This window comes from Hippopotamus amphibius, chromosome 1 (genome assembly GCF_030028045.1).
Source record: "Hippopotamus amphibius kiboko isolate mHipAmp2 chromosome 1, mHipAmp2.hap2, whole genome shotgun sequence".
Lineage (NCBI taxonomy): Eukaryota > Metazoa > Chordata > Mammalia > Artiodactyla > Hippopotamidae > Hippopotamus > Hippopotamus amphibius.
In genome coordinates, this window is record NC_080186.1 from 221262734 (window position 1) to 221328726 (window position 65993).

Sequence of the window (65993 nt, forward strand, 5' to 3'; positions counted from 1 at the left end):
TATAAGCAGCACCAGTCCAGGGGACTTTACAGATTAATTTAGCTAGTTTTCAAAAAATGAATAGATTTTAAAGATTTTAAATTTCTCCTCTTGCTGAGAGTTAATAGTCAAGGCTGTGTAAAGAGCTTAAAAAAAAAAGTGAAGGATGTGGAATTTTATTTACTCTTTCAGCTTATGATATCATTATGGTTTCTCTTTTTGTTCTTTTTTTTTTTTTTTTAAAGACTAACAGCTAAAATATTAGATGCTAAAAAATACTGAAGAGATGTCCAGTCCAGGAATAAGACGGGGGAACTACCGATTACCAATGTTATTTCGGAGATTCTAAAACAAGAACCTAAAAGCCAAATAGTTGAGAAAATAAAATTTGGGGATTTAAGGCCTAGAAAAGCACTAAATCAAGGAAGAACATTAATGTCATCTGGGTAAGAAAAATACAACTAGCAATAAAAAATATAAGTGGGAAATAGAGTCTATTCACAATAATGACAAAAAAAGCATAAACCCAGCAATAAACTTGACAAGAAGGGTGCAGCAATTACGTAATGAAATTCTAACATTGCAGTGAAAGGCACCCAACAAGTTTTGATGGAGAAAAATATATCTGGATGGGAAGCCAATGTCAGTCCACCCAAAGCTAGTACATAACATACTGTATATGTGTATACAGAGCTTTTCAGTAACTGGACATAATTTTAAAGTTCATGTGTTTGAAATTGCCCCCAAATACTTGAGAAATAGTGATAGCTTCATCATACCAGATAAACTTAATGTAAAAGTATATTAATCACAGGAAAAAAAAAAAAACAAGCAGATCAGGGAACAATAAATTGATGTTTCAATTCAATTGTACAAGGAGGATTTTAAACATATGATACTGGCACAAATGGGCACCCATCTGGAAGTTAAGAATCCTATCTCATACCACATACAAAAAGTTTACTCAGGGCTTATAGACCTAAACAGGAAAAATTTATAAATTTAAGAGATGTTAATGGTTTGGGGATGGAGTTGACCTTAACACTGAAAACCCGAAAACAACTACAGAAAAAATAGATTTGATAACATAAAAATTTAAAGTGTCTGCATGGCAAAATATAGCATAAACAGATTTAGGGCAAACGACGCACTGGGAAAGCCTTACATATTGACAAATAAGTGGACAACAAAAGTCGATTCAACTAGTCATGAGAAGTATAAATTAAAACAGCAAACAAAATAGGAAATTTTTTGCCAGAGTCACAGAAATTAAAGAGAATGATTACCTTCAGCTCTGGCAAGGATGCAGAGAAAACCAGAACTTTTGTACATTTATTGCTGATGACATTGAGAAAGTCAGCTGGCTGTAGCTGCCAGAACCTAGAACACACTCTTTGGAGAACCCAGGGTACATAAAGAAAAGCATGGGCTATAATGACATAACAGCATTGTCTGTAGGAGCAAAGAAAAAAAGCAATCTGAACGTAAACAACGGAATGGTATATCCATACTATGGACTATGGAACAACTAAGTGTGCACCACAACTAGTGAAGCCCGCGCACCTACAGCCTGTGGCTCTGCAAGAAGCCACTGCTCTCTGCAACTAGAGACAGCCCACGCAGCAATTAAGACCTAACACAGCCAATAAATAAATTTATAAAGCAAACTCCTGATATCCTTCAGGTGGATGGGATTGAGATGTAGGAGTAAAAGGGGGTGAGGGAAATAAACTTTTTTTAGATTTTTTTTATTTGTTTTAAGGATTTATTTTCTTAACCAATAAACAAAAAGTAAACTAGGTTTTGAATATAAATTAAAATTCTTATTTTTCCAAGTTAAAAAGTTGATACCAGTTAGAGTTGATAATTTAAGACAGTGGTACAAGTAGATTACTTAGAGTTACGGCAGCAACCACCAGAGGAAACAGAAATCGGGGGACTAGGAATGAGGTGGTACTTTTCCTTATGTAGAACTAGGCAGCAGATTCTCTTAAGATGACTGGGCTTGCATACAGTATGACATATAAAGTAAGGGTTTTAAATGCCTTCAAGAGCTTAGTAATTCATCTTCAGTAAAGCCAGGTACATAAAACAAGAACCAATTGTATATATTAGTTGGGTCCCCAGGTAACTGAAAGCTATTTTTAAAAAATATTCCCCACCATACCTTTAAAACAACTTTTATCTTCAAGTGGGAAGTAGCCACATTCAAATGAGTTAAGGTATAAGTAAAAAGGACTACAACTTTATTAAAAGTAAATAAATGTAACATATAATATGTACAGATGGCACATGGTGCCAATTTTATTTGCAGATATCATAGTATTCCAAAGTTCACAAGTTACACCTTTGCGACAGCCTTGGCTAAATCTTGAACTAGTGCAGAATTCAGCTGTGCTAGAGTGCTGATCTTAGCATGCTTAGACGTGGCATACTTGTTCTTGACAGTCTGGAAGAGAAAAGCACAGTAATCAATGAAGGAAAAGAGGAAAACATCATAAGAACCAATGGTACAGATGTTCACTTAAAAACCAACTCCTTAAAAGCAAGCTATGAATTTACAGACATAAACGCTTAATGATTTTCACTTTTCCCGACACCCTAAAGTACCACTGATTGACTCACCATGTGCTTTGTAAGCCCACGATTCACCACAACTATATTCTTAGCCAGGTGTTGCATAACAACAAGAAGGGATTCTTCAGTGTATGACAGGTAATGCTGTAGAGTTAGTGTCTAAGACAACAAAAGTTAATGTTGAAAATGCTCATCACCAATGTCTTTCATAAAATTTCTAGATGTTAATTCAAAAGTAGGGTAGGGAAGTAGATATTGTATGACTGATTACAATCAAAATTTAAGACAAGCTTAAGACCCCTTCTTACCCAAGTACCCTTCTTTCATGGCTTTTCTAGGATCCTGTGCTCAAACCTAATTACACTTTTGTAATTGCTGACTTGTCCACCCCAAAGCTAGACTCCAAGTTCTCTGGAGCTGACTTTCTCATTCATAATTCTATTTCTAGGGCCTAGAGTTATCCCATGGCATATAGGAGAAATACTTGGTGAACCAACGAATATGAATGAACTTATAGTATGTCATTTGACCTGCTTGAGCCTCTCCATCTGTAAAGAGTAGCAGCTGCTCTGCCCTTCTCAAAGGGGTAAGAAAGATGAGATTAGGCAATGAAATGGAAGCATTCTATTGAAGATATCACAAACAAGATATTTTAAATCATTCCCTCAGTAGATGCCATATTTAGGAACCATCTGAATTGTCTTTTAATGACAACAGTTCTGTATGCAATAAATACTCTAATTAAAAAGCTCAGGGTAACCTCAGTTTGTGGGACAGAGCTTACCCATTCACCATTATCAAGAATTTTCAGTGCTAAGCAAAAAGCTCCCGCTGCAATCTGAGAAGGAGGAAAGTGCACCATATCGTAGTCCAACATAGTTAGTTCCATCAGATATTTGGCCAAGGTATGTAGCTCAACATCAACCTGGAATAAAACCAACATGTTCTGTCAGAGAATTCTGCTTTGGCAGTAAGTGGTATGCCCATAAGTGCAACCACAAATGTTTGCCTATAAACTCTCAAATGCAATTGGCCACGAAAGACTTTAATAATATTAACATACACCCTGATTGGAAATAAAGACCCTCTTTATCCCTTCCTCATGTAGTTAGTTATAAATACAAGGCACTTGAATTAGATCTCATTGGACCTACCTAATGTACCATACCAAAGGTTTCAAAAAATCTGTACCTCTCCAATCTTAGATGCTCTCCGAAGGAAATGCAGGGGTAGAGGGCGACCCAGACTAAAATTTAAAGCTCTTAGAATCTTCATTTCCATCTGTCTGATTTGGTACTTAGTGTAAGTGTTGTCAGTCACAAAGGCAAAGTCACCAATTTCTGGAGGATACATTTCCTCATATTTGCTTGCAATAAACATGGCTGTGACACCAACCAGCTGCAGCATCTTCTTGGGCACACAATTATCCTGCAACGGGAATTTCCAGAGGATGAATAAGTAATAGGTATTTGAAAAACAAGGCACAGAACTGAAAAGGAGAGGTCGGAAAGACACACTCCCACAACAAAATCTCAATTAATGACACTTCATGACTCAAGACAGATTTTTAGCTGAAAAAGTCTGTTTCTTATGACTCAGCTAGGACCCTAGAAGGGAGAACCTGCAGTTGCTGAATTACGCTCACCTGCATGAACCGATCAATAATGGAAACAGTCATGTACATGGTCTCCTGCAGTAACCTGAATTTCATTTGAACCTGCACAAGCCAGTCAATTAGGATGGCTCTCATGTTTCCAGTGACTTCACGACCCAGTAGGTATTTTGGTCTGACTGCTTGCTCTTCCTGCAAAAGAAATACTGATTATCCTAAGAAGCAAGACTCCACGTGACATTTCTGACCAGAAATAATCAGCCACCTCAGAATAGCTCTGGAACACTTAGAATCTCTAACCGTTCTTAACTCTATTATTCATTTGGCCATTGTAAATAGCTCTATCACTGAGAAACAAAGAAAGCAAACATTGAATAGGACAGTGTGACAGATTTTCATATTGGCAAATCTTACTATGTCCAGCTCACCACTACTACTGGCCCACACCCTGTCCCCACTTCTTCCCAAATAAAGATACCATACTATCACCTCAGATCTTTTCACTTAAGACTCTAAACCCAGAACCTGAGCTTTATGAAGTAGAGAAAATAGCAGCAGCTCCCAGATCAGCTGGAACCAATATGCTACCACTCCTGCTCCAGGGTTTAAACCCCCAAAACACCACAGGGAAGAAAAATCAACCATCAAAATCCAGCACACACATCTGCTAAACCCACTCCCCTCCAAAGTTAGAACACAAACTTTAAAGACAGGGGAGAAGAAATCCAGAGCAGGAGGCTGGTCCTGGCAAGGAAATGTTACAGGACAATCCTCTAGAAAAGAGAGATGCCCAAAAGAAGCAGGCAAGAGCCTGAAGATGTTAATGATGCCACTAGAATAGAATGCATTATAAACAAGCAGCTTCGTACATTTGGTAGCTGTAGAGCTTATGCTGTTCACATACAGAATGCCTCCTTGCTTGCAGAGAAAGGGCAAAGGACCCTAATAGAAACGGTGTCATAGTTTAATCCCATCAGAAATGGGATGAAATAGAAGAAAACCAAAACATTTAGTTTTTAATTATACTCCTCCTGGACACCACAAAGAACGATTTCCCTAATATTAGGCTCATAAGCCACACTGACCCTTAGTGCCATGTTTTGGCTATAGTTTTTCAGCATCTTCTCCATTACCATGTACCTTCTGCCTCTTACCCTCCTTAAACTCAAAATTTGGGACTCACTCCTAACTGTGATGGATAAAAAATATCTTTCAATCTGTGGACTTTCTTTTAAGAAAAGCCATGGTAGTATCCACTCTTGCTTTGAATTTTCCCTGTTCAAAATGCCAAATAAAGACACCATTGGAAATTCCCTGGCAGTCCAGTGATTAGGATTTTCACTGCCAAGCCCAGGTTCAATTCCTGGACAGGGAACTAAGATCCCATAAGCCGCACAGTGCGCTCACCCCATGAGCGCCCCCAGCCCCAAAAAGGCTTCATTGGCTTCTTTTTGTGCCTTTTTATTTGGGGTATTCCACAAAGAATTTCAAAGTGGAACCTACTGTTAAGAAATGCTGCTCATATCCAGCTTAAATTGTTGTAAACTGTTAATGGAAAATCTCTTTAATAAAGCTAGATGCAGTTTAGAAAAAACAGAATTTTAATGCTACTGACCTCAAGTTGTCTCAGATAAGCATAGATATCTTTTACATATTCACTACAAAGGTTTGGATCCGCTCCGTCTTCTGCATCCACATCATTCACTGCAAGAATTACATCAGAGAAAGCCTGACACAGATATTCTTCTGCAGGGGCACAGCCAGATGTTTCCATGGGACTTGGAGAGGGAGTATCAACCTTGAAACAGAGAGACTTTTTGAAATAATAGCAAAGAGAAGCATACGATCTGGGAATGAAGGTCATATTATTGGTACCAGCTCAAGAGACTATCTGTTGAATAGACATAAAATTCACTTATCTTTTCAAATGTACTCAATTTGTCTTCAGGAAGCGAGTAAAAGTGAAAAGTGAAATGCCAACTTACACTGAACCAATTTAGAGTCAGCAGAATGTTAACAGGTAAAACAGAGAGGAAGCAAGTTCATATCTATACTTTCCTCCAAAGGAAACTGACGTAAGTAATGCATTTGTTTAGCAACGTCAAGTAAGGTTAATCCAGGTGAATGACAAGTTGGTCTTAATAGTCTTTATTTTAATACTAAGGATTAACTGACTTTATCATGAACCATTTTCTTCAAGCTCGTTACCCTGCTGTGCAAACATTTACTGAGCACTTTCTTCAAGTCAAGCTCTATGTTAGGCACTGGCTTTCTGGTGTCCTCAAGGGGCTTTGAATTTAGAAGGAATAAGTAAATGAAGTAAAGAGATTGGTTCTAGGAACAGAAGTGGAGGTGGGGGAAGTTAGGGTGGGGTTGGGAAAGTTACGGCAAGCTTTAGGTGTTGATGCTTGAGATGTTTTGAAGGATGAAAAGGGTATCAGTTAAAAGAAAGATGGTGGGAAAAAGAAGGCAAGCATCGTATGGGACTTTGACAGAAAGCTTAGGTGGTATGGCCAGTTAAAGACTGTGCATACAACAGGTTTCTGTGCGATGTCCAGAAGGTCAATATTAAAGCCACAGCCTCACATCCCCTTCTCTTAGATACAGAGAACTAGGCCGAATGACTTTAACTGATCATTTTCCCAACCAGCTTTAACAAAGTTTTAAAAATTAGAACTTAAGAATGCAGTTCAGGGACTTCCCTGGTGGTCCAGTGGGTGAGACTCAGCTCTTTCAATGCAGGGAGCCTGGGTTTAATCCCTGGTCAGGGAATTAGATCCCACATGCATGCCGCAACTAGGATTTTGCATGTCACAACTAAAAGATCCAGCATGCCGCAACTAGGACCCAGTGCAGCCAAAATAAATAAATATTTTAAAAAATGCAGTTCATTGCAATTTCAGGAAAGTAGCCTCTTCTAGATGGTGTATTTTTCCTTCACATTTACATATGATATTAATAAAATGTCCTTGGTTTTGAGGCTGTTACCTCATCTTCTTACCTACTTTGAAGAGCTCCATTTTCTGCTTTATATCTTTATATAAATTCTGATGTTATAAGCTTATTAATTATTTGGTGACCACATTATGGAGTTAAAAAAAAAAAAAAGACTCAAGAGAACAATCTGTGTTTCAGTCAATAAATTCTGGCCAGGATAGCTTGTACCCAAAGACAGCAAAATCTTTAACCCAGGCAAGCTACTACACAATACCGTAAACAAAGGAGGGGTAGTATAACAAAGCAATTAAAAGCATAGATTCTGAAGCCAGATAGCCTGGGTTTGAATCCAATTATGTGCCACTGATACTTAATACTTTTCTATGCCATTAGCTAAAAAGTAGAGGTAACAATACCAGGGCTAAGAGTATAAGATTATGTGAGCTCATGCATGTAAAGTGCTTAGCAGAGCCTACCTCCTGCTAAGCACTCTATACAAGTTGCTACTCTTCCTATTTATTCAAATGCTATACCATGCTTTAGTAAAATGAAGGGAAAGAAACAATCAACAGGCTCTAAAATAGTACAGTTAAGTTTACCAAAATAGGCTCAGGAGAAAGTTTCTCTTCTTTAACAGACTCAGGTTCTGCCGCTGGCTCCGGCTCCAGGCCCGGCTCTGGCTGGGGCTCTGGCACAGGTACAGGAGCCTTTTCCAGAGGTTTTGGTAGTTTCTTAGCAATAACTTTTCCAGCAGCTGAAGTTTTTGCTTCCTGTGGATGAAAAGGAGAGAACGGGATGTTTCTTCATCACCGGGCACAGTTGGAAGGCAGACTCTTAACAAAGCAGTTGAATCAGGAAGACAGTTACCTTTTTCAGGGGCAATTTGGCCTGTGGCTGTTCACTGACTTTGTTACCAATGTCTCCGAGAGCTGTTCTTGGCCTCAGCCCGGGCTTAGAAGCTGCAACTGGGGCCACAGGCACGCGCTTTGCGCCTGCCATGCTGATCTTCGCCTTATTTTCCGCATTAACTTTCGTGTTCTGTAAGAAGCAAGACCACTCTGAGAGCCGGCTCAGCCAAGTTGGAGTAAGTCAAGAGTTAAAGTGGGGGCAAAACAGAGGCTCTCAGGAGGAAAGCCGACTGCAAATGGGTTCCCAGAGGAAACCGGGGTTCCAGGGTCTACGCTAAGGTTTTAACAAACCAGATGCTTCCCGAATCTCTTTTTCCACCTATTGCCTGCTCAGTCCCCGCCGGACCTAAAATACCATCCATTTACATTTGAAAGGAAATCGAAAAAGCCTTCAATTGCAGGCACCTTCCCTCTGGGTAGGGGGTTACGCACTTGGTGGGAGCTCGCTCAGGGGTTCTCCATCACCTTTTACGAAAGGTTTCGCGTTTACCCTCCATCTGCGCCCCCCCCCCCCACCAGCCTTTATCCAAGCCCCATCCACTTCTCTTTCTCACCTTCCTTTTTCTGTCCGTTCGCCCCCCAGACTCTCCCACCATTTTAGGGGCCCACCGACCGCCACCCTCCCCACTCTCCCCCCCCCCCCAAATCTCTGTCCGGGTCCACTCCTGCCGGGGAAACTCCTGCAGGCGAGATAGGGAGAGGAGACGCAGCGAGCCCGCAGAGCCGCGTCTGTTCACCGTCCGCAGCAGCTCACCCTGGTGATCCGGAGCGCCATGGCTTCCTCTGCACCAGGCAGCGGCTCAGCGGGGAGAAGCAGAGCACTGGATGCCCCGACCAGCCGGGGACCTTGAACGCAACGCAGGCCAACAGCCGTTCCTCCGCAGCACGCCGGGAGGAACCGGGCCCCGCCTCAGGTTTAAACCCCGCGCCGCTCCCTCCTTATTGGCCTGTTTGCGGCACTCGCTCGCTTCCCATTGGCGGCGGCCGGTTCCTCCGAAAATGCGTTTCCAGGGCGATCCCGCGAAGACTTTCGGGCAGGGGCGGGGCCAGACCGTCACGTGGCCTGGCTCGGCGCCTGCGCCCTCGGGCAGCTGCTGGTGGCACCTGGGGAGAGGAGCGGTGTCTTCGCCGCCCACCTGGAGAGGTGAACCTGTGCGCCGCCGCAGTTAGCCAAGAGGCCTTGGAGGAGAGATCGTGGGGCCGCAGGGTTGATGTGAGAGGAAGTTACGGCTTTAGTCCTGCTTATTGTTAAACACGCTTTCCTCTTCTACAGTGGCATGTAGCAGGAAAGGCTTTTATATGTACATTACTTTCATTTGATCATTCCAGCAGCGCTCAGGGGTGGAGGAACTGAAGCTCAGAGAGGCTTTGGGTGACTTTCTCAGGATCACAAATTAGCAACACGGGACTAAACTTAGAGTTCTTTAGATCCATGGTGTTTCCACAACACTCATTGTCTCCTAAGAATATTGCCAGCCTCTTAACCTGCCAGATTACTTCAATCAAATTGTTTCCCAAAGCCAATCTTTTTGTTTTACCTTTTAATTTGAAAATAATTTCAGACTTAGAAAAGTTGCAAACAAAAATATTACAGGGAATACACACATGCCCTTTACCCAGATTCAAACATCCTTAATCTTTTACCCCATTTGCTTTATCATTAGTCTCTTTCTTATATATAGATCTACTCATCTGTGTTTAACTGTATGTAAACATTTTTTTTTTGAAACATCTGAGGGTAAGTTACACTATCATAGCCCTTTATCCCTCAATTCTTCAGTGCGTGTTTCCTAAGAAAAAGGGATATTCTCAACATAATCACAACAAAGTTATCAACTTCATGAATTTACTTTATTGCAACATTGTATCCATCCTAGTTTGTATTCCAGTTTTCAGTTGACTTAGTAATGTCCTTTCTAGCATTTTCTTTTCTCCAGTACCGGATGTAGCTGGGGTCCATGTTGCATGTGGCCTCCTTTAATGTGGAACAGTGCCTGCAGCTTTTCTTTGTCTTTTATAACGTTGATGGTTTTGAAGATACAGTACTTCCTGCCACTTTTTAGGAAATAGAACGTTATTTTCATGTTTGTCTAATTGTTTCTTGTGATTTACATTGAGGTTATGCATTCTTGGCTGTTATGCCACGTAGGTGACATCATATTCTTCTCAGGGGATCAACTCTGCAGACACATGGTGTTCACCTGTTCCCCATAAGTGAGATTAATTTTGAACACTTAGTTAAGCTGCTTTCTCCACTGTACATTTAGTTGCTTGTTTCTTACAACGAATAAAGTGCTTGTGGGAAGACACTCTAAGAATGTACTTTTCATCAGATTTCCCCCTAGATTTCACCTCCCCTTACAGCAGCAGTTGCTTAGGAACTGTTGACACTGTTGTCCCAGTGCTATGGGTTCTCTCTAATTAGCTGATAAAAAACCATACACTTTTTTATTTTTAAACCATACACTTTGAATGACTCCAGGATGCCAGGCCTTTAGCAAACCTAAGTGAAGACCCCTTCCTGACCATTGCTCAGTGGAACGTCTTCTAACACAGTAGTTCTCAACTGGGGGACATTTTATCCCAAGGGTGGGGGGCGGGGGGTGGGGAGGGGTGCATTTGGCTTTTCTGGATGTGACAACTGGGAAGGTGCTACTGCTATCTAGTGGGTACAGACCACAGATGTTTCTAAACATCCTACAGTGTACAAGACAGCCCTCACCCCACCCCCCAAACACACACACACACACACACACACACACACACACACAGAATTATCCAGCCCCAGATGTCAATAGTCTGGGAGTGCCAAGCTTGAATAATCTTGCCAACTGCATAATACCTATGACTCATTTCTATTCAGAATGTTAACTTTTGATGCTTAATTAACAGAAGTTTCGTGGATCATCTCTTGGTTTTTTTGGGGGGCGGGGGTTTTGGCTATGTTGGGTCTTTGTTGCTGCGCGCAGGCTTTCTCTAGCTGTGGTGAGCGGGGTCTACTCTTCGTTGAAGTGCGTGGGCCTCACTGCAGTGGCTTCTCTTGTTGCAGAGCATGGACTCTAGGCATGCAGGCTTAAGTAGTTGCAGCACGCGGGCTCAGTAGTTGTGGCTCACTGGCTCTAGAGCACAGGCTCAGTAATTGTGGCACATGGGCTTATTAGTTGCTCCATGGCATGTGGAATCTTTCCCAACCAGGGATCAAACTTGTGTCCCCTGCACTGGCAAGTGGATTCTTAACCACTGCACCACGACGGAAGTCCCTCCTTTCTTAATAAGACTTAAAAACTTGACTTTGCTCCTCAGTGAACTACTCAATGTTCTCTCCTCTGGCCTGGTTAGTAGTACCAACTACATGCCAGGCAATGTTCTAGGTGCTAGGAATACAGCTCTGAACAAAACAGATGAGATCCCTGCTCTCATTAAGCGTATATTCTAATAGGAGAGAGACTAAATAAGTAACTAAGTGGGGAAAAAATCAGATAGTACTAAGTGCTAGACAGAGAATAAAAACAAAGTGATGCCAACAGAGTGATTTGGTAGCTGGCTTAGACTTGGTGGTCAGGGGCAGTCTGAGAAGTTGACATTTAAGCTGAAGTTTAAATGACAAGAAGGAAAACATTCTAGATAGAGGAAATAGTCTGTGAAAACCCAATGATAGTGTTGACCTAAAAGGAATAGACGGCCAGTTATTTCTCCAGCAAATATGGGTTTATTCAGGATCATCAAAGAATTGCAATTTGGGATCTGCAACTATGGCAAGCCATGCAAGTCCTATGCCACAAGGAGAGGACTCTTACAGACAAGGGGACAAGGCTCTTGGGAGGGCTACAGTAAACAGAGTCCATTGGAGGAACTGAGAATTTGAAGTATAGTGGCTTTTTATTAGCTGAGCTCTTGCCAGGTAAGAAGAGGAAGTCTCTCTTCTTTCTGTTGGGCTCTGCTGTAAGTCACAGGGCACGAAAGCTCCCCTTCTGACCTCTCATTCTATTTTAATTGAGGTTTCTGTTTATTAATTTTTGTAAGAGGAATGAGCTTGTAATATTCAGAAAATCCTGTGTGGCTAGAGCATGGGGGGAAGAGGGGAGTAGAGATGAGATTAAAGCAATTGGAAGGGGTAAAATTACACAAGGCCTTGTAAACCAAGCTATGATAAGTGCAGTGGAAGGCTTTGGAGGGTTTTAAGCCAAGGTGTGGCATAATCTATCTTTTTAAAAGATTACTGTAGTCACTGTGGAGAGACTATGTGTAGGTGGGGAGGAGGCAGAGCGGGAAGCAGGAGAAGACAAGCACAGGAACCATTAAGAGGCTAGTGTAGGATGGTACTAGTAGTGCTCGACAGAAAGGGATAGATTTTGGATATGTTTTTGAGGTAGGCTTGCTGGATCTTGATAGTTTACATGCTTGGAGTGAGAGAAAGGGGGTCAAGGATGACTTTTAGGCTTTGACTTGAGTAAATGAAACAGAGAATACTAACAGATGAGCAGCTTTTAGGGAGTGGCAGGACATTTGGAATGCCTAGAAATATACAAGAGGAGAGGTCTACTAGGCAGAGATCAGGGTGGGAGCTAAAACCTCCTTTGCTGAGATAGCATTTAAAATCTGATGCAGATGAGGTCATCTAGAGAAGGAATGTAAAGAAGAGTAGATGCCCAGGAGCAAGCCCCAGGGCCCTCTGTTTTAAAGATGGAACAGTGAGGGAGAAGCCCTGTCCATTAGGAAGTTAGGAAAATTGGACAACACCAAAGAGGTAGGAGACCAAATAGTGGTATCTCAGGAAAGAGAAGGTAGTGTTTCTCAGAGGGAGTAGTGGTTTAACTTGGGAGATTGAATATACATATTTATCTTTGTTTCTTCCTGAAGGCAGTAAAGGTTTTTTTTTTGTTTTCCTTTTTGGTTTTTCATTCTTCTTTCTTTCTTTCTTTTCTTTTTTCTTTTTTTTAATGCATAAACTTTCAAAGATGGGTGAGGAGACAATGACACCATTTTGAAGCAGGAAACACATTGAAGAATGTTAATGGAAGTACCAGACCAAGAAAGTTGGAATCTAAGCTGGCAATGGAAAGTAAAGAAGCGAACTGATTCATGCCGTAGACTCCAGCGGTCTTGGGAATTGGAGGCACCAGGAGTCTATGAAACTGGTGGTGTAGGTAGACCTGAAAACAGGATTGGTTGATTCCCTCCTACACTTAGGAGTGTAGCAAGAGTGCAGCATCTTCTTGGTCCTGGCAGATGATTAGAGGTTTATGTTCTGGAGAGGCTGAAGTAATGGAACTCTGGATTTCAGACACCAAGCAAACTGAGGGGGGAAAGAAGTGAAATTCTTCATCCCAAATGATGAAACCTCTAGTTCCCTCTTCCACTCAGTCTCCTAAACGCAAGCAGCTGCAGGCACTTACACCCTCTTAAGTGAGATAAAAGCATGTCTCTCTGAGAAATGCACCAGCCCAAGAGAAAAGTCTTAAAAATACAGATGGTTAGGAAGGGTGACCAATGAAATGGATGGGTCATGTTTAAAGTGACACTCACCATTTGACATACTTGTACACTGACAAAGAGCTTCTAATCAAGATTTTAATTTCTTATTCTTAACTATTAACACCTAGTGAAGGAGCGCTGGACATTTGAGAAAATCCTCCAACTTGAAAGATACCTAACAAACAAACATAAAAAGAAACTCCAAATGGACAGACAATTCAAGGAGAAGAAATCTAAAAAATAAACATTTGCTGTGGAGCAACAAAGCCCGTGTGCCACAACTACTGAGCCCACGTGCTGCAACTACTGAAGCCTGTGCACCTAGAGCCCGTGTTCCACAACAAGAGAAGCCACCGCAATGAGAAGCCCATGCACCACAACAAAGAGTAGCCCCCACTCACCACAACTAGAGAAAGCCTGCACGCAGTAACAAAGACCCAAATACAGCCAATAAAAAAAAAAAAAAAAAAAAAAAGGGCAAAAAGACAAAGAGATGAACTATAGAAAAGGTAAGAAATTCAGAGGATCATTCCACAAGGTCTGACATACAACAAATAGAGGAGTTCTAGGAAAAAAAAGACAAAAGCAAATGCAAGGAGGAAATTATTAAAGAAATCATACAAGAAATCTTCCCAGGACTAAAGGACATGAGTTTCATAAATCCATGTCTGAGTTCCTTGCGCAATAAGTGAACCAAAGACTCATCTCGTGGCACACAGTGGCAGCATATAATGTTGAGAATAAGGGGAAGACCCTAAAAGGAGACAAAATCAGATAGCATACAAAGGATCTAGAATCAGAATGGAATGAGACTTTCAACAGCAATGTTGAAAGCGACGTGAGGCTGTGGCAAAGTGATTTTCAATCCGTAATTCTGTACCCAGCCAAACCATCAAACAAACGATCGTGAGGTAGAATAAAGGCATTTTTAGCTTTGCAGATTCTAAAAATTATCTCCCACATACCCTTTCTTAGAAAGTTATTGGAGTGTGTAGTCTCCTAACAAGGATGAAAATTAAAAAAGAGGATGGGGAATTCCTTGGCGGTCCAGTGGTTAGGACTCAGCACTTCCGCTGCAGTGGGCATTGGTTCAATCCCTGCTTGGGGAGCTAAGTTCCCACATGCTGCACAGCACAGCCAAAAAAAGAGAGGAAGATATGGGATCAAAAAAACAGTAGTTCCAACACAGGAGAAAGACAAAGGGAAATCCCAACACTTTAAGTGATCCTAGGCTGCCAGGTGGCCTGAGGAGCAGTCAGTGCAGGTTGGAATAGAATGATGAGGATGGTGGGTTCTAAGTGGGACATCTCCAAGCAAAGATAACTTACTTGAGGTATTTGAATGTACTGAGAAGAGATTTACACTTCTGATGGAGTTGGAGGTTAATGAGTGATAGGTACAGAAAAACTAGGCAAATGAAATCAAGCAAGGCACTGTTAAATCTGGAACAGACTAGTTGTTAAAAGAAAAATTGGAGGGGCTTCCCTGGTGGTGCAGCGGTTAAGAATCTGCCGCCAATGCAGGGGACACGGGTTTGAGCCCTGGTCTGGGAAGATTCCACATGCTGAGGAGCAACTAAGCCCGTGTGCCACAACTACTGAGCCCGTGTGCTGCAACTACGAAGCCCACGCGCTTAGAGCCTCTGCTCTGCAACGAAAAGCCAGTGCAATGAGAAGCCTGTGCACCGCAGTGAAGAGTAGCCCCTGCTTGCTGCAACTAGAGAAAGACTGTGTGCAGCAATGAAGACCCAATGCAGCCAATTAATTAATTAATTAATTAATTTACTTAGGGCACTTTGGTAAGTCATATGGTCATAAAGTAATTAAAACACTGAATATTGATTTAACCCCAAATTAGGGTTCAATTATATTGGGATGGTGGGGAGAAAGAGGGGGGTTGTGTGTGAGTGTGCATGTGTGCTGATGTTATAAAAGAGCTAAACCCTCATCTTCCATTTTTAGAAGTTAGTGGGTAATGTTTAAATCTGTAAAACAGCTACCAAAAAAAAACAGCAACATAAGGACATTATTGAGAATTATGACTGTAAACAGCAAATCACAGTGAAAAGGATAGAAAATGATTCTTTTTAGAGAGCAGGAATGGGAGACAGGTGTTATGATTTTGTTGTAAGTTTTAAAGAACTATTTGACCTTTTAATATAATGCACGTGTGTAACTGAAAAAAAAAATAAAGTCTAAAGACAGAGTGGTTGATTGTATTGACTGAAAATCAAGGACATTCACCCTAAAATGGTGATACAAACAGGAGTTGAAAAAGAAGACAGTATACGTAAAAATGCCATAAAATAACTTCTTCACTTGTATGCATTGACTGTACACATTTGCAGAGCCAATATATACCTTAACCCTTTACCATTCTCCCTTAAAGTGTTGATAGCAGTGGGAGAGTATTGCCTTTTTTAAAAAAATTTTTTTCTTTTTGGTTTTAGGTTTTAGATGCTATATTTAATAGTCAAGGAGGTTACATAATAGTCAGTCTACCTCCACGAAGGAAAATATATTAAAAGGTTCTTGGGTATCCTGCAAGAATATCCTATGCACATTTAAGAGTACATAGTTTTGTTTTGTTTTTTGGCCATGTCATGTGGCTTGCGGGATCTTAGTTCCCCAACCAGGGATTGAACCCTGTGCCCCCTGCAGTGGAAGTGCAGAGTCCTAACCACTGGACCACCAGGGACTTCCCATATAAGAGCACATAGATTTTAAGCTTCTAGATACTTCTGCTCCTACTCCTACCCCACAGTGGGTGTGTGGGCATGGAGAACACAGAAACTGGTTTACAGAGGTAAGGGTGTTAAAGAATTTGTATTTGAGAATGTAGTGAAAAATCATTTTTGTTATATTCAGAATGTGGTCTGTATATGTTTATATTTTTCTTGAATTGGCTCTCATGCAAAAACATCTTATCACTGAGGCTCTATTTAATGTGATAAAATAAAATTTACATTTTAAGGCAGGGCAAGAAAATTTAAACATGAAATTCTCTCTCTCTGTCTGTTTGGGTCTCCTCCCTCCCTAATGTGCAGTGTGCCTGCGCATTACACATTAACTAGACCTTCTTAAAGACAGGAGCGTCTGCTCAACTGTAAAGACCAATTTTGTTCATTTCTTCTGACGCTAGCACTGTACCTTCAAAAAAGAACAGTGTTCTTTCCCAGCTCTGCAGGGGGTCATGGAGACTTGCTGCTCACTTTGTACCAGCTTACCTGGACCATGTATCTTTGGTGAACTTTATAAAGTATGTCATTGTGATGTATGATCTTTTGTCTCCAAACTGTACATGACTGTGCCTTGGCTGTTTGGTGGGATCAGAAGTGGGAGTAGATGAAAGGTCCTGCTGATCACCCCAAAATGCCATGGTGCTCCTAGCTGACGAACCTGAAGCTCAGAGTTTGAGCAGATTTAATTTTTCACGTAGCCAAGATATGGACAAGTCAAACTTTAAAATCATAGCGAAGTGCACTGACTTTTCCTTATCACTGAAAATGTATGTTGCCTCCTCCATAAAGGTTTTTATAATCGTCCAAGAGTCAGAGTTCTCTACTTCCTCTGAACTCAGAGCAATATTACACTTACCCTTCTCTGTGTGTTTGTCTTTCACGCTTCTACATATTTTTAATTTTTTAAAAATAAATTTATTTATTGGTTGCATTGGGAGCTTTCTACAGTTGAGGAGAGCGGGGGCTACTCTTCATTGTGATGCGCAGGCTTCTCATTGTGGTGGCTTCTCTTGTTGCAGAACATGGGCTCCAGGCACGTGGGCTTCAGTAGTTGTGGCTCACAGGCTCTAGAGAGCAGGCTCAGTAGTTGTGGCTCATGGGCTTAGTTGCTCCGCGGCATGTGGGATTTTCCTGGACAAGGGATCGAACCCATGTCCACTACATTGACAGGTGAATTCTTAACCAGTGTGCCACCAGGGAAGTCCTACGTATTTTTATATGCTCAGTAACTACTGCCTTCCTGTGAGGGCAGAGACAAAATCAGACTTCTTTGTATGTATCATCCACGCTGCTTTGTACCCTTTAGGCATTTAATGCATCTGTTGCTTTGAACAAAAATGGTTCCCATAGATTAATTTAGGACTATTGCCTAGATTGCAAAGAACTGCAAGGACTTAATCACCTTATATTTACTAGACCCAAACCCTATCATTTTAAGTCAGAGAATTAGCAACTGGCCCTTAGATCACAGCTATGGGGGAGTCTGATTCCTAGGCTAGCCCGTGTCCAGCCCTCTATATCAATTTGCAGTCTTTCTTATTAGGCATTCCTATCCTGCTCATATCGTAAATCAAGGCAACCAACAATAGAAAACCCTACCTGAAATAAGGCATTTGAAGAGTGTAAGTCACTGTAACTTGCCTGATGCTTTTTCCACAGCTAGACAATGAACCCCCATATGCTTACCTAACAGGTCTGTGGTTAACTTGTAACCTGGTATTCAAATATCCTCAGTGCCCTGCTCCTAACCTTCCTTTCTAATCATGGGCCTACTGACCCCACATCCACACCTGAAAGCCACGATTATGCAAAACTGAACTACTAATGGGTTTACACACTTCACTCCAGTGGGAATGAATCCCCTTGCCTTCTGTTTCCAACCCCCCTGGTCCCTTCGATCTATCAAATGCCACCTCCTTTGTGAAGCCTCACCGTCTTCCCTTCAACTAAAAGTAACTTCTCCATTTTCTGAACTTTGCCACTCCCTTATGGTACCAAATCTCCAAATCTTGAATTACAGTTACATATGTCTTATCTTCCCTACTGTAATAAGCATAATGAAGACAGAGTTTGTGTCCACTTTTTTACCTTTAACAGCAAGCTTATGAGTAAGAGGCAATGAACATGCTGCTTAGTCCACCCAAGGCCCACCCCATCCTCTCTCATTTGGGCTTTGGCAAAAGCCTTCTAACTCTTCCCCGGATTCCACTCTGGCTCTCCTATCCTGATCCTGTTCAAACACAACAGCTCGAGTCAGTCCTTTATTCAAAGCCCTTCACAGACTTTTCATGTCCTCACTACACCATCTGCCTGATTTTGCTGCTCTCACACTGGCCTTTCTGCTTTTCTTCTATCATGTTAACCATCTCCTGCCTCAAATGCCTTGCATTTGATGTTCTTTCAGGGTAGGTGAGTGGCTATTAATAGGATGCGGTCTAGGATACTAGGTATTGTTTGCTTCCTTACTCAAATCAGGTTCTTCTTCCCCCAGAGAGATCCTCTTTGGCCATCTCTAGCATCCCTCCTAAGAGTGAAACCAGCATGCCTGGTGTGGAAAGTTGGCTTTACCACTAACTAGGTGTATGATCTGGGGGCAAGTTAACTTTCTTCCTCAGTTTCCTCATCAGTAAAATGGGGAATAATTATACATGTTGATTGCTTAGGACAGTGCCCACCTGGTACATAGCAAGGGTTCAATAAGTTCTTGCTTTTCCTTGTAGCGCTTATCACAATTTGACATTTTTATGTATTCGTCTGTCTCCTGCACTTGAAAATAAGCTCCTTTAAGGGCAGGACTGTTTTATTGGTGATTTTATCCCTACTGCCTAGAAGCAGTGTCTTGCTATAAAGAACTTCAATGAATTTTGTTGAGTATGAGTGGATTTATTCAATGTTTAAAAAACCATAAATAAACTACTGAATTGCATTATTTTCTTAAACAGGCTTTCCATAACTGTGTGAATGTTAATACTGACAAATCTATGGACTGTCCTTGGCCTTTAAATTCAAGTGGAAAATAGCCACAAAGAGGAACAATGTATCTGAAAAAATCTAGTCCACTATACTGTGTAACTGAACTAGATCAGTTATACCTAACTTATTATGTGATGACACCAGAGTACTAGGAGAAAAAATGGATGACATGATTGTGTGCCTACCACACCGTAGCTTTGTATAATTACTAGCAAATTATAAACACACTAGAATAAGGAAATGTGACAACAAAATTATAATTAAGATTTTGACAACTGTGTACACCCATTGTAACTACCACTATGATATAGAGCACGTCCATCACTCCAAAAAGATCTCCCTACCTTTTTTTTTTTTTTAAAACAAACTCCCCGTCTTCTCAAGGCAACCATGTGGCAGGCAAAATAACGACCCCCAGAAAGATGTCCTGTTCTAATGCCCAGAACCTGGGAATATGAACATACCTGTGAATGTTACATGGCAAAAGGGACTGAGATAGGGGATTATCCTGGATTAGTTGGGTGGGCCCAATGTAACCACAAGAGTCCTTAAAAGTAGAAGAGGAAGACAGAAGAGTGGATCAGAGAAAGATGCTACAGCAGAAGAAGAGGCAGGAGAGAGCTGAAGTGTAAGAAGCACATGACCTACTCTTGTTGGCTCTGAGGATGGACGAAGGGGGCTACAAGGCAAAAAATGCAGGTGGTCTCTAGAAGTTGGGAATACCCACAGAGAAACAGGGACCTCAGTCACAATCACAGCACTGAATTCAGCCAACAACTTGAATGAGCAAGGAAGTGGATTCTGAGAGCCTCCAGAAAGAAATGCAGCCTGGTGGTAACTTGATTTTAGCCCAGTGAGTCCCATACTGGACTTCTGACCTACAGAACTATGACACAGTAAGTCTGTGTTAAGTCCTAAGATTGTGGTAATTCGTCATGACAGCAATTGAAAATTAATGCTCTATTGAAAATTTCTATGCTCTATCACTATACTGTAGTCTTCTCTGTTTTTGGACTTCATATACATGGAATCATACAGGAGACCTCTTTTGCGGCCAGCTTCTTTCACTTACAGAGGTTCACCTATGTTGTTTGTAACAGTAATTAAAAAAAAAAAAACTAAGGAGTAGTCCATCGTAAATACACCATCATTTACTTATCCATTCTCTTGCTGAGGAACATTTGGATTCTGTCTGGTTTTTGGCTCTCATAAACATGTACCTTCTTGTACCACCCTTGTTTTTTTTGTGCCACCCTTTTTTTTTTTTGTACCACTCTTTTTTTAGACATGTTTCCATTTCTCTTGGGTAAATACGCAGGGATGGAACTGCTGGGTCACAGGATGGATGTATGTTTAACGTTAAAAGAAACTGCCAAACAGTTCTCCAAGAAATTGCTGCATCATTTCATATTCCTACCAACAGTGTGTAGCTTCCAGTTACTCCATATCTGTGAACTTGAGCAGACTGTATTCTGATTTTATGTATGAGAATTGAAAAAAAAAGATACCCAGAGAGGCTGATTTGCCTAAAGTCATGTGGTTTTTCTATGAGCTGGAACCAGTACCCTGGTGTTCTCGATACTGGAGTTTCCCTACTTTCCATCTGCACTCCCTCACCCTTCACACAGTGCTGCCTTCTCTCTCAGCTTGACAGCTGTCCATCACATTAGTTTAATTTCCTTGCTACTTTTATGCCTTCTAAGGAAAATGACAATTTTAAAAAATGATGTAATATTTATTGTACCTATCTGCTTAAAATTTTTTTAATCTATAAAAATTACATTAAAACATCAATATGCAATTATTTTCCCACCACTCAAAAATTTTAATATGTATTAAAGATTCTGGACCAGAAAATGTGTAAAGAGAAGACAAGGAATATCAAAATAATTTATAACAAATTTCTAAAACCTCTCACATATTAAAATTTGTAAGACAAAAATATGATTTACAATACATGTTTGCCATTATGGTATAGATAAGAAAATAGTACCCATACTAAAATTAATTCATCCTACTTATCAAAATTCCTAGTATAAGAGTGAAAATATTCAGATGCTTATAAATAGGTATTCAAAAGTTTCTTTTGGACAACATTCTTTGGTGTTCATAAAACTGCATATATTATTATGTATCTATGTATCATACAGTCTTTTCAGACTATACATTCAGTTTAAATTGGAAATGAAAAAATATAAACTAGATATTACTATAGAAAGTAGTTATAAGTATTTTGATTTCATAGTGCCCAAGGGTTTATGAACAAGATTTACTTATTAAACTTTAAAATAACCACCTAATTCTTTTGATATTTCTTCTATATCTACATTTTCCAGAAATAAAAAAAACAGTTACATCTATAGGCAGAAAATTCAACTCTGAGTTGACAATTATTTATGACTCTCTCCACTGGCTGTTCCACAACACATGGAGCTAAATGAAAAGATGAAAAGCCTAGTATTGCTTGGATACCAGCTTAATGAGCAACTTGGAATGCCAGGTGTATAACAAGACGTAGAATACCCTAGAGGAAGAAGACAAGTGAGTGAATAACATGGACACAGCTTAGTCTAAGTTCTTTACCCTAATAAAGTAATTATTCATTTGCAAATATTACCAAAAGTAAAAAAAATTTATTTTACAGAGTGGTTGGCTTTTGTAATACATCAAAAACTGTCATGTTATCCTTTGCTATTCTCACTGCTACCTCATATCAGTGGTTGAAGTTTCTCCCAAATAATTTAGTTTACATTTAAAGTGGCAATACAGGTTTTACTTAATGGATTTAAGTTATAAGTAGAAACCAGTTTTATATACAGAAAATCCATAAATATAGAACTTTTATTCCTATTTTATCCTAGGGCTATGCAAAAAATTGACTAAAAACTTTTCATTTGGGTCTTTGTAATAAACATGTAGATACAGTATTTACAATGGAGATGCTTTCTGACAAAGTAAACACACCAGTAATTGTGGTCCTCACTAGATTCCATCATCATCTGTTCATTCCTGAAGATGCTGTGACACATCATGCTCACTCAAATGTTAAGTCTCCTGTTTTACACATAATTTAAACAATTATTTTACTTGCACAACTAATGCTTCATTCTGTATTTAAATTTCCTTTACGAAAGAGTCCTTGATCCAACTGTAGAGAGCTTTAAAATTTTTTTCAAATACGACAAAATGTTTCTGTACAATTATGTGCAATTTTCTTCCTTCTGGCTGTTTATAAATACCCGGTCATTTAATCTTCATTGCTCATACCGCAGGGGTAATTCCCAAGTTATCTCACATGATGTAAGTACCATCTTTGTAGTATTTCATGGACTCCATTTGTTTTGTCATAGCCAGAACATCATGAAATCCAGTACTCAGGCCAGACATATGTTGAAAGTATGCTTCTTTTTCCACTTGAATTGTTAAATTGTTTACTCCAGCATCTTTAAGTATTCCTGTAACCTGTTATAAAAATCCACACATTTAAAGCATTTAGATTAATGTATTTAGTGCACATGGATTAAATAATGTATATCACATTTTTTTTCACTAGCCACAGATAGTCGGTGATAAGTCCTTAAAGTAATGTTTATTATTTAGCTCGTCAAACTTTACACAGGATCTTTTAGAAGGCCAGTAACTCACAGACCTGAAATTCAAAGTAGAAAAGGAAAACAGCTATTGCTTCCAATTAGGTAGGTCTAGAATAGGGATACAGAAACTGTTTTGATCCTTATCTCCAACCATGACACATACCCTGCTAACTTTACTATTATTATTTATTATTAACTTAGAACTATATTTATAATAGCTTATTTCTTGACCACTTACTGGGAACCAAGACAGATTACAAATGAATTTTTTTTACATTAACTTAAGCTTGTCCTCCACATATTAAAATTTGATTTTATTTTTACCATTTTTGGATATAAAACAAACCTAGACGTGAAAAAATAACTTATCCTTGGACAGCTGTAAGACTGATATTGCTTAACCAAAAAAAAAATGACTATTGACCTGTATAACTTACAATGTGTGCAATTTTACATATGAATTACCTCAACTGAAATTATTTTAAAAACTTAGGATTATTACCTGCTGTACTATCCTTTGTTCCAGCACATCAGATGTCACCTGTATATGAATTGTTCCTGCCACAACACTGGCAGAATGACGCCAAAAATGTGGGTCTCGGTAGGATATTAATCCTTCAATTTTCTGTAGCTGTCAAATAAAAAGAGAGGTGATATAAATGGACTTGAGGTGATATAAAGGGACTTGAAGGCTAATTTGCTGAACACAAAGCAGTCTTTCTGGCCCAGGAACCATTATTAAGCTGATTAAAAAAAAAAAAAGTAATAAGGAGAGCCCAGAAGTGAGAAAGGAATAGGAGGGAAAACTAACTTCAAGTAAAGGTGTCTAAAATATTTTGACCTGGCAGTGATGTCAGGGAAGGAAGTTTGGAACAGGGTTACACAGGCACCTTTACACCCAATGGGTGCACACCCATTTTCACCTATGTAAGGTGTGCTTCGCCTATTCTAAATATTGGATACGTTCAATGAACTATGTGGTTTCCTTTATACTGATACAAACATTCAAGTATTATTTGTTATATGTGAGATAACACATTCAAAAGATATCTGTCATGTTCAACAACAGTGGGCTGGTTAAGTAAATTATAGACTATCCACACAATGTAACACTACATTGTCACACTGTCATTAAAAATGCACTGGCGTATTTATCAACGTGGCATAATTAAGTGGGGAAAAATTTACAAAGCAGTGCAAAAATTATTTTGGCCACTTGAATATTTATGTTCAAAGTATTTTCCTATAGAAAAACAACTCTTAAAAAGTGTTTATTTCCAGGTGGTGAAACCATATGTGATTTTTTTTTTTTTGTACATTGAAGCTTTCTGTAATGGACATATATTGTTTTTGAAATAAAAGTTTTTTTTTTTTTTTAGTAGGATGTAGTAGTTGCCAATTATGAGAAAATGAGAAAACTTTACTAATTTTATTTATGAAACCAGTGGGATTAAGATGCTATCCCTTAGATATACAAGATGCCACCGTTCATCAGTGGATCCTAATTACTTTAGTATTAAATGGCAAACCACAAACTGAAACACATTCTATTTTGTGTTTGGTTTTTCTACGAATTGCCTGTTTATATTCTCAGTCCATTTTTCTACAAGACCGTCATTTTCATTTCTTTTTAGGTCAATTTATTTAATTTCAAATACTATTTAAAAAAGAAGAAGAATAGTAAAGAAATTATACACAGTACCTTTTCTAAGGCAATATGTAGTTCTTTTTCATATTCTGGTGGCAGTCTTAGAAGTAGAACCTGACAGGCATCTTTAATCAGTGGGACAACACTGAGAAATATTAATACAGCAATAAAAAGAGAACAGAGAGGATCAGCAATGAACCATCCAAACTGCTCTATAAGAAGGGTGGATACGATCACACCAATACTGCCAAGTGTGTCTGCCAAAACATGTAGAAATACACCTGCAAGTAAGATACATAAAATATTAAAAATTAAAGCACATTAATTTAGTTCCTTTATTCATTCTACAAATATTACAAGGTACTTATTATTCACCAGGCACTCTGCTAGGGGCTGGTACTTCAAAGTGACTAAACATGGTCACTTCCATCAAGGAATTCATGGCACAGTGGTGAAAGTAAGGACGTGGGCAACTATTAACAGTGTGGTGGGTTTTATGATGGTGTAGTTTGTCTGGGAAGGCTTCCTATAAATCATACATGAGCCAAGTTTTGACATTACCCAAATTATTTACATTAAAATATCAGAATAGGGAATTCCCTGGTGGTCTAGTAGTTAGGATTGAGCTTTCGCTGCTGAGGGCGCAGGTTCAATCCCTGGTCGGGGAACTAAGATCCTGCAAGCTATGTGGCACGGCCAAAAAAAAAAATAAATTAAAAAAGCTGAATAAATATCTCAACATAGATGATAAATACTTCCCCCATATTTTTTTTACAGTACAATAAAAATTCCCTAGTTCTTTTATAGTGAAAGTGCATAATGGCATACAGTGTCACTATGAAATGGACTATAATTTATTTAAAAAAATGGACATTTATGAACAATTGTGAGCATTTTCTGTAACAGATGACTTCAGATCTCCTTTTAGCTATACAGATTGGTTTTTTAAAATAAATTGTACCAGGAGCCTGCTACTTAATACAAATAAACAGTGTCTATTCAGAACACATTTGAAAGGTAGGACAGTATTTGGCAAGGACTCACCCCTCATGTTAGCATTCATGCCTCTGCCTGCAGATCCATGGCTGTGGCTGTGACTGTGCCCATGGTCACTGTGTCCATGCACGTGGTGTGAATGGCTGTGATCAGATGAGTGACAGCTTCCTTGAGAAGCTCCATGGGTATGGTTATGGGCATGGCTAAAGGCACAGATACCAACAAGGTTTACTATCAGCCCTCCAACTGAGACTGGCTAGCAAAAAAGAGAAAAGAAAACCTTTAAATTTGTAATTAAAAAAAAATTTCCTATTTAAAAGTTCCTATATATGTTTTTGGTTTACAGTTTTGAAAATATTCATAGTAAAGCCTCACTAAATTCAATAAGAAAAATTTAAGTGTGAATTTTAGACTATTTTAGAAGAAGCATTTAACTTTCAAATACCAAAGTGGACAAGTAAAAGGATTTAGATTTGCTTTAATTAAATGATTAAGAAAAAAAATGTACTTGATTCAGGGTTTATGAATAAATAAATGATGCTAAAGTTTTGTTTTGTTTATTTAAATAAAGAGTTTGAAAGTACTGCTTACTAGAGCAAGTATACACTGTACCTGAAATCTCATTTATATTACTAGCTAAATTTCAATACTTTAAAAGGCAATGACTGTAATTTACTAACGTGGATTCCAAATAAATATAGTCTTACTGTGTCCTAACTATAGTAAAATTTCCCAAAGTAAAAAAAGTACAATGGAAAAGCATTATTAAAAAAACAAAGTAAATGGGATTACCTTGGCTTAATGGTGCCATAAAAACACCCCAAAGGATAAACAAAGTTACTTACACTTGATTATCCCCTCTTACAAAATGATTTTGAATAGTAGCCCAGGACACTATTTAATTTAAATACATCTACAATTTCTCCTTTAGAGAAATCCATTTGTTTTACAAAAAGAACATATAAAAATAAGGGAACCGATCGTTTAAATTAATTATCAAAGGTAGTAAGAGAAGAGATTTTTCTGTAGTAAACATGTATGGAGCTTATTTACTTTTTCCCATGACTCAGACCATCTGCCTGTCAGATTTAAAAATTTCAGTCAGCTTTATGATCCCAAAAATTGTTAATGAATTTTGAATGAAATAAAATACTCCTTACAGACTTCGTTACCTCATAAATACTCCTACTCTATTGAGAAATACTTCATTTTTCTACATTTCATCAGAATTAAAAAAAAATAACATAGAAAGTGAAAGACCCCTATAATTCTACCCCCTAAAAGTTAGTCACTCCTAAGAGGATGGTGTATTTTCTATGCATAATACTAATATTCATACATATACACCTTTCTTAAAACCAGTAATAGGATCATATTTAATACTGTCTTGTAAGTTTTTCACTTAGCACATCTTGTAAATATTTTTCATGCCAGTATATATTGGTATACCTCATTCTTTTTTTAGTAGCTGCATAGTATTCTATTATGAATGCCAAATTTATTTAACTAGTCCTTTCATTGGGTGAACACTGTGTTTTTTTTCCCACCATTACAAACAATGGTACAATGACTGGTGAACCCCTACATCCTTGTGTGAATATTTCTGTAGTAAATATTAACAAAGGATATGAGCATTTAAAAATCCAAAATATATTTCCAAACTACAATCCAAAAACATTTAATACATGCTTCCACCAAGATTCGTAATTGCTTTTAGTCATTCAACCATTAATAGCCAACCGAATGTAAAAAAAGAATATATATACTTATATACATATGTATAACTGAATCACTTTGCTGTAGACTTGAAACTAACACAGCACTGTAAATCAACTATATTACAATAAAAATTAAAAAACAAACAAACAAGAAAACAATAGCTGACTTCCAGTCAATAGCTGACTTCCTACTACAAGCCAGGGGCTAGAACTTGAGTTAATATACACAATTCAGGTCCTAAAGACACTTACATCTTAACTGTGGAAGAATGACAAATTAAACAACAGTTTTAAATCATAAGAAGATTGCACAAGATACGGTGGGGAATATTCAGAAAGGGAAATCTAACACACTTTGAGATGGGAAGAGAGGGATTAAGGGAAAGTATCCCACCAGAGGCGACCATTAGAAGCAAAGGCTAAAAGGGCAGACGTGAGGGAAGGGCATGAGAACTACAAGAAACAGCACACGCAAAGGTTTGGAGGAACAGGCAGAACATTAAAAGTTGCCACAGCAGTGATTTAATCTAGAGTAAAGCCTTTGCAAATTTCCTCAGGTATTTAAAAACATGTCTTCAAACAAAAACATTTAATAAGGCAGAAAAAAAACTGTATGTTTCAGAATGTCACCTAATAATTTGACTACTAGCATATTAGAGCAAAGCATAGTTATTAAATTTGAAGAGTCAGCACTGTGAATGTAAATGGCAAGATAGGAAGTTATGTTGATTTAAATAAAAAAATAAAATAAAAATAAAACCTTCCTAGGTCAGTAACTACAAGTAGTTAAACTTTAGCAGGGAAAAAGCTGTATCGGTATGAGAAGAAATTCAAACAGGAAAATGAAAAGACTTACTGTTAGCATGTGTGTGTCTAATTCCGGAGGATCAATTAATCTAGCCACTGACTCCATAAACACAAAAAAAGCTATTACCACTAGAAAAAGCCCATTAATAAATCCAGAGAGAATTTCTATTCGGCCATACCTAAAAATGTAGAATATATTTTTAGAAAAGAAAAATGACAAATATTTTTAAAGTATAAACATTATTATGTTACAAATGAGGAAATGAGTCCAGATTTTCAGCTACACAAATATTAAGAATAGAAAACTGCCAAGGTTTTAATATAAAATATCATACCAATGCTAGAAGATTCTTTCCATTCATATATATTTGTTGAAATTTTATATATTTATCAAAGTCTTTCTTCAATGTCCCCTCTTACACAAAGCCTGTCCTAATTTCTTAGCAAGACGTTATTTCTCTCTCCTGTAAGTCTTTGATGTTCTCTCTCTGTCATAGAACAGAGATTTGGCTATGTAACAAATTTTTTTGTATTTTTGGCTCATCCATCTTTCAAAATATAAACAGCTAAAAATAAGAGCTGAATTTATTAACCTATTTACAATAGGTCTTATCAAAATACCTTGCACAAATCAGGGATTCTAATATTCGCTGAACTGAGCGATTCACTTAGTGAAAGGATACTGCATGCATAGCCACTTTGAATTCTGAATTCTCTAACAGCAAAGATGTGAATGACCATGCACATTCCATTACCTCAAAGAAGCACTGTTGGCCAAATAGCTCACTATTTAACTGAGTTTTGCTACCTACCTATGAGAGGGATTTGTCAGGGAGTACAGTCTTAAGCTTACTGCCATTCAGTATACATCAAGTGCTTGGTTTGTTTCCTCTTATCTACTTTAAAGAAAAATGAAGCTCTGAAAAGTTACATTTGTATTACAAGTATCAATAGTAAAATTTTATTCCATAAAATGGAATTTGCTGCAAGCCTTGAGAGTCAGCGTACCTACCCATAGGAGAAAATCCGAGTTGCTTTCCATCTACTCATCAGGGCTGCAAAAAGTCCCATGACCAAAGCAGAGCAGTCAAAGAGCATGTGAAATCCATCTGAGATCAGACCCAGACTATTGGTCAACACGCCATAGAATAATTCCACAAAGGTAAAAAGCTAAAACACATTCAAAAGAAAAAAAAAAAAAAAAAAACAGGGGAGGAGTGTGTTGGGAAATACTGTTTCAAGAGAAATTTAATCATAAGGATTTTAACCCTTAATTACCCAAAGCTTACTTGAAGTTATACTGCCTTTTTCATTATTTAACTGATTCTCATACAAGAAACCTTGTTTCATATAAACTGTAAGGAATCAAGTTAAATCAGACATGTTCATCTTATAAATTATTTAAATGGAGATAGTTTTATTTATATGTCTGTAGAACTCAATAAGCTAGACTACAAAATGTTAGCAACCTGGTCAAGAGTGAGATCCTATAAGGAGTATATAAAAATATTTATAAGCTACCATAACTACTGATTTGAAATAGCACACTACACCACAATGAAGAGCAGCCCTCGCTTGCTACAGCTAGAGAAAGCCTGCGCACAGCAACAAAGACCCAACGCAGCCAAAAAAGCAACAGCACACTATACTGACATTTCTAAAATACCTCAAAAGTTGTTTGCTTAAGTAGAATATGATCCTGTATCCTGTAATCTTTCTACTACTTAGAGAAAATACAACTTTAGCTCATCTCTAATTAGTAAAATTATTTAGGAATTACTACAATTATACTAGAACTGTCAACACTAAAAAAATTAAGCTTTTAAGATATACCACTAATATTTAAAACTCTTACCAGATTCAAGCACAAGAAGTAAAAGATCTGCCTAGAGTCATTCTCCTCAAGAATCTGTTTTAGTGATTCCTTAATAAACCTAGGGATCGACTGGGAGCTATGCTGAAAAGCATCACCCATGAAGTTATAAAGAGGAGTTCCTTCAGGAGAATATCCAATTAGGGTACCTTTCTGTCCTCTCTTAGAAGGAGCTGATAAGATGTTGGCAGCTAAAAACAACAAAAAAGAGAAAAAAAGAATATTTTACAAAAGATTAAAAAGTTTAACCTACCAAAACCCATTATAGTATCTATCAGCACTAAATGTAAGCACTGAACAAATTCCCAAATTAAGTAAATGACTGGACATCAGAATCCATAAGAAGAAATTTGCTAAGGGTAAACATGCTTACACAAAATGAAGAATACAGCGCTCACTACCACTCCTCCAGAAAGGACGTGTTCTGTGCTCTCCTGGTGTGCTGCTTTGTTCATAGCCCGAAGCTGGTCTGTTATTGGATGCGTCCAAAAATTTCCAAAAAGTAGAGCACTAATAAAAATGGGAAAGGACCCGTAACGGGCACATTTGGAAACTTCCATTTTGACTGAACAAATGGAATCGACATAGAAATCCAGGATCATAACAAAAAAAATAACCGTTGTGAAAGGCATAATGAGAGAAAACCAAGACTCGACTTTACTCTAGAAATTAAGAAAAAGAAAAAATTGTTAATATCATATGGGTATAAAGTTCACAACCTATGTTTTACTTAACCCCTTTATGTATAAACCCCTTTCTGTATTCCCATGATTCAATATGATTTGTAAAATGCCAAAATATGAGTTGTAAGATATTGGCACATCTTCCTAGTATTCCCCCAAGTATTCAAAGAAGCATTATTGTTTAATAATTTCCTAAGTACTTGGTGATACACAATCCTTGGGTTTGTGGGTATGTATTAAATTATTATTAATATTATTAGTAGTATTTAACTGATTCCTTTGGGCCACAGGAATGGGAGGGGTATATAAATGTAACAGTACTTGATCTGTATTTTCTAACATAAACAATTAACTCTAAAAAATTTTCAAAAACTATAAAGAAAATTTAAGCCACTTGTAACATCAAATTGAAATATTGATAAAATACAGTGTACTGAACTAAAATCTATAAGTAACAGCAATTTATTTTACTTATTACCAATAAATTCTTGCTCTTACCTCAGTTGTCACAGAAAGGACAATGACCCAAGGGCATAAGAGAAGCACAGAAACAAGATGGGATAAAGCTTGAAGACGTTTGGCTCCACCAACATCTATAGAGAGTTTTCTGGAAGCTGTATGAAAACCAACTTTACAACACAAAGCCAGTACTAGCAACAATACTCCACCCTGTGAGTAAAAGTAGATAAGTCTCATTAGAAACACACAATCCAATACTCAAGCCTTAAATACATAATATTTAAAGAAATGGAACTAACATGTTCTTTCCATAACCCAAATTACTGAACTACTGAAATGGCTGGCAGTATTGTAAATTACTGATAACTTATTTTAAATGCACTTTTAAAGTTATAGTTGCTGTAACTTTTCACAATCTCTTGATCACATTAAGAACAAAGAAAAGAACATACCTTGTGATCTGCCACGCCTAAGAAGGCAATGGCTGTGTAAAGCATGTGAGTTAGAGCACTGTCATGATGTCCTTCAGCTAAGTGAGTTGGAGTAAAGGAAAAAAATTCCAAATATTAACTCTTTGAATCCTGAAGTCCTCCTGGAATTTTAGCCACATTATTTTGGGTTGACTATACAATAGTCTGAGGGCCCCAAACCTGACTATCCTCAACAATATGTTTCCCTTAAAAACAAAAGAAAATAATTAAAAATTTAATTTCGGGACATTCTTTATAAATTAGAATGGCCTATATACACTTCTTTTGTTGTCTCCAAAGCAATTATAAATAGTGCTTAGGGCATAGTTGTTCAGTTTTAGCACTTAACCTCCAAAAGACATATGCGTATATACTAGAACACAGTGACAAGAGCAAGGAACCTCCTTAGACCACTCCTACCCAATTTAAGGTTGACCTTTTGAAATGCCATGTAAAAGTCATTCTCAAATCTGTTTCTAAGTCACTGACCATGTAAGCCTCAGCAAAGCAAACAGCAAGCAAAAGAGGGTAGGGTGGGCAACAGTTGTCAAACAATCAACCTGGACTTTTGCGAAGTCACGCCATCCTCTCTCACTGTAACCAAGTAAACTGACATTAGTTAACTGATAAGTTTTAGGGCAGCATCAGTAACCAGAAGAATCAAAACTGCTGTTCTGAGTCCTGCTAAAGGGAGTGGGCAAAGGTACGTGGATAGGAAAGTACGAGGCATGTGAGCAGAGGAAAATGAATTGGAAAGTTGGGTTTATGTAAGAGAAGAGTGGGGGCTGAGTTGGAAATAATAATTTAGAGCAACAGAGTGAATACCAGATTAAAGAATTTGAACTTCTTATTTCAGGCAAGAAGATGCCAAAGGTTTTTCATTTAATCTCAAAAAAGTTTATATTTAATAACTGCCATTGACTTCTAAAGGGAGCATTTAAATTGTTAAATTTCAAGGGAGCAAACAGATTGATTTTGTTGAGTGGTAAATCACATATATATATTTTTAGCACCACAACATTCTAAAATATTCTCTCATTGTCCCTAAGTTTCTGAAAACGTAGTGTGCTGTAAAAGATACTGACATGCTATAAAATATTTAATTTAGTATGAATTTATTTACTATTTGGATACTGATTTAGAATACCTACATTAATCTATGAAAGTTTCATTCATGATCTATCAGTTTACTTCACTGACTCTTCATTTCCCATTCTGCCAGTCTTCTATTTTTCTGCAAGACTAAAAAACTCTTTTGCAAAAGGATACGGTGTTCAGCCATTTTAGCCATGAGATCATCATTGTCGAACAGCAATAGGCAGATCACAGCAATAATGAAAAAAGCAGCGCCCCTTGTCTGAAAATGAAGAGAATGATACCAAGAATGGCTTTTTCAAGTGTTGATTTTTAAGACCATGACTATACAAATGCTAAAGAAAAAATTTTTCAAATAAATATTTAAAGAAAAATAACATCTGACATTAAAGTCCTTATACTATACAATATAAATTTATAGCATTAACAGTAAGATACAAAAGTAAAGAGCTCCAACAAATTCTGCAGGATATTTTAAAGGCACTTAAGACACATGATAATGACAGCTTCAACTGTCTCTTTGTTAATGTGCACAGCCATGTTATCATGCGCAAACTGGTGGATGTTCACAGAACTAAGCTCCTTGAGTGTTAACTTTGCTTCTGTTTGTAAAGTCCAAGTAGCTAAGGAATAATTAGCAGTGGCTTATTTTACTCTACAACATGTAAGTAATAGAGAAGACAGCTGATTTACAATAATGTCAGTATTCTACGAGGGTGAGTCAAAAATTATCCACACTCCAGTTATATTAAAACTTCCGTTGGCTACACTGTCTTGTCAGCACTTTCCGTTCAAGGCTACTGTCTCCCCAGTCACTGCTGTGCAGGTTTGAACGTGTTACATCAGTTCATTTGTAACTGTGGTGCAAGAAAAAATGGATGCCCCACTTGTGATTTGCATGAAAGAAGAGCAGCATGCAGTGATTTGTTTTTTGTGGTCTGAGGGTGTACCTAGTGCCTTTATTTATCGAAGACTTTGTACACAGTATGGAGAAAGTGTTTTGTCGCAAAGAAGTGTGTATGAATGGATAGAGAAGTTCAAGGAAGGTCACACAAGTGTTAGCCATCAAGAAGGAGCTGGACGCCCATCCATGTGAAGATGTGAAGAAAGTGGTGTATTCGTGGCTTGAAGCTCAGCCTAAAACATTTTTTAATGAGGGAATACTAAAGCTTGTTGACAGATGGACAAAGTGTATTGAAAAGCAAGGAGATTATGTCGAAAAATGATGTATTTATCTTTTCTAAAAGTTAATTAAAATAAATTCTACAGCCACAGTGTGGATAATTTTTGACTCACCCTCGTAGTTACCACTCTTCTAGGGAAAAAGAACTAAGAGGGCATGTCAAGAAAATCAGCGAACTCATCTCTAATATCTAGTAAAGATATAAGGCACTTAAAAACGATACATTTCATATGTTCTCATTCCAGGGAAAGGATTTTGACAAATGAAAACTATAGAAAGGATATACTAACCAGGTTTATGCAAATACTTCAGAATTTTTAGTATAGAAGCAATCTAAATAGCATTATTATACACTATTTACTTAACAAATAAGTATAATACCAGACACTTCCATAAAATAAAAATTATAAGTGAAAAATGAGGATCCTATTTTATTCATTACATGATAACCACTGCACTTGATAAATTCTTTATTAGTGCAGTGGGTATTTTGACAAAAGTCACTATACATAAACCACATAATTTAAAACTTCTTAATTTTCATTGAATCAGGATGTGGTAACATTAATAATACTCAAACATGGAGAATATAACTTAATCCTTTGTCAGCAAAGAGGGCAACTGAGAATTTTGTAGTGCTTCGAAGTCAGAACTAAGAAAAAAAAAAAATCACAGTCCTGGTTAGATGCCCAGATTCATTATTGACACTAATGAGAGGATACGTAAGATGTATACTCTCATTTCTGGTTAATGCAGTAAAAACTTTTGTTTATTTGTACTTCTTTTGTGAGTTGTCTTTCTCTGTCCTTTGCTCATTTCTGTTGAGCATTTTCAGCATTTTTCTACTACTTGAGTGACCTGAGTATATTTTTCAAAAAAATATAAAACTTTTATTTGTGGCAATTTGTTACCATTGCTAGCTTATTTGCACAATAATTTCTTTTCTTTTAAAATTTTAAATATATTTATTTATTTATTTATTTGGCCATGCCATGCAGCATGCAGGATTTTAGTTCCCCTACCAGGGATCGAACCCCTGTCCCCTGCAGTGGAAGCATAAAGCCTTAACCATCGCCAGGGAAGTCCCTGCACAATGATTTCTATTACATAGAGGCTTGTAACCATTATAAAGCCTCTAAACCCAGTATGTTAGGGCTTCCTAGGTGATGCAGTGGTTAAGAATCCACCTGCCAATGCAGGGGACATGGGTTCGATCCCTGCTCCAGGAAGATCCCACATGCAGAGGAGCAACTAAGCCCGTGAGCCACAACTATTGAGCCCATGTGCTGCAACTACTGAAGCCCACCCACCTAGAGCCCGTGCTCCACAACAAGAGAAGCCACGGCAATGAGGGGCCCGCACACCACAACGAAGAGCAGCCCCCACTCACCGCAACTAAAAGAAAGCCCACGCACAGCAAAAAAGACCCAATGCAGCCAATAAAATAAATAATAAATAAATTTATTTAAAAAAAAAACAAAACCCAGTACGTTAGAAACCCAAATGTACTGGGTTTTCTCTTTGTGATTTTTTTTTTTTACTGCTTTTATGTTCAGAAAGTTCTTCTCTGCATATAAATTATCCATCTAATATTTTACTCTATGTTTTTACAAATATCTTTTTTTTTAAACCACAAAAATCTTCAATCCACTTGACATTTATTTTGGAGTACTCTGTGAGTAAGGGGAAAAGATTAAATAGTGACATATACTTTAATACCCATGGATCCAATTTGAAATCTACAGGCTGGGTAAACTCACTCTGCTCTACTTGGCATGTTACTCTGTTCACTCTATTGTATTCACCTGCCTCCATTACTTGGCCCGAAAGCCTCTTTCAGGAAAGAGACTATTATACCTTATTTGCCTTTATTTCTCCTTTCCTCTGTAACAAGGACAATGTATCATGCATAGGAAGCATTTAATTTGGTAAATAAAAGTATTGTAGCTGTAAGAATTTATAATTGCATATTGTGATACATTTACTACAAAGAGATTAATACTTAAATTATGTAAGGCGAATAGGGTTGCCTTGTTGGTAAAATGTTCATCAGACTTTAAATATAACAAGTTCTTAGGGACGTATTTTCCAAAAATGATGTATAGGAGCTAAGAATGAGGTAGGGGAGGGATTGGGTATAATATGAAGGAAATGATTGTGGTGATCAATCAGTCCTATATCTTGATTGTGGTAATGAATACACAAATCTACACACACACACACACACACACACAAGTGTATGTAAAGCTGGTGAAATCTGAATAAGGTCTATCAATTGTATAATGTCAATTTCCTGGTTTTGATTGTATACTTGAGCTGGGTAAGAAGTTACTATTGAAACTGAGTGAAGGGCACAAGGACTTCTCTATACTATATTTGCAGCTTCCTAGGAATATATAATGATTTCAAAATAAAAAGTAAAAAATAAAATGTTTGTGAGAAAAATTTATAATTAGCAAAGAAAGCCTCTGCAGGGACTTGCCTGGTGGTGCAGTGGTTAAGAATCTGCCTGCCAATGCAGGGGACACGGGTTCAATCTCTGGTCCAGGAGGATCCCACATGCCGCGGAGCAACTAAGCCCGAGCGCCACAAATACTGAGCCTGCCATGCTGCAACTACTGAAGCCCGCACACCTAGAGCCTGTGCTGCGTAACAAGAGAAGCCACCGCACTGAGAAGCCTGCACATTGCAACGAAGAGCAGCCCCCGCTTGCGCAACTAGAGAAAGTCCGCACAGCAACAAAGACCCAACACAGCCAATAAATAAATAAATTAATTAAAAAAAAAAAGCCTCTGCATTCTTTTAAATGGTAAAGGATACTATTTTATAGCCTTGAATAATATTTTACATGTATACTCTCAATTTTCAAGTAACGAATAATGGAAAATTCTACCTTTGCTGGTCCTCCTCCAGAACTAGTGAACAAAACACTGAGCAGTGAGATGACAACAATATCACTGTGCTCGAATAGCAGCAAAGTCCTACGAAAATAAAACATTATCATTCATGACATATATCTGATCTTTATCAGGAACCATGAATTCAACTAGATTAATGGAGAAGAAAATCTTTCTTTCCCTTGACTTCATAAAACATTATGGGAAAAATAAACATGTATAGCTGCTTCAGAAAACATTCTGGTATTATCTATCTCAGGAAAGTTGAAGCTACAAACATATAATACTACTATTTGTAGGATAAAATCATACAGATTTCTTGTGTATATGTACAGGAAACCCTCATAAGATACCAGCATCGTTTACAGTAGCCCAAACCTGGAAACAACCTAAAGACCCACTGACAGAACGGATAATATAATTTAGAGTATATCCATTCAAAGGACTATTATACAGTGGTAAAAATTCTATGATTATACTAAGAAATACAGAATTGTACACTTTAATAAAAGTGCTACAGACTGAATGTATGTGTCCCCCTCTCTCCCCCATTCATATGTTAAACTCAATCCCAAATGTTATGGTATTAGGAGGTAAGGAATACCTGTGAGAGGTACTTAGGTTACGAGGGTGAAACCCTCACGAATGGAATTACTGCCTTTATAAAAGAGACCACAGACAGCTGGCTTGCCCCTTCCACTATGTGAGATTACAGTGAAGAGACAAGACAGCTGTCTATGAACCAGGAAGTGGTCTCTCATCACACACTGAATCTGCTTCACCTTGATCTTGGCCTTCCTAGCCTCTAAAACCATGAGAAACAAATCTGTATTTTTTATAAGTCACCCAGCCCATGGTATTTTTGTTATAGCAGCTAAAATGGACTAAGACAAAAAGAGTGAATTTTATGGTATGTGAACTATATTTCAAAAAAGTAACAAAAGTGAATGCACTACACACACACACACACACAAACACACACACTCACACACTCTACATGCATCCAAATGGGCAAATCTCAAACCTAACACTGAATGGAAAAAGTATATTGCACAAAAATACATGCAATGTAATTCTATTTACATAAAGTAAAAAACTTGCAAAAGAGAAATATGTACATATATGGTAAAACTATAAAGAAAACCAAGAGAATGAAAATCAAAACTTAAGATGCTGGTTACATCCAATGGTACAGGGAGAGGGGGATACAATGAGGAAGGGGACACACAGTGGACCAAAGGAATTGGTAAGGTTTTATTTAGGAGAATGTATGAATGTTCATATTTATTTATATTTACTCTTTTATATGTATGAAATATCAAAAAAATTAAAAGCATTATTGCTGACCAAAAGGAACTTATAGATCTACACAGTAACAAATTTTCAGCTGCTCATTAAAAAAATTTTCATTTTCCCTCCTTACTAAAAAATGTGTAATGAGAACACAACAGTGATTATTTTAGTTCTGTTAATATTTGGGAGATTACAATTTAAAAAAATAAATATATCAGCAGAATGATACTAACTGAAAATAAGACAGGCTATGAAACACCAAAGGAGTCTTTGTAATCAAGAAACTGAACGATGATTTCAGTAAAAGAATGAGAGGGGCAGTGTTGGTAGAGGAGCTGGTGGTAGAAGTAGATGACGAAGTAAGGAGCCAAGCAAGAATTTAACAACTTTCTCCCTTCCTTCCCTATCCTAACACACAGGGAAAGTGATTTGGTAACAAACAGACCAAAAGATCACTTCATGAGTAAGAAACAACCACTCAATCATATCCAAGCATAAACTGAAAAGGCTTTCCCCGAGCTGAGAAATTCCAGCCAGCTTTCGCACCACTCCAGGATGCTGTTGCGGACACAGATATGACATTGGAATTACACATATTCCTCCTCTGACAAAGTACAGGGTACACAAGCCAAAAGGAGCCAAACCCGGAGCTGTTCTATTGCCTGGGAGAGGAGAAAAGACTCTTCACAGAACATTTCCCACTGATCACTTTCTACTCTGTCCACTCCACCATCCTGAGATTCTGTAGAACACCCTTCATCCTACTCCTTACTTCTTGTCCCCATATACCCCTGTGCAAGGCACTTTTTCTTATAATTTTGAGACAAATATTAAAAGAAGGCTTATGCACAGTTGCACCTGTTATAATTCCTATTATAGGAATTATAATATAATTATATAATATAATATAAAGGCCCCCCCTTTAGGGGGCCACACAATTTAATAGGAATAGCATTTCTCCCTCCCTGAACCGACCAATTTACATAAAAAGATCTATACAGACTTAAGGGAATATGAAATGACAGCTAACTCATCTTTAACCTGATGAATGGCACAATATTCCCCAGACATTTGTTTATAACCATATCTTTCAAGCATTTTCTGTGGGTACTAGAGGATCTTCAGAGTTGGTGGGTAGGTGGGGGGGGAAGCATTTTTTAAAGATTTTGCTCTCCTCCTTATTGGTTGATTTTATTTACCATTTTCGACTTTTCATTTCTAAAATCAGCTGCTAAAAGGATCACAAGCGAGTAATAAAAGTCACTTAGGCTAAAATTTTTCTGAAACTGTTTGGACTCTAACGACTAAAATATCTATGACAGATCATGGACAATACATTAATGGTAGTCACCAAAGAACTAATCCACAAATTAAACAGGTCCTCAATATATATATACTCATCGAGTTGTACCCAACGCTATGCAAGTGAAAGAAGCATTTGTACATAAGAGACACAAATATCTGACACAAAATGTAATGGCACAAAACTAATATTCAAAATGAAGAAATATAAACACTCAAAATATGCATTTCAATTTACCTTAGTGGTCCACAAAGAGTGAGGCCAAAAAACCACAAGAGTGAAATGATACAGCCAGCAACTGCATGTTTAAATATTTTGATCCACTAAAAATGGGAACAAAAATTAAAAATTTTAGTCATATGTTTTGCCAAATATCTCAAAACCTTAAATAAAACGCACAGGGAAGAACACAAATATTTTAAAGGGCAAATAATTACATATTTTGAAATTAAATAGAACTTAAGATCTCTTGACTAAATCTAGATTTGCAAGATAGTATTGTTTTCCATTTTCTATATTCTTGTCTAAAATGTTGCTAGATCTTGAAATCTTTTTCTATAGAGTACAATTTTCTCTGTTTTTTACACTAGTTCTCATTAGTTTGCTAGGAACACTTAATGATTCAGTCTTTAAATTCTTCTCCAGCAGGAATATTCAGTCCTTCAATTATTTAAAAAGAGAGGGGAAAGAAGATGGGGTTTAAAATATTAATCCTGTTTTAAAAAACGTTCTTGATCTCTAAAACAGAGGTACTAAAATTTGTCTAATAAAAAATCATGGCACAGGTTTCTAAGTTATGGCATAAAGCAAACACGTGGTAGGGCAGACGTACTGTCCAAAGAGGTGATAATGTGAGATGATTATGCAGAATGCAGGACTCACTATATGCCAGGCACTATTTTAAGAACTTTACATGTATTAATTCATTTATTCCTCATAGTTTCATTAGGAAAGCATTATTATCTCCATTTTACAGGTGAGAAAATGAAGGCAGAGAAATTAAGTAACTCGCTCAAAGTAAGAATTAATAATTAGAAGAGCCATGAATTTGTCTGACTCAAGAGGCCTTGTTCTTCAGCCCCATGCGTTATCTGTTTCCCAGTGATATTTATCCTAGGCTTGTGGGCATGTCTACATGTCTGATTTGTAAATCTTTTCAGAATATGGATCCTGTGTTAAAGAAAATAATTATATGCATGCTTTAAACATTCTCTACCCTCTCCTACATTTTTAAACACTTTATTATCTTAGCACTTTATAGCTTACTCGTGAAGCCTCAGTTCTGAAAAGATAAGTCAAGAGCAAGTTAACTCCAGGAATGTTCTGCTGGGCACTTAGAGTCATTCAGTAAATAACCCTAACCAAGGAAAGAACACTGCCTCCTGGTCCACTGCTAGGACAAAAGGATTCTGCAAAAGACTTACCTGGCGTTTGGTAATACTTTTCCCAGAAGAAAAAGGCTTTTGAAACAAAACCATAAAAAATGCAGTCCTGTAAATATTGAAACATTAATCCATTAATATTAATTAATCTTCTATACAAGGTGTGGTTTTAAGTAAAGACACTTAAACAAATACACTAGAACTTGAATGGTACGTCAGCCTCTAAAGAACTTCACTAGAGAACAATACTAAGGCTTCCACAACAACATTTTGGGAACTCTTCTTTCTTTTGTAATTGCCTAAAGAACCAGTTTACAAGCCACAAAAGAAGTCTCAATATATTTTGAAATAAGAAAAAAAAATTCCTATCTTCTCCAAAATTTAGTAATAACAAATCTTGAAATAGAAGTGAAGAAAGTACTAATCATATATCCCTACCTTTCACAGTCCCAAACTAGTTATATAAAAATAAATACAACTTGTGCTTAAAATTTCCTAGTCAAGAACCACTTTCCATAATTACTAAAATTATACTGCCAGCAGTCTAACAGATTCTTATTAATACAGAGGTTGGTCACTATCATTCTCAAGGTCCAGGGAATCTTTAGTTAGAGAGAATTTCTTACTATATGCAGAATAATATAAAATTTGTATTATTATTTATAAGAGGACCCTATACTATGAAGGGACATGTAGTGAACACAGCCCAGCATGGTTTAACTTGGAAAATAAGGAACATCTGTGCCAAGATGAGTCTCAAGTGACATTTTATGTCTGCTGGAAGGTTAGACTATCCCAGTAGGTTGATCTGGGAATCCCTAGGGCCCCCGAGGCCCTTAATTTAGGGAGCTGTGAGGTCAAACTATTTTTTACATAAGTATTAAGATATTATTTGTCCTTTTTCACTCTTATTCTCTCAGGGATGTACAGTAGAGCTTTTCAGAGGCCAGCTCATATGAGATACTGCAAAAGATTGAATGCCGGCTCAGATGTGGGAATTCAGCTGTGTTCTATTAACGCAGACATTAAATTTGCAAAACACCTCATTAACACAAACTAAAGTAAAAGTTGATGTTCTGGCAAGCTAACAGAGTATAATCCCCCCCCCCCTTTTTTTAAATCCAGTCTCTTGGTACCTCTAACCTTAGGTATTCTATCTTTAAAAAAATTACCAAATACTTGTCAGGAGGAATAAAATGCACAAAATAGTCTGTGTAAAATTTCCTAAAGATACTCAGTTAAAACAGTACTTTCAAAGAAATTAAAAAACATTAAGGAAAAAAAGAACTGCACACACTCACCCAAATTTTAATATAAAAATGAACTGAACAATGTGAACTACTTTTAGGAGATCATACGATTCAAAAAGTCCCACAGCCTTCAAAAATTTAGTGAAACATAGTAACACAATATATTTCGTTAACCTGAAAAATAAAAACAGAAATAAGTTTCAGTATCATTGAAACCACAAGGAATTGTTTTTTTTTTATTATACAAGTAATAGGGGTCATTATGAAAACCATAAATATAAACAATGAAACAAATAAAAACTCAACTCAACCCCACATGATAACTACTTTGAACACTTCTGGTATATATACTTTCAGATTCTTTTCAATGTACGTGGATGTATTATGTATAGATACAGTCTATTAAAAAAAAGGCCAAACTAAAAATAAAAATGTTCTTGACTGAGTTGCCTCGACTATTTTGTAATGTGCTTTTAAAACAATTACTCCAAACAAATAGAATAAAAACGGAAACCAAACTCTGTCATGAAACGAGACCACGATATGGGAAGGGAGGGGAATGGTAAGTGCCTTAGGTTTGTCTCTCCTCTGCTTCACTAAATGATTGCAGTGAGTCATTGTTGAAGTCCAGTGACCTGACCTACAGAGGCCTGAAAAGGCTCAGGAATCTGAAGCACCTCAGAAAGGGCATGGAGAGCTGAAAAAAGGAGGATCATTAAGAAGTCTGCCAGGTAGTTAGGTCCCCAAAATCTCACCCAGCACAGCCAGGCAACCACTCCTCCTCAATCATGACAGGACAAGTGAAGCTTAGCCTTTGGAGAGGTCTAGACAGACGGCAAAGGGGAAAGGAGGGATGAGGTGTTGGACTAAAACTATGGAGATTAAAAGGAACTTTCCCTTCTTAACCCCATCCCACCTGCCTTCCCTCATTTAACTCTAACATCCTACCACCAGGCTTCAATCTTCCAGCAGGAGAACGCTTCTTTGGAGAAGCCCATCAGGGGACAAGCCCCACACAGATCTTCTAAACAGCTTTTTAGGCCTCACTCAAATAGGAATAGCCAAATATAGATAATCAATCCTTTACAATAAGCCTGTAATGAGAGACCAAATAAACTAAAACAACTAAGAAATTTAAAAGATACAGAGATCACAGGGAATAGCAGAAAACAACAAAGAACTATAAATAATATTCTTGGATAAGAAAGAATAGTGCAACCATGAAAAAATGAGGCTGCCATACAAAGAAAGGAAAAAGGAGCTCCTGAAACACAATCAGAAAATAGTGAAGAGGGGCTTCCCTGGTGGCGCAGTGGTTAAGAATCCGCCTGCCTATGCAGGGTACAAGGGTTCGATCCCTGGTTCAGGAAGATCCCGCATGCTGTGGAGCAACTAAGCCTGTGTGCCACAACTACTGAGCCTGCGCGCCTAGAACCGGTACTCCACAACAAGCGAAGCCACCGCAATGAGAAGCCCTAGCACAGCAACGAAGACCCAACACAGCCAATAAATTAACTAACTAAATAAAAATTTTAGCTTGGTAGTCTTCTTTGATCATATATCTCTAGTAATAAAAAAAAATTTGCACCTGAAACCCATTATTTATCTGTACATTACAAACATGTACTACTATAATGATATTTTTGTTATACACAAATTAGAAATGAAAAAGAATGAGATAAAAAGTTGAGAAATTCTAATATCCCCTCCCCATCATCTTTGCAAGTCATTCAGGAGACTACTTTCTAAGTTTACATCTAACAGGTGTTAATACATTAAAAAGGAGGTATAAGGGATTTCCAAAAGCAGCACATCAGCAGGAATGAGAAGTCTCTACCAACGGGAGAAAAGTACAAAAAAGCAAATACCGTTTAAAGGAAACCTCAATCATCCAAGTAGCAGAGTTAAAACAATGTGATATGCAATGATATCAATGCACGTAGGATGGTATAAAAATTGATGAGTGTGAGTCCTTAAGTCCATGGCCTGAATCAACAAACAGTAATCTGCTTAAGAAGTCAGGAAAATATATATTCTTGGAAGATTTTGATGCAACTATGAAAATACATTTCAGTCCCTGAAAGAATGAATCTCAATAATTCCATTTTCACCATCCGATGGCTCATTTTCTGTTTTAGTCCAAATAATATCATACTATATTAAAGAAAATCAGATTTGGAACAAAGTGGTTTTTCTTTTCATGAACATAATCTGGGGGGGCCTTTTAATAGTGCAATCTGGGAGTTTTAACAATGTGATAATTAATCACCAAGAAGCTAATAAAAATGTTATTGTGGAATAATCTAAGTCAAATCCTAAAGCACAGAAGTTCCTACTTAATCTACCTGTAGAATAGTATAAACATTGAAATTTCTGTTTAAAAGATCAAGCCATGACTTCCCTGGTGGCGCAGTGGTTAAGAATCCACCTGCCAATGCAGGGGACATGGGTTTGATCCCTGGTCCAGGAAGATCCCCTGTGCCATGGAGCAACTAAGCCCATGTGCCACAACTACTGAGCCCGTGTGCTGCAACTACTGAAGCCTGCGTGCCTAGAGCCTGTGCTCCACAACAAGAGAAGCCACTGCTATGAAAAGCCCGCACACAGCAATGAAGAGTAGCCCCTGCTTGACACAACTAGAGAAAGCCTGTGCAGCAATGAAAACCAATGCAGCCAATAAATAAATAAATAAAAACTTAAAAAAAATATCAAGGAGATTTTCTGGGGTGATAAAAATGTCCTACAGCTTGATTGCGCTGAAAGTTATATGGGTATACATTTGTGAAAAATGCTTACTGGTACCTTTAAAATCTATGCATTTTACAGATAAGTAATTTATATCTCAATGAAAAAAGGAGTATTGGAAAAAATAATAAACTTAAAATTATGGCTATAACAAAAAAAATTGAGTGCATTTTGTTTCCAGATTGTTTGCACATTGGCTGAAAACACACAGCACAACATGAAAAATTTACCAAATTTCCAGCAATTGTCTAGGTATGAAAGTAAATGTATATGTGCTAGAAAAAACAGAACACTAACATTTAAGAGCTGAAAAACACCTTAGAGACTCTCTAGTCCGATTCCTCTCATGTCACAGATTGGGGAGGTCCACAGAGTTAGCTAGAGTCAAGACCATGTCCCTGAAGTATGCTCTTTTAATATGTCACACAGAAAACCAAAGTTCATCCAAAAGGCTTTGGGGATTCCCATCTTCTAAACTGTTTCCAGTTATACATTCTCAGTGGCCCACATGAAAGGTAAAATCATCTTTAAATATGAAAAACAAAATGCATATTAAAATCTAAGATTAATGTCAGTTTTGGCCTATTTAAGCTAGAGAAAAAAGTCAGATAAACTTAAGTAAATTAACTACATTGATGATATTTAAATACTCTGATCAGGGTAGCAATTCATAATTAGCCAATAAAAATACTACTCTTGAGCAAGAAATCTTTTGTTTATTCAGTTCTTAACACAGAGTTGCATAATATGTGCTCAGCAAATGTTTACTAAATGAAAGAAGGCTAACTCTACAATTACACTGTGTGATACAGTAATATCTAGCACAGTAATATAGATAGCACAGTAATACAGTACATAACTGGCAGTCAAGCTTCTGGCAATTTAAACTATCATCAACCCAGTCATGAATTCATAATGACAGACAGACATCAAGTAGAGAGCAGGAAGCTCAAAACCTCAAGCGCTTTACTCCTCAAGCTCTTTTTTTTTTTTCTCAAGCTCTTAACTGGGTGTAAAAATAAGGTGGCAGGATAGAAGCAAAGACACAAAAAACAACACTGTCGACAAGACCGGGAGGGATAAAACAAAGACCAGGAAAAACAGACAGAAGTACATTAAAAATCACAGCAATCTGGGAATTCTTGATGTCAGCAAAGAGCCTTGTACGCCCCTCATGGGGCTATGAAGCCATTCTTCAAATATTCCCTGCTCACTATGTGCCAGATGTCACTTGTGGCTAACGAGACCTGTCTGACAGTGTGGCTTCAGGTACTACAGCCTTCTCTCTTCCTGATAAAAGGGCCTGATGCAGCTGGAACTAGTTCTGCATTCTTTCTGGCTTCAAAGGAGGAATTTTATCTAAAATTTATCTTAAAAATGTTATCAACACATTAACATTCTCTAAAAATGTTATAATGTTAAAATGCTATATAACATTCTCCATTTTATAATAAGCCTTAATATAAGAGCCACACTTCGGATGGCAGAGAACAAAGACCAAGAATCTGGTCCCAAATGGTATCACTGAGCAGCTGAACAAATACCAGCAACCTCTGGTTTCTTTTATGTGAGAAGAATATATCCGTATTTATTTAAAGCTCTCTTAGTTTGGTCATTTACAACTAAATGCATTTCTAGGTGCTATACAAGAAACAAAATGTATAACAGAGGCCTTGCCCTCAAGGAGTTTGAGGTCTAAAGAAGAGAGGCAAGAAACAAGTATTTACGTGACTCAGGTAAGTAGCAGAGATCTAAAGGAATAGATGTGGAAGCAACTAATTGTAACTAGGGAAGTAAAAGTCATCTTTGGAGTTTGAGATGTGTAAATGTGTATTAAAGACTAAGTAGAAAAAACCAAACAACCCAATCAAAAAATGTGCAGAAGACCTAAATAGACGTTTCTGTAAAGAAGGCATACAGATGGCCAATGGGCACATGAAAAAGATGCTCACATCACTAATTATCAGAAAAATGCAAATCAAAACTACATGAGTTATCACCTCACACCAGGCAGAAGGGCCACCATCAAAAAAATCTAAAAATAATAAATGCTGGAGAGGATATGGTGGAAATGTAAATTGGTGCAGCCACTATGGAGAACAGTAGGAAAGAATCCTTAAGAAACCAGAGTTGCCATATGATCCAGTAATCCCACTCGTGGGCATATATCTGGAAAAGACAAAAACTCTAATTAAAAAGAGACATGCACCCTTAATGTTCGTAGCAGCATTAGTTACAATAACCAAGGCAAGGAAGCAAGCTAAGTGTCCGTCGTCGGCAGATGAATGGATAAAGAAGACATGGTGTATGTATGTGTGTGTATATAATGCCATTTGCAGCAACATGGATGGACTTAAAGAGGTTATCATACTAAGTGAAGTACATCAGACAAAGACAAATACCATGATATCACTTATATGAGGAATCTAAAAAAAAAAATGATACAGAACAGAAAAAAAAAAAGGAAAAAAACAAAAAACACCAACAAAAAAACAGACTCACATAGAAAATAAACTTATGGTACCAAAGGGGAAAGGGGGTGGGAGGGATAAATTGAGTCTGGGATTAACAGATATACACACTACTATACATAAAACAGGTAATCAACAGGGACCTACTGTATAGCACAGGGAACTATATTCAATATCTTATAATAATCTATAATGGAAAAAAATCTGAAAAGATTATATATACACAAATAACTGAATCACTTCGCTGTACACCTGAAACTAACAAGACATTTGTAAATCAACTATACTTCAATTAAAAAAAAAGAAAAATAAGTAGGAATTATGAAGCAAGGAAAGGGAGGGGGAATTTCAAAGTGCAGAGAGCAGCATATGCAGAACGCTTCTAGTAGGAAGGACCTTTGAAGAAAATCTCAGTTCACCAGATTACATTTACAATGATTAGAAGTCATCAAGTAAAAGGTAAGCTATATTTAATATACTTGTTTTAAGAAGATGGGGCAATATGTAAAGTCATTTCTAAATAATTTTTAAATAAAGTATTAACAAAGCTTAAAAATCTGGCACTTTGATGGTAAGATTCAGTCATACAGAACATTAAGTATAACACTTCACTTCTCGATAATGTATTACTATTATCTGACACTTTCTTTATTCCCTTTTTAATTTTTAAAAAACAGATTATGAAAATAATTCCTGAGTAGTTCATTGTTATAAAAGTTTTAACATTCCCAATTTCCTCCTCATAGGTGACCAACTGGGGATATCCTTCCAAACCTCTTCCTTTGCATCTCCACATATGGATAAGCACATAGTTTAGATACATTCACTGTGTTCACCACTGTACACATATTTTGATATTGCTATGTGACTTTTCAAGTAATGTATATTTTAGAACTTTTGTTATCATTACAGTTAGGAAGACTATTTTGACATTTAGCTAAAAGGTGAATACTTTGACTTTTAAAGTGTCAATTAACAAAGTCTTCCTGTTGGGCTAAAGATAAGACACTAGCTAAGGCCAAGTAACCATATGCTAATGAGTACTCAATCCTAGTTCACATTGCAGAGGGAAACATACTAAGGGGGCAAGCTGGGGGGTGTGGAAGGGAGGCTCCTAAATGAGGGCAGTAGCCCCTGAGAAACTCACTGACCCTCTAGGCAACTTAGCAGAATCCACCCCCTCAACTTCACAATCATTATCTGCCATTAACTAGTTTCATCAAAGGTATCACTGGTATTTTCTGTGAAGGGTTAGAAAAATCTCTGGTTCTTTAAATCTGGAATCACTTAAATTTGAGTTTGGGTTCAAACCTGCTCCCTGGGCTTTGCCCCCCGTGGCAGCTCACAGATCTCCAGTTAAAAAAAAAAAATCAGTGTATGTAATTCAAGTCTGATTCATTCAATGAATATTTAAATGTCTACTGTGTAGAAGGCACTATAAATGAAGTTTGGGGTAACTGACTCCCAGTTGAGTTACTAGGTGTGTGACTTCGGGAAAATTACTTTTCTACCTCTCAGTTTCCTGATCTATGAGACAAGCACACAGCTAATGGGTCTGTAGCGTGGTAGGTAGGGCAGTGTTGTAGGGATTAAATGAGATGCTGCACACAAAACACCTGGAACACAGGAAGTGCTTAACAAATGCTGGCTGTCACCCTCTGCTCTTTCCTGCAGAGAGGACTTATTGAAGCCAACATAGAAACATTTAAAACAATTCATATTTGTGAATTCAGGAATAAAAATATCCACAATTAAAGGATCCATCAATTAGTTTTTGTTGCATACTATAACCAAAATTTGATTTTTAGTCTACATTAAGGAAAACTCTTGTCACTAGAATCTATTCAAAATTCAACCAGTCGTGAGTTGAATTTGATTCTGCAATGAACTAAGCTCTGCTAAGCAAATAATGAAAATAAGATGGCAAAGGACCGTTGACGACATCTAAGATAAGAAGCTCTTGAGTAAATAACAATTTTGAATTACTTATTTAAAAATAATTTGAAGTTACAGAAAAAGTGCTAGAATAGTACACCCTTTACCTAGATTCTCTAGTTGTTACATATTGTCTTGTTTGCCTTATTATCTCTCTCTATAAATACAAACTCCTCGCTCCCCCAACTATTTAAGAGTAAGTTACATACATCAGGCTCCTTTACCCCTAACTACTTGTATTCCTAAGCCCATAAATATTCTCTTATGAAATCAGTAGAGTTATCGACTACAGGAAATTTAATATGTATATACGTTTATCTAATCTTTCGTCCACAGTCCAATTTTGTCAATTGACCTAATACTATCCTTTAGAGCATTTTCCTCACTATTAAATCTACACCAGAATCGCCTATTGCATTTAGTTTTCGTGTCTCAGTAAATAATACTTGATATGCTGTTTTTTTACAAAAATGAGTTGCTCAAAGTAGATTAGAAAATTGAACTTGTACTACAAAAAATGAGCTGATTTAAGTTCTGTTCCAGCTTTTCACAAAAAAAAGTTATGTTAGTAACGCCCCTTGTACAGCTCCAAAAAAATTTACCAAAACAATCTTCAAGTCTCAAAGGAGGTATTCATTCAAGAACGAGAAAAACGTAACTCACTAACCTTATTAAATATGAAGGCAATGACAACCAGTTCCAACCAAACTGTTAGGCCATATTTTATACATCTTGCGACACTACCTCAGAAATTAGGACAGGTCAAGAAGGACACGCTGGAAAGTGGTCACTGTCCTTACCTCTTGGGGGTTCGTGGGAACATTGCGAGGAAGGGGGTAAACGGGGATTTTTCCTTTTTACTCTACGAATTTCTATACCGTTTGAATTTTTTGACAACGAGCACACATTTCTTATTTAACAACAGAATAAAATAAGCGAAGAAAGGAAAAGAAAAACCAGGTGGTGGGCTGGATTCTTGATGTGCGGGGTTAACCTGAACATCCAAGTTCATGTTTGTACTTTGGTTCCCTCGCCTGAAGAGATGATGGTGACCCTTGCTCTAACTGACGCCGGCAGACGTCAGAAAGGTTAAGCATCACCGGACTACTCTTTCAGGGAGCAGCAGCCCACAGCAATGCTTCTCACAGGTCAGCAAAGCCTCTCACGTGAACTGGCCGGCAGTTCTAAGGCCACCGGTCTGCCCCGAACACCAGACGCTCGGGCAGACCCTCCCCAGATCCTAGAGCGTTCACGCTGCAGCAGGGAACGGCCGAGCCAGCGCAGGCTGCCGCGGGAGGGGGCGAGGACGCAGGGCTCCGCGGCGCGCGCCGAACCGCGGAGGGCCGTCCGGGCTGCCCGCCGGCCGGGAGGGGCGCCGGGCCCCGCGCGCCCCCAGGAGGGTCGGGGCAGCAGCCGGGCAGGCGCGGGGAGCGCGCGAGCGGCTCCGGAGGCGGGAGCCCGACAGGTGCCTTACCGAGCGCTGGGCACGTCCACCGGCCCGAGGCCGCCGCCGCCGCCGCCGCCCGGGCCAGCTAGCACGTCCCCGCCGTATTTCTCCTCCATGCCGGGGATCAGGAGCCGCCGCCGCCGCCGCGGGGCCTCCTCATGTCTCGCCGCTGACGCGGAACAGCGGGCGCAGGCGCGTCACTCCCCCATGGCAGCGGACCCGTCGGGTCCCCGCAGGCCGGGCCGCCGCCAACGCTGTCCCCGGCTCCGGCTCCCAAGCACACGCGCGTCGGGACTAGGCCGCGGACAGCCCTGGCGGCTCCGGGTTTGCCGGTGGCTCGCCGGAGCAGACGCGGCCAGGCCACGTCATCCGGCCCAGCAGCCCCCTCTCTCGGGGGAGTGCCCGGCCCTGCGCCTGCGCACGGCACAACGCTCGCCGTCCCCGCCCCTTCCTCAGGCTCCTCCTACCGCGGGGGGCCACGCGTGGAATCCTCGCCGCCTATCAGCCCCGCCCACTGACCCGGCCTGAGCACATACCTGTTCCTGCAGCGCCTCCTATGGGCCGTCAGAAATACAACGGGTTCTTCTGGGGCAGAGGGAGGGGACGTAGGAAATGCATAATTTGGGATGAAATCGAATAGAATTTCTTTTATCTTTTGGCTCCTAAACTGTGTTACTTAATCCTGGTACATCCTAGGCAGGTAGGGCCAGGTTTTATTAGGGTTATTTTTCTGCTGCTAAAAAGTTAAGAAGGTGGGCTCCAGTGTCTGTCTTGTTTTGAATCTCAAAGTTACCACTTACTGTCACTTGGCCTTTCTGTACCTCAGTTTTTTTATCCGCAAAGTAAGAATGGTAATATCTACATCGTAGGGTTGTTTGGGGGATCGTATGTGTTAATACGTGAAAAGTGTCTATAACAGTGAATGGAATATAGTAATCAATAAATGTTAGCTATTATTATTTATAAGGACATTTGAGGACTGGGATATGGGGATGAAAATGGGATTTTGAGCAGTGTAAATTGTGATTAGTTTACAAGACTCCATTTAATTTGAATATACATAAAGAGTATTAGTAACATATAAGAGAATGAAGAGTCTTAGTCTCTGCCTGCTGGGACTTCATAATCTTTTTTTAAAAAATTAATTAATTTATTTTTATTTATTGGCTGCACTGGGTCTTCATTGCTGTGTGCGGACTTTCTGTAGTGTGGAGAGCAGGGGCTGCTCTTGTTGTGGAGCACAGGCTCTAGGTGTGCAGGCTTCAGTAGTTGTGGCACGTGGGCTCAGCAGCTGTGGCTCACAGGCTGTAGAGCGCAGGCTCAGGAGCTGTGCCCACAGGCTTAGTTGCTCTGACGCATGTGGGATCTTCCTGGCCCAGGGCTTGAACCTGTGTCCCCTGCATTGGCAGGTGGAGTCTTAACCCCTGTGCCACCAGGGAAGGGACTTCATAATCTACTGTGGAAAACATTTAGCAATCTGCGAGCAAGACCTAGTTGGCAACATCACACATTAAAGGCACAAATACTAAGATTTCCCAAATAAGGTGTGATATGGGTATAACCAGAAAAGACTTACTGATAGAAGCTGACCTGGAACTTGGATAAGGTTTTGGGAGAAAAGCATTGTGAGAAGATGTATCCTATGTGTAGAACATGGAGGAAGGCATGAACTTTGAAAGCTAAAGATGAGTATTTTCCCGTTTGAGGCAAAGAAGAGAGCAAAGATACAATACTCCATCAGTATATTGGGGTTTTAAATTCAGGGTGTTTGTTTATTGAACTTGTACAAAAATGTCCATATCTTTTGCCTGCATTAGGTGACTCAGAGTAGAGTAGAGCAGGTAAAGCCCAACAAAGAGTGACATTCTTGCTTCACTTTCTTAAACTGACTTTTTTGTAGCATTTTTTTTTTTGGTAGTAATTTCTTTGCAGAATTGCTATTTTCTAATCCAAAATGGCAGTGGTAACAACTAACTATCATATTTTTCTAGAGGGAATTCCATTCCTTTGAAGTTCAGAGAACTAGGTAAAATAACATGTATACATTGAGATTAATTTTTATCCGAAGAGGAGCTTGAATTCAGTTGATATTTGATTTGGTTAGAATTAGGACATTTTTCTTTTAGGCTAATATGTTTCCTGTTTTTTTTGTTTTTGTTTTTGTTTTTTTGTGGTGGAAGGAAAAGTGTCTCTGTTTTCTTTCCTCTTACTCACTTCTCAACCAGTCCAACCTGGCTTCTACTTTCATCATGCCTCTGAAGCAGCTCTCTCATGGATGTTTTTGAGCCACATGTTTTGTTTTGTTTTAAAATAGTTTATTTATTGGCTGCATTGGGTCTTGATTGTTGTGTGCAGGCTGTCTCTAGTTGCAGAGAGCAGGGGCTACTCTTTGTTGTGGTGTGTGGGTTTCTCATTGTGGTGGCTTCTCTTGTTGTGGAGCACAGGCTTTAGGTACAAGGGCTTCATTAGTTGTGGCACGTGAGCTCAATAGTTGTGGCTCACGGGCTCTAGAGCACAGGCTCAGTAGTTGTGGTGCACGGGCTTAGTTGCTCCTCGGCATGTGGGATTTTCCCAACCCAGGGCTTGAACCCGTGTCCCCTGCATTGGCAGGCAGATTCTTGACCACTGGCCACCAGGGAAGTCCCTGAGCCTCATGTTACCTTATCCCTCTATAGCTTTCAACATAGTTGATCTCTCCCTCCTTGAAACTTTCTCTTTCCTTGGTTTCCAAAACCCCACATTTGGTTGTCAAAGGAGAGCTGGAGAGCTCTCTGAGAGCTCTCTGCTCTCAAGTTCTTTATGTCCAAAACTCATGATCTTTCCACTAAACCTGATCCTCTTTTACTGTTTCTAACCTCATTGACTGGCACCATTTATTCAGTTTAGCAAACCAAAAACTCAGGTATCATCCTCAACACCTCCCCTTCCTTACAGTCTATATCCGGTCCATCACCAAGCCGTGTCACTTTTTACCTTCTCAATATTTCCTGAATCAATCCAGACTTTTCCATCCTCATCACCACCATCTAGTCTAGATGACCACTGTGTTTTGCTTAGACCACTACAGTAACCTCCTTACTAGTCTTCCCAAGTTCATTCTTTCTCTTTTCTACAATCTGTTTTCCACATTCTGCCACAGTAATAGTAATCTATTCCAGTTGCAAATCTTATCGTGCACTGCCTGCCCCACACCACTCTACTCTCCAGCCTTCCAGTGGCTTTCCATTACTCTTAAGACAAACTCAAATCATTAACATGGCCAACAGCATCCTGTATGGACTTGCCCTAACCTGTCTTTTCAGCTTCATCTCACGTCAAGCTACCTTCTGCTCTCTGGAATCCAGTCATCATTTTCCGCCATCAATTATGCTGTTTATCTTCTAATACAAGACTTTTCTCAGTCTAGTTCCCATGTGTAGAATGCATACCATCTCAACCTTTGCTTGTTAAGATCCTACTCACTCTTTTTGTTTCTAGTTGAGTTCTCTAGGAAACAGACTCTGAAAAGAAGTTTGGTGGGCAAGGTATTTATTAAGGAGTGATTTTGGGACCAACAGCTATAAAAGGGAGGGAAAGGAAATGTAATTGGGCAGAAGAAGTCGAGAAATTGTGCAGTCCAACGAAAGCCACAGTAAACCTCATGGAGACATCTAGAGCTAAAATGGTCCTTGAGAAATATATTTTTTTCCCTAATAAAGCCTTTTATAGGTCCAGGACTCATCCAAGATCATGTATTGCATTTAATTATCATGTCTTATTAGTTTTCTTTTATCTGGAACAGTTCCTGATCTCTCCTTTTTTTCATGACCTTGACATTTTTGAAGTGAATGGGACAATTACTTTGCAGAATGTCTGTCAGTTTGTGTTTGTCTGATGTTTCCTCATGATTGGATTTTAGGTATGCATTTTTGGCAGGAATACGACAGAAGTGATTCTATATTCCTCTCAGTGTATCACATCAGAAGGCACATGATATTGATTTGTCTCATTAGCTGGTAACATGAAGTTTTATCATTTGATAAGAAGACATCGACCAGATTTTTCTATGTAATGTTAGTGAATCAGTATTTTGTCTGGAGATACTTTGAGACCATGTCAAGATTCTGTTTCTGATCACACTTTCACTCATTTGTATTAGTATCCATTTTTGCTCCTCGACCAAAACAATTACTATAAAGTTTTCCAAATGCTAATCATCCCTTTCATCATCTCTTTTACATTTATTAGTTGACCTTCTACTGTAAGGTAAAACTATCCTGTTCCGCACTATCTATCTATCTATCTATCTATCTATCTATCTATCTATCTATCTATCATCTATCTATCATCTATCTATCTAGATCTATCTATCTATCATCTATCTATCTACCTATCATCTATCTATCTATGTATCTATCTATGTATCTATCTATGTATCTATGTGTCTATCTACCTATGTATCTATCTATGTATCTATGTATCTAATCTATGTATGTATGTATGTACGTATGTATGTATGTATCTATCATCTATCTATCTTAGTATGAGCTCATGAGTGCCTATATTATTACACAGATTATAATCAACTGCTGCCACTCTTTTGATGCTAAAATTGTCCAAAATTTAGCCAGTGGGAACCCTTTGGCTGGCTCCTGTGCCATTTTGACGTATTCCTATCATTCTTTCAGAATTTCCATACTTTCTGGTATAAGATGTTCCAGGCTTATTATATACTTGCCCTGCCTTAGCTCTGGAATTAGCCACTTCTCCAAGGAGCTCTGGTTCCTTTGGAGGAGAGTGGTATTTAGAAACCAAGGTCTATGGATGCAACTAAAGATTATCATACTAAGTGAGGTAAGTCAGAAGAGAAAGACAAATACCATATAATATCACTTATATGTGGAATCTAAAATATGACACAAATGAACCTGTCTATGAAACACAAACAGAATCACAGACATAGAGAATAGAATAGTGGTGGCCAAAGGGGTGGGGGTGGGGGGAGAGGGATGGATCTAGAGTTTGGGATTAGCAGATGCAGACTGGTATATATAGAAGGGATAAACAACAAGGTCCTACTGTATAGCACATATAGCACAGGGAACTATTAGTAAAATTGTGATAAACCATGATGGAAAAGAATATGAAAAAGAAGGCATGTATATGTACAACTGAGTCACTTTGCTGTACAGTAGTAATTAATACAACATTGTAAATCAACTATACTTCAATAAAACAAAAACAAAAACCAAGGTCTAGGCGTTGGGTATCACATTACTGCTGGCGTACTCACTGCTTCTTTGACTTCTCAGTGGACAGAGTTAGGAATTATATATGCATATATATATACACAGCTAGGGGCATGTGTGTATACATAGATATATCTTTCTATTTATCACCTATCAGAAACCAAAAGTTCATACTGAATACCTACAAGTATAATCCAATATTAGGTGTTTTATCCTAGGCTTTCCCCTTTCTATGTTTGTATTTCTCTTCCCTGAGGGTGAAAAATCTGGCTCCCAAAAAAGGTTAAGTAAATTGTCCAAAATTATATAACTAGTAAGGCAAGACTTCCCACTAACTGGGCAAAGTGCACCGCAGTGTCAGCTGTTTTGCTTGGCTCTTCTTGACTGTGTGAGTGATGACTGTTCCAATGATGTAACAGAACCTGATGGGGAGGGCCTGTTTTGGAAGCCACCTCCAGGAATCTGGATCAGAGAATATGGTGGACATTGTCATGAGTAGCAGCTTAGTGCCTGCTTCCTTCCTTCTAATGAATACTTGTTGAGTGCTTACCATGCACTTGGTCCAATTCTAGGTACTTACTGGGTTTCCCAGAAGCAAACTCTGAGATAAGGATTTGTATGGAAATAAGTGTTCCTAGGAAACACTGGTAGGAGTGTGGGAAAGTGGAACAGGAAAGGAAAATGAGCAGGGATGTGATATCAGGTTCACTCCCACTGGGGAGCTTGGATATTGTGAAGGTCCCACGTCAGAGGGTCCTGATCTGGGGTAAGGTGTTCATCTGGGCTGCTACAGCAAAAATACTGTAAAGTCAGCGTCTTATAGACAACAGATGTTTATTTCTCACAGTTCTGGAGGATGGGAAATACAAAATCAAGTGCTGGCAGATTTAGTATCTGGTGAGAGCCTACTTCCTAGTTTTTAGACAGTGTGTTTTTGCTGTGTCCTCACATGGTGGAATGGGTGAATAGCTCTCTGAGGTCTTTTTTTAAGGGTATCAACCCAAATCAGGACCTAATAATCTCCCTAAGGCCCCACCCCTTAATGCCATCACCTTGGGGTTTGGGATTTTAAGATATGAATTTTGAGGGAGACACAAACATTCAGACCATAGTATAAGGGCATGAGGCTATTCTTGGAGCAGTTCTCCAACAAAGAGATGAAGGTGCTGGCTGGCTATTAATAGTGCTCCTGGCATGTGTAAAAATGTGAAAAGGGTCAAGGGGATATGGGCAAAGGACTTATTGGTAATAATGTCCACTACAAGACTACATATATTCTGATCGTTTCCTACATTATATGTTCTACCTTCCTAAGGTTAAAACCATAAAGCTCCCATTACCAGACTTCCTTGCAGCTGGGTATGCAGCCTAGGGCACGTACCCGGGTGTCACCAGTCAGACATATCCAGGCATGACATGACTTCAGCTGAGGAGCAGGAAATTGGGGCATTGATTTTCTGCTCTAGAAAAGCATCCAGTACTTTGGAATTAGCAGTGGCTAATCCAGAGCTTCTGGAGTCCATTTCTGGGGGTCACTGGTGCCAAATGGCAGTGGCTGTGGTGTTTTGGGCAGAGTGGTCTCCATGGTATGGTTGGATCTTGTTTTTGGCTGCCTGGCTTCAGAGCCTGGCTCTCTGGTCCTCCAAGAGGTTCTGTGATGTATCCAATGCCCGTTGATAGATTCCTGACTCAAGTAGTCAGAGTGGAGGTTGCTGTTTGTAATGAAACCACTGAGTGATACAGGCGACGTGGCAGCAAACCTTCAATAACAATAAGCAGCTCTGAGATTCTATAAGTGCATTTTTTTTTCAGATGGAGGAGAAGTATGATACTCATGAAAATCAACTCCTGAAATGTTGCACCACAGTGGAGAAAGCTACCCCAAACTCATCAGATGACTTCGCTTGATGTCACACACATTCTTATCCTCTGTTTGAAAGAAAACGCGACAATGTTCAATAATTCCTTATTCATCCAGAGCAGGTAGGAAGAAGAATGGAGGTGTGTGTGCCCTGGAATTCTCAGGGAGATACTGGGCTTCACAATACAACTGCAAAGCTGTAAAGGGATGTGCTGAGTAATTTTAAAGGGTTTGAGCTCTTAGCAGGTAGAGACTCTAATGTGCGTAATTTCTTTAGCAGACGTTAAATGTGGGCAGATAAACGTGAAAAACACTAATCACACACAGGACGATCAGGAGGCTGCAGACGAGGAGATGGAGGGAAATAATTGCTATCTAGACATTTTCAACTAGCAGGTCACAATTTTGCGGTAGATCGTGAACTTTCATTATAATTACGCCTCAAGTTTTTCAAGAATTTATCCCGCCATTCATCCATTCATATACCCAGTAATCAAAAAGGAAATACTGTGTTCATTGAAAGCCTGCTATGTGCCGGTCCCAATTATATCCCAGAGTGGAGGAAAATACATTGTTCTCAGACTGATTAGAAATGTAACTGGTAGCAACACACAGCTTAAAACAAACTTAAAAAAAGAAACTTGTTGGAAGACAATTCTTTATGGGTCTCTTGTGTGTCTGCATGTCTTCTGAGCAGAAGCATTGACAGCTTTTGCTCTAGACTGGGTTTGCAAGGATGTTTGTATCACAAACAGCCTTGAAAGATAGAGATAATACCTTCCTTTGGAGCAGAGAGAAGATTTGTTGCTGATCAGGATAATAAAGATAATGCCTCCCTCTAGGACAAAACCTGGGCAGGTTTGCTAGCAGCTTCTTTAAAAGATCAGGGCTTCCGAAACCCTCAGTTTCATGCTTAGCATCCACCCAGGCTGCCAGGCCTCACCCCCATAGGATTCGGGGGAGGAGGAGGCAAGGCAAAGCGATGCAAACCTGAGGTTCATGCTGGATACCCCCAAAGAAAAATAAAATAGAAGGACAAAGATTTTGGACAAGTTTTATGGGTTAAAAATTGTATTTAATTGCTATTTTAATTAAAACAAAAAAAATTTTTTTTCGCCATTGAGTTTGAACATCTGTTGACATATTTCTTGGTTTCTCTGCCTCATTTTTAAGTGTGTGGAAATTGTTTTCTGATCTTTCTTATTTTTCTCTTCAGGGAATTGTCTTTTCCTTTGTTGATATTAAAAAATAAATTTAGGGACTTCCCTGGTGGCACAGTGCTTAAGACTCCAAGCTTCCAATGCCGGGGGCCTGGGTTCGATCCCTGGTCAGGGAACTAGATCCCACATTCATGCTGCAACTAGGAGTTCACATGCCCCAACTAAGGAGCACTCAAGCTGCAACTGAGACCCAGCACAACCAAATAAATAAATAATAAATTAAAAAGCATAAATTGATACACTAAAGATATTAAAGAAACTTCTCTGACTCTAATCCCAGTTTTGAGTTCCTTGCCTGGACCACGTTCGGGTATACCTTCTACACTGTTCTCTGCATTTTCTGAACCACCACTTGTTGCCGTCCGCATTAATCTTTCACCTTAACTTATTCATGCTGGCTGGGCGGTGGGCCAGTGTAAACTAGACAGGGAAGACGTGAGAAAGGTCAAACTCTTGCAAGATTGTCTGGAGAAGGGTCACCTGTCATCAGTTAGGGCTGGATTGTTGTGCTGACATGTTGTGGTAGAACCACTGTTGATAGATGGCCATTTTGTCACCCCATCCCGCTATTCAGGGACCTTTGGTGACTCTCGTATTTCCAGACTGCATAAAGTTTCAAGTTCTTTCCTCTCTCCTTAATTTGGTTATATCCTTCCCTTCTGATCCGGCCTCATCACCGTCTGTTCTGTACCACTGCACCTGGGCTCCAAGGTGCTTCAAGATGCTAAATCCTTCATTGCCTCCTTATTTGGAGTCAGGATTGCACATTAGGTTGGAAATGTGTTAAAGCATAGTTAGATTGTCATTTTAATCCATTTTAAAAACTTCACTAGTAGTGAAAGAAGTGCAAATTAAAACAGAAAATATGCTGTGGTGAGCACAGATGTGTGTGTCCCAGATCCTACTTCAAGATGGGACGTGTCCAGTTGTCAGCTCACAGTCCTCAGCTCTCAGCTCCTTCCGATTATGCCTCAGCTTCCTAGGGTGTCCTGCTTCGGATGGCTGATTGGGGTGGGGTTACAGGGCCTGGCTATTTTGTCTCAATGCACTGCAACTCTGATAGGTCATATATACTGCAGAGCATATCCTGGGTTGAGCCTGGATTGAAGTTCCACTTTTCTCTCTGCCTAGTCCTGCTTCCCTCCCACTCCTGTAGGTGTTGATTCCTCACAAGTATCTTGAATGCAGATTCCAAATCAGTGTCTGCACCTGGAGAACACAACCTGCGTCAGATCCTTTTTAAAATGTTCAAATCAGGGGCTTCCTAGGTGGCGCAGTGGTTAAGAATCTGCCTGCCAATGCAGAGAACATGGGTTCGATCCCTGCTCTAGGAAGATCCCACATGCTGCGGAGCAACTAAGCCCGTGTGCCAAAAAAAAAATGTTCAAATCAGGACTTCCCTGGTTGTGCAGTGCTTAGGAATCCGCCTGCCAACTCAGGGGACATGGGTTCAATCCCTGGTCCAGGAAGATCCCACATGCCACAGAGCAACCAGGCCTGTGTGCCACAACTACTGAGCCTGTGAAATGCAATCCCTGAAGCCCGAGCACCCAGACCCTGTGCTCAGAGGCAAGAGAAGCTACCGCAGTGAGAAGCCCACACATCACAAGGAAGAGTAGCCCCCGCGTGACACAACTAGAAAAAGCCTGTGCACAGCAACGAAAACCTAATGCAGCCAAAAATAAATAAATAATTTAAAAAAATGTTCAAATCATTAAACATTAAAAAAATGGACAAATCTGAATTGGTGACACACTGGAATGTTGACAATGATAATCTTTGGGCAGAGGAATTAGGGGTGATTTTAAATTTTTTAAAAAAATATTTATTATGCAAACTCTTAGTTGTGGCATGCATGTGGGATCTAGTTTCCTGGCCAAGGATTGAACCTGGGTCCCCTGCCTTGGGAGCTCTGAGTCTTATCTACTGTGCCACCAGGGAAGTCCCCTAATTTTTTTGTTTGAACTTTTAGACATTTTCTTAATTTTCCATAATGAGTCATATTTCATTCATTCAATATCATTTACTTTTAACTTGAAAAATAATACTCTAAAATTATATTGACAACGGTATTATTCACAGTAAAGAAAAAACTAGATACCACGCTTATCAAAGCACAAAGTGCACAGCAGGCAGGGGCTGTTGAGTTCTTTTAGTCTCAGTACCTCAGTTAACATATGAGAAGACTGAGGACACATGAGATAGGTAACCTGCCCAGACAGGGTCATATAAAGAGTATATGACAGTATAAAAATAATGCCATTTGCAGCAACATGGGTGGACCTAGAGATTATCACACTAAGTGAAGTAAGTCAGACAGAGAAAGACAAATACCATATGGTATCCCTTACATGTGAAATCTTAAAAAAAAAAAAAGAGATACAAATGAACTTATATACAAAACAGAAATAGGTCCACAGACATAGAAAACAAACTATGGTTACCAAAGGGGAAAGTGGGGGGAGGGATAAATTAGGAGTTTGGGATTAACATGTACACACTGCTATATATAAAATAGATAACAAACAAGGACCTACAGTATAGCACAGGAAACTATATTCAATATTTTGTAATAACCTATAAGGGAAAATAATGTGAAAAAGAATCTATCATCTATCTATCTATCATCTATCTATCATCTATCTATCTATCTATCTATCTATCTATCTATCTATCTATTTATCTATCTATCATCTATCATCTATGTATATATCTGAATTACTTTGCTGTACACCTGAAACTAACACAACATTGTAAATCAACTATACTTCAATAAATAAAATGAAATAAAATTCTACAAAAAAAAAAAAAGTAACCAGCAGAGAGGGACGGAGAAGAATTGGGATGACTGGCCTTCATTCTAGGGTCTTTTCCTATGGCCTATTCTATTGCTAATGCCTGTCATAAGGGGAAAGTTAAGTTGATTTTGGCGTGGTAATTTTGGTGCATTACTATACAGTCATTTAAAAAGATAAACATGTAGACAGTGAAGAAATATGGACCAGTGTGAAATAATGACAGATTTTTAAAAGGTAGTCTATGATGATACCAATCCTGACTACAACTGTCTTTTAAAGATGTTTACATAGACACGCTTATTTTATGTATTTATTATAGTCGATGTTTATACCATCATGTTCTACTTTAAAAAAGTATTTAAAATTATTTTTGTCCTTTCCAACTTTTTATTATAAACATTTACATACACACAGCAAAGTCGAAAGAATTTTACAACGAACACTCACATATCTGAGACCTAGATTCTGCTATTAACTTACACTATGCTTGTTTTGTTACGTTTGTTCACCTACTTGTTTGCTCCATTATTTTTTTTTGCTGCATTTCGAGGTCAATTGCAGACATCAACACACTTCTTCTAAATACTTCAGCACGTATATTATTAACTAAAGTTCAATATTTGCTTACCAATTTTTTCTTTTGATTAAAATTTACATACAATGAAATGCACACATATTAACTATTTTCTGAGTTTTGACAAGTACATTTATATTTGTAACCCAAAGCCCTATCAAGATACGGACAATTACTGTCACCCCACAAAGTTCCTTCATGTCCCTTCTCAATCAGTCTGCACCACCAATCAAAAGAGGAAACAACTACTTTCATTTCTTTTCCACCATAAAATAGATTAGCCTGTTCTAGAACTTCACATAAACAGAATCCTGCAACATGTTCTCTTTTGAGTAAGGCTTCTTCACTCAGCATAATGTTGTTTAAGATTCATCATAGTTGCTGCATATATCAGTAGTTAATTATTTTTTCTGCTGTGTGTTTTGGTACTTTTTGTTCAGTGTATGAGTTAATACAGTTTTTCACTCTCTTATTGATGGCTACCTGGGTTGTTCCAGTATTGGAGTATTATGAATAAAACTGTTTGGAACATTCTTGTACAAGTCTTTGTGTAGACAGGTCTTTTCTTTTTTCTCAGGAGTAGAATTGCTGAGTCACAAACCGGTATACGTTCCGGTTTATTAAGAACATGCCACACTTTATTCCAAAGTAGCTGTATTGTTTTACAGGCCTACCAGCAATGTATGAGTTCTGGTTTCTCCACATCCTCACGGTGTTTGGTGATATCAGTTATTCAATTGTAAGCCATTCTGATAGGTGTATAGTGTTATCTCACTTAATTTACATTTCTCTGATGACTAATAAGTTGAGCACTTTTTCATATGCTTATTGGCCATTTCTCTGTCTTCTTTTGAGAAGTGTCTATTCAAGTATTTCATCCAATTTTTGATTGGGTGATTTGTATTTTTCAACTGAGTTGTAGAAGTTTTTTTTTTCTTCTTCTGCATATTCCATGCTTTTGTCAATAAATGTTTTGTAGTATTTTCTTCCAGCAAAAAAGATAAGACTTAAAACAAAACCAAACAAACAAAATCCAAATCCCAATACTAACACTTAGATATTTATAAATTATTTCGATAAAACAAAACAAAACAAAAAAATAGCTGAGCTTTAATTGGAGTGTCATTTGGAGGATCTCAGCTGATACCTTGCCTGATGGCTAATCCTAAGCAGGTTTCCCCACTGTGTGATACATTTTTTCAGGGCAGAGTCACTATCTTAGCTATTTTTTCTCTCCCTTTGGTACCTGGTAAAGAATTTTAAAGCTGGAAACTTATGAGTGAATACCTTTTCCTGGGTTGAAATCCAGTGGTATTTTTGTTACCTGAAGAATAGGAGTGGGATTTTGTCCTTAGTCAGTTTCAATACAGACGATGATATCAGCTCTTGGTCATTCCTGATTTGCTGTGGGTTGTTTGCTGTTGAGTGGTCTTCAATCAGGATTGAAAGACAGGTGCCATACATTCAAAAAGAATTATTTCAGAGGAGACCTCATCCTTCCTTGAATGCCTAAAACTCCCTTTCTCTCACTCTCTGTGTGCACTCTGCTTTCTCTTGTTAGGGTAAGCATTTTGAAAGCAAGGGTGTATCCCATTTGCATCTCCAGTACCTCCCCAAACTGACATCAGGGTGCCTTGCACAGAGCAGAACAATAAACACCTGCTGAATGGTGAATGGAAACATAAAGAAAAAAAAAATCAAAACCCAAACACACAATATATCAAGCTGACGCAAAAGAAAGATTAAGGAGGGACTTGCCTATGGTTTGCATGTCACACATTGCAATTCCTCTGCTATTTTCAAACAAATTCATTTTGCTGGGTTAAAAAAAAAAGATTAATGAGCCATAAACTTGTATAGTTTCCTTATTCAGTGAGGTGTTATTCGAACATGACAGATGTGAAGCCTCACTTCGAAGTGCCTTTTGGTCACAATATTCTGGAATAGAGACCAGCTTCAAACACTTGTATTTGTTCTTATCAATAGAAAACTTGTAATTATCTTTTCTTTTGGAATTTTTGCACTCTCAGGCTATCATACTTCCCAAAGTTACATTGGATTTTCTTGAAACTCTGCAAGAGGCAAAGGCAAACTGTATTGCATTATCTACTTTATTTTTTATTTATTTATTTCGGTTGCACTGGGTCTTAGTTGCAGCAGGCAGGCTCCTTATTTGTGGCATGCGAACTCTTAGTTGCGGCATGCACGTGGGATCTAGTTTCCTGACCAGGAATCGAACCCAGGCACCCCTAAACAGGAGCATGGAGTCTTAACCACTGCACCACCAGGGAAGTCCCTGTATTATCTACTTTAAAGGATAGTCAGTGATGGCATAAATAACCTGGGCCTGAAATACTTCTACCTGGGAGAATACATTCTCCCAGGGAAGCTGAGATAGGTTGTTTTATCTGGTTGTGATCGTTTGTAGGACCTCTGTCATTCATTTTGGCCCATTTAATAGATATTTGTTAAGCACCATGTGTTTGTGTGGCCCTGTGATAAATACTGCCCTTAAAAACGGGAGATGAGAAATTTTTGAAACCACTAGAGGACGACATAACACAACACAATCCACGGTGAATTTAGGCAGTTAGTGCTGCAAAAAAAGACTAGAAAAAGGGAAGGGAGGGCCCTGCAATCTGGAATGACTAGGGGAGGAGGCAGGTTTGTTGCCTGATCTGGGGGTTCTCCTGTCAAGGAAAAATAGTACAAACTATTCTTCACAGCACCCACTTTATAGGCTGGTTAAATGTGACCTTTCTAAAACCTGTGTATATTTGGCTTTTTCCTGCTTCTAGCAAATTTGCTGGACACCTTTTCAGATGTGCTTACTTGACCCCCTTGCGTGCAGCTGGGTCTTGAAAGCACAGAGCCTAGTTTGTTTTTATCATAATATACTTTGGTTTTACTCTGAGTCATTTGTAACTAATTCTTTTATCTAAATTATTTTTTTTGAATGTGCTTTTCTTGCTTATGCTCCTCTCTTCTGTTTCTATCACAATATGATTGGAATGGAAAGGAGAATTTCTGTAGTTTTCTTTTTTGTTTAATTAATTTTCATTGGAGTATAGTTGATTTACACTATTGTGTTAGTTTCAGGTGTACAGCAAAGCGAATCAGTTATACATATGCGTATATCTACTCTTTTTTTAGATTCTTTTCCCATACGGGCCATTACAGAGTACTAAGTAGAGTTGCCTGTGCTATTGTAGTTTTCTTTTGATGTCTCTTTATATTCAAAAGGGAACCCAAACATTTATCTTGATTTTTATGTTATTGAAATGATTTCGCTGAGTCCTTGGTAATTATAAGTTAAAATTACCTGGTTTTGTATCTCCAGTGTAATACATTGAAGGCATGGCACATAGGAGGCACTCAACAAATGCTGTAGAACCTCACTTAGAAAAAGAGTAGGGGGCTTCCCTGGTGGCACAGTGGTTAAGAATCTGCCTGCTAATACAGGGGACACAGGTTCGAGCCCTGGTCTGGGAAGATCCCAGATGCTGCGGAGCAACTAACTCTGTGTTTCACTACTGAGCTTGCACTGTAGAGCCTGTGAGCCACAAGTACTGAGCCCACGCACTGCAACTACTGAAGCCCATGCACCTAGAGCCCGTGGTCCACAACAAGAGAAGCCACCGCAGTGAGAAGTCCATGCACCACAACAAAGAGTAGCCCCCGCTCACAACTAAAGAAAGCCTGAGCGCAGCAACAAAGACCCAACGCAGCCAATAAAAAAATAGGTACATACGTACATACATTAAAAAAAAAAAAGAGTGGACCCTCTGCCTGGGTGCCCCATCCCAATAAAATCTCTTGCTTTGTCAGAAGAAAAAAAGAGTGAACAGGGAAAATGTCAGAGG

At 38.5% G+C, this 65993-nt stretch overlaps 2 protein-coding genes across 4 annotated transcripts; both read right to left on the reverse strand.

Annotated features, from left to right (window-relative positions):
* Window positions 1-1730: 1730 nt before the first annotated feature.
* On the reverse strand, window positions 1731-9013 carry CCNB1 (cyclin B1). The gene is made up of 9 exons (XM_057741920.1): window positions 8768-9013; window positions 7973-8143; window positions 7705-7875; window positions 5784-5966; window positions 4202-4360; window positions 3748-3984; window positions 3341-3481; window positions 2605-2715; window positions 1731-2428 (listed from the first exon to the last, which is right to left on the reverse strand). The coding sequence occupies exons 1-9, from the start codon at window positions 8786-8788 to the stop codon at window positions 2321-2323; spliced, it is 1302 nt and encodes a 433-aa protein (XP_057597903.1). The 5' UTR covers window positions 8789-9013; the 3' UTR covers window positions 1731-2320.
* Window positions 9014-22023: 13010 nt separating this feature from the next.
* On the reverse strand, window positions 22024-50824 carry SLC30A5 (solute carrier family 30 member 5). Of its 3 annotated transcripts, XM_057741936.1 has the most exons (16): window positions 50477-50821; window positions 41903-42025; window positions 40644-40710; window positions 39457-39542; window positions 36620-36707; window positions 32718-32805; window positions 31431-31507; window positions 31018-31188; window positions 30210-30498; window positions 29819-30027; window positions 28976-29133; window positions 28013-28142; window positions 25487-25694; window positions 24497-24723; window positions 23297-23425; window positions 22024-22663 (listed from the first exon to the last, which is right to left on the reverse strand). In XM_057741936.1, the coding sequence occupies exons 1-16, from the start codon at window positions 50563-50565 to the stop codon at window positions 22493-22495; spliced, it is 2310 nt and encodes a 769-aa protein (XP_057597919.1). In that variant the 5' UTR covers window positions 50566-50821; the 3' UTR covers window positions 22024-22492. The 3 variants fall into 3 exon arrangements, with proteins under 3 accessions (XP_057597919.1, XP_057597929.1, XP_057597938.1); XM_057741946.1 differs by lacking the exon at window positions 28013-28142 and having other exon boundaries at window positions 25487-25641; window positions 50477-50824; XM_057741955.1 differs by lacking the exons at window positions 28013-28142; window positions 28976-29133 and having other exon boundaries at window positions 50477-50824.
* Between the last annotated feature and the right edge of the window lie 15169 nt (window positions 50825-65993).

Excerpts from the sequence above, each read along its gene's own strand:
- SLC30A5 (XM_057741936.1), bottom strand. The coding sequence starts at position 50,565 with ATGGAGGAGAAATACGGCGGGGACGTGCTAGCTGGCCCGGGCGGCGGC. Across the intron at positions 30,499-31,017 it reads TCCTTTCTGTGACAACTGAG|AGTAAAGTCGAGTCTTGGTT; the intron begins GTAAGAGCAAGA and ends CTTAATTTCTAG. Across the intron at positions 28,143-28,975 it reads ACTCGGATTTTCTCCTATGG|GTATGGCCGAATAGAAATTC; the intron begins GTAGGTACGCTG and ends CTACATTTTTAG.
- CCNB1 (XM_057741920.1), bottom strand. The coding sequence starts at position 8,788 with ATGGCGCTCCGGATCACCAGG. Across the intron at positions 3,985-4,201 it reads TTATTGATCGGTTCATGCAG|GATAATTGTGTGCCCAAGAA; the intron begins GTGAGCGTAATT and ends TTCCCGTTGCAG. Across the intron at positions 2,716-3,340 it reads TTCTTGATAATGGTGAATGG|ACACTAACTCTACAGCATTA; the intron begins GTAAGCTCTGTC and ends TTGTTGTCTTAG.